At 52.5% G+C, this 57648-nt stretch overlaps 2 protein-coding genes across 3 annotated transcripts; one reads left to right on the plus strand and one right to left on the minus strand.

The window, feature by feature from the left end:
- The first annotated feature begins 277 nt into the window (after nt 1-277).
- Nucleotides 278-46871, plus strand: SMTN (smoothelin). 2 transcript variants are annotated; one of them, XM_081966209.1, is made up of 22 exons: nt 278-406; nt 3042-3222; nt 10663-10811; nt 11725-11824; nt 12057-12135; nt 13105-13208; nt 14631-14709; nt 15565-15896; nt 16708-16771; nt 19569-19634; nt 20351-20926; nt 23633-23712; nt 30515-30658; nt 31077-31152; nt 32069-32221; nt 32506-32568; nt 33122-33185; nt 35173-35343; nt 37194-37317; nt 37416-37567; nt 41570-41738; nt 45353-45494. In XM_081966209.1, exons 2-21 carry the CDS (start codon nt 3172-3174, stop codon nt 41712-41714), a joined length of 2772 nt encoding a protein of 923 aa, XP_081822335.1. In that variant the 5' UTR covers nt 278-406; nt 3042-3171; the 3' UTR covers nt 41715-41738; nt 45353-45494. The 2 variants fall into 2 exon arrangements, with proteins under 2 accessions (XP_081822335.1, XP_081822334.1); XM_081966208.1 differs by lacking the exon at nt 41570-41738 and having other exon boundaries at nt 45353-46871.
- Nucleotides 46872-48106: 1235 nt separating this feature from the next.
- Nucleotides 48107-55855, minus strand: SELENOM (selenoprotein M). Its single transcript, XM_081966219.1, has 5 exons — nt 55650-55855; nt 51817-51852; nt 50892-50926; nt 50344-50422; nt 48107-49359 (listed from the first exon to the last, which is right to left on the minus strand). The coding sequence occupies exons 1-5, from the start codon at nt 55767-55769 to the stop codon at nt 49159-49161; spliced, it is 471 nt and encodes a 156-aa protein (XP_081822345.1). The 5' UTR covers nt 55770-55855; the 3' UTR covers nt 48107-49158.
- Nucleotides 55856-57648: the final 1793 nt, after the last annotated feature.

Raw genomic sequence — 57648 nt, forward strand, 5'->3', positions numbered from 1 at the left:
CCAGGGTTGGACTAGATGACCTACAGGGTCCCTTCCGACTCTGTTAATCTGTAATCAGATGCATTAAAAAAAAAACCCACCTTACATTCCCCCACCCGCCAGGGCAGAGCCTGCCCGAAACGACAATTCCCAACATGCCAAGCGCGCCCAGCCTCCAGGAGGCGGACCCGACGGTTACAAACCGACCAATGACGAGGAGGGCTAGGGGCGCGTCCAGGACCGTTGGGCGGGGCCGCGCCCTGCCATTGGCTCGTTCGAGAGAGAGGGGCGGAGCTCTGGGAAGGCTGGCTGTCTCGCTGAGCTGCGCTGGGCGGCTGGGCTCACAGCCTCGTCGGGATCCGCTGCGAGCGCCTCGCTCGTTGTCCGCGCTGCCGCGCCTTTGGATGGCTCTGCGCCGCCGGGGAAGGTACGTCGAGCCGATCCGGATTAGGGATTCGGGAGACCCATCCTTGATCCGGATTAAGGAGGGTTTGGGAAGAGGGTCTCCCGATTGGAGTGGGGGTCTTTGTGCTGGGAAGAGGAGGAGGAGCTGGCTTCGTGGCAGCGGTGATCTGGGTGGGAAAGTGGGGCCGCGTTGGGATCCATTGGAGCAGAATTCGGCTGGCTGGCCGGTCTAGTAACAGGAACAGAGTTGGAAAGGGACCTTGGAGGTCATCTAGTCCAACCCCCTGCTCACGCAGACGACCTGTGCTAGGGATTCGAACCGGCGATCTTTACTGATCGGGCAAAACTCAGCTGGCTTTGCCACTGAGCCCCCTAGCGGGTTCCCTGCCAGGATCGGCGGAGCTTTGCTTTGCACGGGTTTGGAGGGTTGTGTGAGCGCGTGTCCCAGCGGGGCTTTGGCGCTACGTGGCTTGGGTGGGCACTGGGCAGGACCTGAGATACCTTGCCCTTCCTAGCAGGGCTAGGCAAGGCTGGTTGGTTGGGCTGTCGGTCAGCAGTGTGGATGCCCTGTGGATCCAGGCAGGGAGGCTAATGCCGAGGGTGGGATAGGAAATAGAATAGAATAGAATGAGAAGGGAAGAAGGAAAGCGAAGAGAAGGGAAGAAGGAAGGAGAATGGAATGGAAGAAGGAAGGAGGAGGGAAGAAGGAAGGAGAATAGAATAGAATGAGAAGGGAAGAAGGAAGGAGAATTGAATATGGAATGGAATAGAATAGAATGAGAAAAGAAGAAGCAAGTAGAAGAGAATGGAATGGAAGAAGGAAGGAGGAGGGAAGAAGGAAGGAGAATAGAATAGAATGAGAAGGGAAGAAGGAAGGAGAATAGAATATTAATATAGAATAGAATAGAATGAGAAAGGAAGAAGCAAGTAGAAGAGAGTGAGAATGGAAGAAGGAAGGAGGAGGGAAGAATGAAGGAGAATAGAATAGAATGAGAAAGGAAGAAGGAAGGAGAATAGAATATGGAATGGAGTAAAGGGACCTTGGAGGTCATCTAGTCCAACGGCAACACCCCATGCCCAAGCAGGATGTTGCCCACACTATGTTGAGACTTTGGAAAATGTGCCAAGGAGAGGAAATAGAATAGGATGGCACGGCAGAGAAGATCTCATAACAATTGAAATAGAATAACAACAACTTTATTGTCACTTTAAATGTACCCTTAAATCAGCATGCATGAAAACGAGATGTTGGTTGCATACAGCTCTCCCAAGGTGAAAGGGCCCTGGATCAGGATGAAACAGTTTCCCGTGGAATGACCTCCGATAATGAAGCATGGAAGGGGGCATCTTCCCCCTGGCGTAGTTAGGGGAGAATAAAAACATCCAGGATGAACTCCAAACCGTAAACGTACCTTGATGGACCAGAGTCATGAAACGCGGGAGGCGAGGTGGAGAAACCATGCCGTGTTTGGATATATATGTTGTGTGAACGTGCCTGTTCTCGCTTGGAGGACATGGCAGAAATCGTGGGAACTCGGGCTAACATTTTGGCTGGTAGCAATGACCCTGAGCCTCGGGTTCTCCTTCCCTTCCTCCCCTTGCACTGTGCCCCTACCTTCCCCAACGTAGTAGCGCCCATGTTCCACTCTTATGCCAAGTACACTGGCAGCCAACGACCGGAGTGAGCTGAATCTGCAGAAGCCGTGGGCGTCTCTTTGCCTGATCCCTTCATCCGCCGCAGTCTTGGGACATTCTTCACACCTGGTGCGTGTTTGCAGGAGAGAAATGCCAGGGACTTCCGTGGGCACCAAGATTGCTGGGAGTGAAGTCACCAGAGCTCTGCCTTCCGTGACAAACAATTTGCTGTGTTGTTTAGCTTATTTTACTTTACTTTATCTTACCTCGTCCAACGAAATTAAATGCCGTCTTCAGTGTACATTACAACTATAAAAATAAAAACACAAACACCCGTCCTTCACATGCTATATACTTCAAATTGAAAACCTCGGATATTGCATTCGTATTGCACTATATTCCGCAGAATTCAGTATAGTTACTGCCCTGGGATAGAAGTTGTTTTTCAGCCTTGTTTTTATTGCCCTGTACCTATGTCCTATGAGGGACGCGGTGGCTCAGTGGCTAAGACGCTGAGTTTGGTGGTTCGAATCCCTCGCGTCCCGTCACGGAGTGAGCTCCCGTGACTTATCCCAGCTTCTGCCAACCTAGCAGTTTGAAAGCAAGTCAAAAACGCAAGTAGAAAAATAGGGACTACCTTTGGTGGGAAGGTAACGGCGTTCCGTGCGCCTTCAGGGTTGAGTCATGCCGGCCACATGACCACAGAGACGTCTTCGGACAGCGCTGGCTCTTCGGCTTAGAAACGGAGATGAGCAGCGCCCCCTAGAGTCGGGAACGATGAGTACTTATGTGCGAGGGGAACCTTTACCTTTATCTATGTCCTAAGGAAGCCTGAAAAGTAGAGGAATCGGGCAGGGAGGGGGATCTCAGATTTTCCTTGGAGTTAAAGGGGAGGGGGGAAAAGACCCTCTCTGGCTGGTGGTTTTGGGATTAGCTTTTCCCATCCGTTGCCTTTCTGGGATAACTGATTGATGGGGGGGCGGTTTGCTCTGTCTGACCAGCTCGCCTTTGTTCGCTTCCAGGGCTCCATCCGTTTTGACCCCAAAGTAGACCTTTGGAGGGACCTCCCTTCCTTTCTGTGCCTGGCCGGCTACTTTGGGCAGAAGGAGAAGGAGGAGGGGGGGTGCCCCGACGGCGGAATCCGGCGGCAGCATGTCCGAAGAGGCACTCCTGAGCATGGACGAAGGCACGCTCCGGAAATTGGTGAGTTCCTTTCCTCTGATGCTGTCTCTCTTGCTTGGAGACAATTGACGGTTTGAGGCTTTGGGGAGAAAGCTTCTTTCTGCCTTTTTTTTTTTGCCCAGCGATGTTTTGTGAGTTGTTTTGGAGGCCTAGACGTTGGCGGTCACTTTGCTGGCTTTCCGTTTCATCATTATGTGGATCCGTTCCTCCCGTCCTTTCATGGATTTTTACTGGATTTCTTTGGCGGCGGGAGTTGTGGGAGGGGGAGGGCGGGGAAGGATCGTTTCCCAAGTTTGAATTTGTTCACATGCTGCCAGTTTGTGGGTTGTGCATAGAAGGGGGTGTGTGGGTTCACACGTTGCATTTAAGCCCAAGGTTTTTTTTGGAGGGAGGAGTCTGATTTATTGAATAGCCCATCGTGCCTAAGTTTACAGTAATCCCCAAAGTGAGACTTTTGAGTGACAAAGGAAAAATAGAGAAAGAAAATTAAAGAGCCACGGAAGTCCTGAAGCTTCATCGCTGGAGGCTTTCAAGAAAAGACTGGACTGTCATCTGTCAGAAATGGTGTAGGGTCCCCTGCTTGGGCGTGGGGTTGGACTGGATGACCTCCAAGGTACCTTCCAACTCTGTTATTCAGAAGTTGTGGGTGCTTCATCACCAGAGGCTTTCAAGAAGATATTAGACTGCCATTTGCCAGAAATGGTATAGGGCGGGAGGCTGGACTAGATGACCTCTAAGGTCCCTTCCAACTCTGTTATTCTGTTATTGTTCTGTTATTCAGAAGTTGGGAGCTTCATCCCCGGAGGCTTTGAAGAAGACACTGGGCTGCCATTTGTCAGAAACGGTGTAGGGTCCCTTGCTTGGGCCAGGGGTTGGACTAGATGACCTCCAAGGTCACTTCCAACTCTGTTATTCTGTTATTATTCAGAAGTTGTGGGCGCTTCATCCCCGGAGGCTTTCAAGAAGAGACTGGACTGCCATTTGACAGAAATGGTGCTTGGGCATGGGGGTGGGGCTGGGGGGTTGGACTAGATGACCTACAAGATCCCTTCCAACTCTGTTAATCTGTAAACATTAGAAGCTTAAGGGAACGCATCCTCCTTTGAGACGGGAACAAGGGACGAGATTATTACCGAAGCTGCTTAATCCAATTCTGTAAATTCGCCCGCATTTACAAATTACAGGGCTACTCCTTATGAAGTTCACACCAATCCAAAAGCGAGGAAAACCGTAGCATAGTAGTGGCTGCCGCTTAAAGCCTTCCTTAACTCAATTACCGAATTACCTGCTTTTGGGGCTTCTTGCAGGTAGACTGGAATTTAAGGTAACCCAACCGGCTGCGTTCATCAAACAGCGCTAATCCGCAAATAACTAATCCCCGATTACAACCAACCTCTGCTTACTCAAAGCAGCTTCTGGTCTCGAATTGTCCCGGTTTTAATAAAAATTAGAAAAATGCAGAGGGTCTCCTTGGAGGGGTGTCCGAGCCAGGTAGGGAAGCCCCTTCCCCCTGCTTGCCACCTCGAATCGCACTTCCTTTGAGATCCCCATCTTCGTTTCGCAAGCTTCCTTTCCCTGCTACTTGGGTTTATTATATTTTGACGGCAGCCCTTCGGTGACTCCTCTTTGGAGTTCGTGCGAGTTGGCGCACGCTCTCAGGTCCCGCGGTCGAACACAGACTTTGCAACTCCTTCTTACCACGAGGTTTTGAAACTCCTTCTTTACGTAACGCTTCGATGTCCAAATCCTTTGCTGGGGGCCGGAGAAACGGCCGGAGTCCGGTGGCTTTCGGAAGATCGCTTCCGTGGATCTGTTACTCCGATTCTTGGCCTCTGTCAGTGGGAAGGACTGACCCAATTGCTCCTTTGCTCACTCCACCAGCAGGAAAATAAAATACCCACCCAAGGGGTGTCTGGTGCCTTAGCTTTCATGCCAGTTTCACGCAAAGGGCTATATAAGGTTTGAGGTTGGCTTAGCATGTTGTGTAAACTTTGCCGTCGCGGCTTAAAACCGACTAAAAACTGGCTTAGAACAGACTTCTCCCACCTGGATGGCCTCCGGGCTGTGCGGTTTTCCATTCCCAGAGTTGTCAACTGCGGCCTTAATAACTTGCGGAATGAAGGAGGTGAAGGTGTGGCTGTGTGAAACTTGACGAGATGTGAACTCAGCCACTGTGACGTCTCTAATTGACAGGTGTCATTCGTCCCTGATGGCTGGAGAAGTCTTCCTATTCCCCGTTGCAGCCTGAGTCCTCCTCCTCCGCTTTTAGCTCGTAGACAGGTAGTCCTCGGGTTACGACCACAAGGGAGGCCCCGACATTTTACGTCGCTGAGTTGAAACATTGGTTAGGTGAGCTTTGCCCCGTTTCGTGACTTTTTCTCGCTGCCGTCGTGAAAGCGAACCGTTGCGTTTGTTAAGTGAGTCACCCGGTTGTTACATGAATCCAGTTTCCTCCATTGACGTTGCTGGTCATAAGGTCGCAAAAGAGGATCGTGTGACCCTGGGACACTGCGACCGTCATAAATGTGAATCAGTTGCCAAGTGCCTGAATTTTGATGACGCGACTGGGACTTGGGGCCATGATGGCGCAGTGGTTAGAGTGCGATACTGCAGGCTACTTCTGCTGACTGCCAGCTGCCTGCAGTTCGGCAGTTCAGATCTTACCAGGCTCAAGGTTGACTTAGCCTTCCATCCTTCCGAGGTCGGTAAAATGAGGACCCAGATTGTTGGGGGCAAGAGGCTGACTGTAAACTGCTTATCCGGGGAAGTTTTATTTTGGAGGAAACAGGGTAGCAGGTCTGACTTCTGCCAACACAAGGAGCCGTCATAAATACCAGCCAAGTTTGTGTTTCTTAATTTTGCCGCGAGGCGGGGTATAAATCCTTCCCGGGTGTTGGAAGGTCGTCGCGGAGGGAGCCCCTTCACAACCATGTTACCGACTTCACAAACGGCGGGGGTTTCAGCTTCAAAACCACGGCAAGACGGCGTCATGAAACAGGGCGCTCGACAAAGGTTTCGCTCGGCGACAGAAATCTTGGGCTCGGTTCTGGTCATACGTCGAGGGCTACCTGAACTACAAAGGTGTCATTGGGTAGAGAGAGCCGAAATCCCCCCTTCCTTCCCAGCCCACTCCCAATATAAAATTTTGCTTGCTCGGGAGCCGTTTTTCTTCCAAGCCAGAGTGAGTTGGCCTTCTCTCTTTCTCTCTCTGGGACTCACCTGGCCCGTCGGCAGCCGGAGGGAAGGCAGCGCTGCCTGCTGCACACAAGGGCCCTTTGTGCTCCGTGGTAGGGATTCCTGGCTGTTTGCGCTGTGGGGAGGAGCGCCAAGGCCCTGCCTTGCCTGGAAGGGGAAGAGAGAGCCTTGTTCAGACCTGAAACCCGTTGGCCCTCACCTCTGCCAGCTGAGGCATCGCCCACTGGGGAGGCTTTGGCAGGCAAGAGTCTACATCGAGTTCCTGCTCAAAGGATGGGGGCGGAGGGCAGTGGTGAAATTCAAATTTTTTTCACGACCGGTTCTGTGAGCGTGGCTTGGTGGCCGTGGCAGGAGAAGGATACTGCAAAATCTCCATTCCCTCCGTACTCCAGAATCTGTCAGAACCTGCTGAATTTCACCCCTGGTCAGGGAGAGGGTCCTTGTCCTTTAACTTAGGGGTCACCAACCTTTCGGATCTCAGGGACCACTAAATCCATAATTTTAAATCCCGCGGACCACTAATAGGATCTCCCTAATGACTGGCTGGGTGGGTGTGGCTAGGTGGTCATGTGACTGGGTGGGCGTGGCCAACTCAATGTCACGCCAAGGGGCGCCTCGCCGGCCTCTACTCACCACTCCTCACCTGTCCTCCCGGGCTCCTTAGGGCCCCAAGAGAAAGCAGTTGTTGCAGCTAAGCAGCAACAACTTTTCCCAGGAGAAAAGAGTTGTTCAAATTGGATCTGGCTGAGAAGGAGGTTCAGCAGAAGCACCTCACTGAGGACTAGGAGCATAGGCTTTCCAAACAGAGAGAAGACCTGCGTGAGTGCAAGGCCAGGTGCCGGTGACTGGAGGCTCAGTGGGCTGAGATGGTCAGCCAGTTCCAGGCCAGGATGCAGTCCCACTGGAACGAGGCCCTCTGGATCTTCCCCACCAGCGGCTCTTCCCTCCAGCCTTTGCCCAAAGCCCCCCACCAGGAGGCCGAAGCAGACCCCAAGTCAGAATTTCTGCCCCCCCCCGACCCCCACAAAAAGACCCCGAAGGGGGAGACTCTCTGCAGCAACACAAGCATCCATTGCACGCATCCATCCCAGGGGCCGTAGTTTAAGGATCCCTGATTTAGTGCAATGTAAAAAATGCAAAAATCTTTTCTGTGGACCACCAAATTTTTCTCACAGGCCACTAGAATAGAATAGAATAGAACAAACAAAGAATAAAATAAGAATTAGAATAGAATAGAATGAAGAATAAAATAGAATAGATTAAACAGAAAGAACAGAATAAGATTTAAAATAGCATAGAGTAGAATAGAATAGAATGAAGAATAAAATAGAACAGCATAGAATGAAGAATAGAATAGAATAAACAGAAAGAATAGAATAAGAATTAGAATAGAATGAAGAACAGAGTAAATAGAATAGAGTAGAATGAATAAAATGGAACAGAATAGAATGAAGAATAGAATAGAATAGGATTCTTTATTGGCCAAGTATGATTGGACACACAAGGAATTTGCCCTCCCGCGCATAAGCTCACAGTGTACATACAAGCCACAAGTGATGAGTCATGCTCATCATCATCATAAAACACAATACTCATATGTCATAAGCTACAGCCCTGGACAATAGTTCTGGGATACTAAATAAATAACCAGCATCAGGCCTAGTAGGATACTAACTAATACAAGCAATATAAATCATAAGGTACAATCAAGACAGGGATGGCCATAAGAAGATAAGGAAATAAGTAATAGGAGAAATGAGAAGGATAATAATAATAATAACAACAACAACAACAACAACAACAACAACGTAATGCATTTTTGAATGTTCAATTGGCTGAGTTTCATGTTTAATGAATAAAGTATATAATAACGTTACCTTAACCGTTCCTAGGTCCTTGGTTAGGACTTGAGCTGTTGAGCTACCAACCAGCCCCAAAGGCTGTGAATCTCACCAAAGATTAACATAATAATAATAATAATAATAATAATAATAATAATAATAATAATAATAATAATAATAATAATAATAATAATAATACAGCTCTACTAGGTTGTTTGATAGTGATTGGTAGATGATAGATAGATAGATGATAGATAGATAGATAGATAGATAGATAGATAGATAGATAGAAGATAGAAGATAGATAGATAGATAGATAGATGATAGATAGATAGATGATAGATAGATAGATGATAGATAGATGATAGATAGATAGATAGATAGATAGATAGATAGATAGATAGATAGATAGATAGATAGATAGATTGATAGATGATAGATGATAGATGATAGATAGATAGATTGATAGAGAGAGAGAGAGAGAGAGAGAGATAGAGAGAGAGATAGATAGATGATAGATTGATTGATTAACAGAGTTGGAAGGGTCCTTGTAGGTTATCTAGTCCAACCCCTGGCCCAAGCAGGAGACCCTCTACCCACCATGTTGTGGGAATGAGTGTCTTTAGCAGAGTGACAGCAGGGGGAGAAAAACTGCCTTTGTGTCTGGTTGTTTTGGCACGCAATGCCTCATAGTGTCGTAACGGGCAACGTCCAGGATGTGAGGGATCTGTAGATATTTTCACAGCTCTTTTTCTGACAGCCGCTTTTCTTTTTCTGTTTCTGGAACACGAATTAGTTCCACCCTTTTCCTTGGCTGCAGCTACAAGGGAATTAGTCCATATAAGGAGAAACTCTCTGTCCTTTTGGGTTGTTTTGTTCCTTCTCTTTCTCTCTCCCTCCTCCTCCTCCAACTGGCTTTCCCTCCCTCCCTCCTTCCTTTCCCCCCTTTCCTTGTTTGCATTTCTCGTTCCCTTCTTTTCAGCACCCCCTCCCCCCAGAGGAGCCCCACCGGTTCGTTTTTCGCACTGTTAGGAAGTTTCTCCCTCGTTCCACGTTGCTTCTCTCCTCGATCGGTTTCCATCCGTCATTTCTTGTCTTCCGGTGCTTTGGAGAATAACTGAGTTGGAAGGGGCCTTGGAGGTCTTCTAGTCCAACCCCCTGTTCAGGCAGGAAGTGGATCAGTGATGGCGAACCCCAAGGTGCCCCGTGATCTCTGCCGAGCATGATGGGGGCCGGTGCTTCTGCCTGGTGGTTGGCGCCTCCGCCGAACCAGGAATGCCGGAGGACAATGGCTCAACTCTTCCTTCCCAACCTTCTCCCTCCCTGTGTGCAGGCTTTGTACGTGTGTAAAATATGTGGTTCTCGAACTTACGACAACAACGGAGGCCAAAATTTATGAGCAGCAGTGGAGCAGTGGTTAGAGTGCAGTACTGCAGGCTACTTTTGCCGACTGCTGGCTTTTTGCAATTTGGCAGTTTGATTCTCACCAGCTCCAGGTTGACTCAGCCTTCCGTCCTTCCGAGGTGGGTAAAATGAGGACCCAGATTGTTGGGCAAGAGGCTGACTCTGTAAACCGCTTCGAGAGGGCCGCAAAGCAGCATATAAGTCTTAAGTACTGTTGCTATTATGGCAAGGCGTCCGTTAAGCGAGTTTTGCCCCATGTCGCGACCTTCCTCGCCCCCCCCCGCTGGGTGAACCGCTGCGGTTGCAAAGTTAGTTCCCACGCGTGTTAAGTGGCGTCTGGCTTCCCGTTTGATTTTGCTGGGCAGCAGGTCACCCCCCCAAAAAAAAACGGATCGCGTGACAAACCCCCCCCTCTCTCCCCCCTCCCGGCCCGGGGATACTGCGCCGTCATAAATACCAGTCAGTTTCCAAGCACCTGAATTCGGATCCCGGTGACTCTGGGGATGCTGCCACGGCCGTATGTAATGGAGAACGGGCCGAAGTCTGTTTTCAGTGCTGCTGTAACTGCTGTAGGTCGAGGCCTACCTGTGTACATGTACACACACACACACACACACACACACACACACACACACACACACACACTCTGCTTCCTGCCACCACGGAGCGTAATTTAATCTGTTCACTGAAACCAGCCGGAGAGTTTTAGAAGCAGGCATCTTCCTTGAAGGATGATTACAGAGTTAGCCGTATCCCTCGGCTGAAGTGGCGGAGAGTTTTGGGCCGAAACCCCGGCGGCGAAGGACATGAGCCGCTAAGCCTGCGGAGAGCACAAGAGCCCGGCCGGAGGGACAGTGCCACTTTGTGCAAACCTCACACTGCGCCCATTGTGTGTCTGGGCCCGGGGGCGGCCGAAGAGAAGCCGGGGAATGCCTCTCCTAGGCGGGGGGCGGCCTCCGCAATACCCTTGACCTGTCCCTGAATGACCCTCTCCCTCTTCCCCTCTTCCCTTCCCACATAGCTGGAAGCAACCCTGGACTTGGCCGAGCGCAGGCAGATCCGTTCGGCCATCCGGGAGCTGCGCCGGCAGGAGCTGGAGCGCGATGAGGAGGCGCTGGCGTCGAAGCGCTTCCGGACGGAACGGCAGGAGAACAAGGAGAACCGTCTGAGGTGAGTTTGGGGCCTCCGCTTCCCTCTTCACCCCACTTTTCTGGCATTGGCACCTTCGGGACACCGCTAGGTTGGTGAGCGGCGCTCTGCCTGGCCGGAGGTGGGGGGGTTGTCCAGGGGGCTTATTTGCAGGGGAGGGCTTATGTTTTTGCCCACCAGAAAAATGTGGCGCGGCCTTATTATCAGGACAGGTCATATTTTCGTGGAACCGCGGTATATGTTTGTATATATGTGTGTGCATGTGTGTGACTGTATGTGTGTGATAGGTAAAGGTTCCCCTTGCACATATGTGCTATCTACCGTGTAACTAAGGCAGGGTCTTATTTTCTTTTGACCCCCAAAATAAGCGCTCGGCCTTATTATCCATGCATAAGTGCTGTGTGAAGAGCGTATTGTCTGGGTCACCGTGCGTACACATAATATCCGTTTGTCTTTAACATGCACGAACGGTTTAGTCAACAGGGTATTATTATCTGTCTCCTTATACACAGTCGTAACTTTCAATTTCTAATTTCTACCTCTGTTGTCTGTTGATAGAACAAACCCCAGGTCAAAATGTATTCCGTATCTTCTTTATCTTTAATGTCAACCTATCCATCGCTCCTCCTGTCACCTCCTTTGACCTGTCCACAAAAGATGGGGCATTTACGGCTGATCTGAGCAAGCCCAGCCCCTTCCTCCCTCCCACCCCCCATCTTGGGCGCCCCACGAGGGCCTCCAATCCCACCCAAATGCCTGCTTTTCCAGCAGAGTCTGGGCCGCCTTCTCGCTGCCCTCCTGCCGCTGGATCCTTCTCCCCGGAGCGCAAGAGCTCCCTTCCCCTGGGAGGGGCAGCCCAGGCCACGCCAGGCAAGGCGAAGGGTTTGGGGCGCCTGCCCGAGCGATGATCCTCTCCATCCTTTGGTCCCTTCAGGTCCTGGCAGCGAGAAGAGGAGCAGCGGCAGCAGAAGTCTCTGGACGCCCTTTCGCGAAAGCTGGAGAACATCCGGGAGGTGGAGGAGCTGACTGCCTTGGTAGGTCCCTGCTGAGCCAGATTGTTGGGGGCAAGAGGCTGACTCTGTAAAAACCGCTTAGGGAGGGCTGGAGAGTCTATAAATCTATTGCTATTTCCCATCAAGAAAATTGCTTGGATTTGCACTCCAGCCGATGGATCTAGGCTCTCTGGGGGGCCTCCCTTCGGCACACGGGCCACAAAGGGGGGAAATGATCCCTTTGAACCTTCCCTGACTCTGCTTCCCTTCTCAGCTGCGAGGAACCAGCGAGTACGAGGAACGTAAACTCATCCGGGCTGCTATTCGCCAGCTGCGCGCGGAAGAAATTGAAGGTACCAGACCCAGCAAGGTTGTTGTTGTGTCCCGGCAGCAGCCAGAGGATCTGGCAGCAGAGTTGGAGAGTGAGGAGGGTTGGGGAGGAACCTGGGCCAGTCCTGGAGTCTGGGGAAGGCTCGGATGAGGGCTCTGCATCAGAGACAGAGTGTTAGGCCTGACACAGAGAGGGGTCCAGAGCCAGTTATCAGCTGCCTTCGGAGTCAGACATCAGTGAGGCAGAAGAACAGCTGGAGCCTGTTCCCAGTGTGCGCATGTGCAGAGCTGCCAGACGAAGGGAAGAGCTAAAGAACAGGGGTCGACTTGGGAGTAAGGCCACAGGAAAGACAATGAATGGCCCCTCCCAGAGGAAATAAAAGAGGAGCAAAAGGGGAGTGGAGTTTGCAGGAGACCATTAGTTCGCTTCATTGGTTTGTGACTCTCCGAGACTCCTTGCCAAGTTTTGCAGAGATCAGCCTGGCAGCTCTCCAAGCCAGATAAGGTCTGTGACTGTAAATCCTCCCTCGAAAGACTTTGCTGGATGTGAATGAGCAGAATTCACAGTCAATTAATAAAAGGGGTTTTTGTTGGGACCAGGAGTTTGCTTCATGCTCTTGGGAAGCCCAGGTCAGAACAGGTTGCACCCAGAGGTTTGGGGGGTGTGTGTGTATTGTAATCTTCCAGGAAGCGGGGGGGAGTGTGGAGAGGGATCACTGCATCCCTTGGTCACCACCGTCCTCCAAGCAAGGTTCCCTAAATCAGGGGTCCCCAACTGCAGCCCTGGAGGCCAGCAATGAGCCCTGGCATGCCAGCAACCACGCCACACCATCAAGCAAAGTCCCATCCGTGGGATGCAGGCGCCACGTGAAACCACGTCCCTTCCGATCCGTGGAAAAACCTCTCTCCACGGAACCGAACCCCAAAGTTGGGGGGTCATTGCTCTGAACGATGGTCGCCTGTTTGAAACGGCTCTTTTTCCTTCCCTCCAGCTGCAAAGTTGGCGGGGAAAGCTTTCCATCACCGGAGGGGCACCGACACGGCTCGGGCATCCAAGGAGCAAGATGAAAGTGCTGCAGGGGACAGAAAGGCCCAGGTAAGCAAGAGCCCTCAGACTTATATACCGCTTTGCAGTGCTTTTACAGCCCTCTCTAAGCGGTTTACAGAGTCAGCCTTTTGCAAAACCCCAACAATCATTTTACCGGAAGGACGGAAGGTTGAGCCCGATGAGATTCGATCTGCCAAATTGCAGGCAGCCAGCAGTCAGCAGAAGTAGCCTGCAATGCTGCACTCTAACCACTGTTCCACCATGGCTCATTCCAGGAGGAGAAGGCAAGGAGGCAGACCCTCAATTGGGAGGCATTGGATTCCCCCCCCCCCCCCGGAGTGTGAGATATTTTCATCTCGGCTGTAAATCTTCCTTTTTGGCCCCCTTGGGTAGCTTTTGGGCAGAGCTGCTGCAATTTTACCCTCTGTACATGCTTTAGGATTGCACTACCCATGGTTTCATATGTGCAATCCTCCTCACTACGTCTCTGGAGGGCCCCCTGTTGGAGAAGAGTTATGCCTTGAGAACCTTTGTTGTTGTTAGTCACAAAGTTGTGTCCGACCCATCGTGACCCCATGGACCATGTTCCTCCATGCCTTCCTGTCCTCTCTCATCCTCTGGAGTCCATTGAAGCTCACACCGACTGCTTTGGTGACTCCATCCAGCCACCTCATTCTCCGCCGTCCCCTTCTTCTTCCCTTGCCCTCCATCGTTCCCAGCATGAGGCTCTTCTCCAGGGAGTCCTCCCTTCTCATCAGGTGGCCAAAGTCTTTGAGTTTCCTCTTCAGGATCTGGCCTTCTAAAGAGCAGCCAGGGTGGATCTCCTCTAGGACTGACCGGTTGGATGGCCTTGCAGTCCAAGGGACTCAATGCAGGAGTCTCCTCCAGCACCAGAGCTCAGAGGCCTCCATTCTTTGGCGCTCAGCCTTCCTTAGGGTCCAATCTTCACAGCCATCCATTGCAACTGAGAAAACCATAAGCCTTGACTATGTGCACTTTTGATTGGCAGGGTGAGGTCTCTGCTTTTTAGGATGCTGTCTAGATTGGCCATCGCTTCCCTCCCCAGGAGCAAGCCTCTTTTGATTCCTTGGCTGCCGTCCCCATCTGCGGTGATCTTGGAGCCCAGGAAAATAAAATCGGTCACTCCCTCCATATTTTCCCTATCCTTTTGCCAGGGATTCAGACTTCCCCATTTTCTCCACCAGAGGGCAGCATTTTCCTAGTTGGTGGTCCTTTCTGCTAATCTGGCTATTGCCGGGGGAATTAATGGCTTTAATATTAACGGGGAAGCTGGGATCACTTAACAACAGACATTTTGGGCTCGATTGCAGCCGTAAGTCGAGGACCATCTACCATACGGCTTCCCAGCGTAGGCCAACAGGCACAGGACTCTGCGTGTGCTTAGGGGTTTTGCTGAACGGATCTTGGGAGGGGGGGCTGAGGGTTTATTTTCCTTTCGACTTCCCCCAGGTGCAAAAGCGAGCAGGGCAGGAGCTGATCGAAAACCAGGTCCAGGAGCAGCTGGATCCCAAGGCGGCGGATGGTCCAGGTGAGGCCAGGAGGAAGATCCCTGCAGGGGGCACCTAGGGTGGGCTATGGGGGAGGCCTGGCACTGAGCCCAGCCTGTTGGCACGAGGGCGCTGGTAGATTGGATCAAGGCGAAAAGCTGGAGTCCACAGATGCCTAGAGTTATATACTGTTGACGGGGATTGTTCTGACCGAGGCTTCCCCAGGAGCAGGAAGCTGAGTCCTCGTCCCGATAAACCCCTTTTATTGAATTGACAGTGAATTCCTCTCCAGCAAAGTCTTTCCTCTCCCACCGTCTTTCGAGAGAGTTCACAATTTACCGACCTTGATCAGGCTTGGAGAGCGGCCAGGCTGAGATCTTTCAGACGTCGCAATACTTGGAATGAACTAAGTGTCTCCTGCAAGCTCCACTCCCCTTTGCTCCTCTTTTATTCCCTCTGGGAGGGGCCACTCATCGACCGCTGTTCCTTAGCTGTTCCCTTCGTCTGGCACCTCTGTGTATGTGTACACTGGGAACAGGCTCCAGCTGTTCTTCTGCCTCACTGATGTCAGGAGGCAGCTGATAACTGTCCGACGGCCCTGGCCCCCTCTCTGCCACCAACACAGAGCCCTCATCAAAGACTTCAGGACTGGCCCATGTTCCTCCCCAACCCTCCTCACTCTCCAAACGTGCTGTCAGCGCCTCTGGCTGCTGGCGGGCCACAACAGGCGCCACTGATTTCGTTCAGCACACATGTGAAGCTCCGAGTTTATAAAACCAGCACACATCATCCCTGGTGGGCCACAACAGGGATGATGGGAGTTGTGGGACCCCACCATGCTTGGCTGCTCCTTCTGATTGAGGTGGGCTTTCTTAAGCTCCTTCCTCCCCCTACAGAACCTTCTTTGGGGACCGTCCTGCTCCTGGAAGCCGTTCCCAGCCACCCGCCTTCCAAGTCGGCGCCTTTCCCAGACAGGGAGACGATCGGGGAAGACCCTGGGCCCAATTCCCATGAGCAGGATTCCAGCCGTGAACCACAGGCGCCTTCGGAGGAGGAGGAGGAGGAGGAAGAAGCTGGAGGCCTGGCACCCCCCAAAGTCCAGGAGGAGCTGATCTCCTCCGAAGGGGAAGCCGCCTCTCAAACCAGGGAAGAGGAGCAGCTGGAGAGGGGCAGCGTCGCGGGGGACGCCCCCCCAAAAGAAGAGTCTCTCCTGAGCCAGAAGAGAGAGGTACGGTGGGGGAAGCCCGGTTGGCTGTGAATTGGATTTGAAGGGGCAGCCCCTGGGTACCTACGCATGCGTGCCTGCCGTTTCCCCCCCCCCCCCCCATGGCGGTCTGCCAAGCTGGGAAGGTTGGGGACCACCGCTTGGGATGACGTCTAGTGTCCATGAGTTACCCAGGTTAGGCCCATTTCCGGAACCGTCTCTGCTGATTTTCTGGCGGTGGCCTCTTTTTTGGAAAGTTGAAAATAGCGACCACGGCGGCCCTTTTCACGTCCCCGACCGATGTAATTTGCACTTGGCTTAAGATTTTAAGTGGCTAAGACAGCTGTCGATCAGAAAGGTCCGCAGTTTGGCGGTTCGAATCCCCAGCACCTCATAACAGAGGGAGCTCCCGTTAACTTGTCCCAGCTTCTGCCAACCTAGCAGTTCGAAAGCACGTTAAAAAATGCAAGTAGACAAATAGGAACCACCTTTGGTGGGAAGGGAACAGCGTTCCGTGCGCCTTTGGCGTTGAGACATGCCGGCCACATGACCATGGAGACGTCTCCGGACAGCGCTGGCTCTTCGGCTTTGAAACGGAGATGAGCAGTGCCCCCTAGAGTCGGGAACAACCAATATATGCGAGGGGAACCTTTACCTTCATCTAAGATTTTAAAAATCTGGAGCCAAGAGGAAGGAGGGGAGAGAAATATTAGGGGATGCCACGGACGCCGTCTCCCTCCCCAGCCCCAGATCAAGCCAGCTGTTTGAGGGAGGGGCTGCAGCCCGTCTTGGGGGGGGCAGAATCCTGTTCTCATTGCTTTTCTCTCTGCCCCAGATGCTGCCTCAGGCCCCAGAAGAGGGAGGAGAAGGTGCTGCAGGCCAGGAGGGAGACAGAGAAGGTAAGGGGGTAAAAAGCAACTCTGCTTGAAACGTTGCTTGCTGGGTTTCTGGCAGACGTTTCATGACCCTACTAGGTAAGGCCATCAGTGCTAGAGGACAGGGTGGTTTGAAGAGGGGGACTGTGGGGTCCTTGGTGCGCTTTGAGCTGGGTGGTTTTCTTGCCGACATCTCATGACCCAACTAGGTAACGTCACCAGTGCTAGAAGGGAGAGGGGTTTGCAGAGAGGAGGAGGAGGAGGAGGAGGAAAACTGTGGGGTCCTGGGTGCTCCCTGAGTTGGCTTGTTTTCTTGCAGACGTTTCATGACCCACCTAGGTAACATCATCAGTGCTGGAAGGGAGAGGGGTTTGCAGAGGAAGAGGAGGAGGAGGAGGACAGTGGGCTCCTGGGTGCTCTCTGAGCTTGCTGGCTTTCTTGCGGACGTTTCATGACCCACCTGGGTAACACAATCAGCCCCAAGACCACCACGCTCATAGAGCAGGGAGGAGCCGCCCTTTCAGGCTTCGTCCCAAGGCTGCTTCCGCTCCGAAGCCCCCAGCGCTGCTTCCCCTTTCGCTCTCCTGCCACTGGCCTCCCTTTCCTGGGAAGATGGGGGCCTGCAGGGAAAGGGGTTTCTGCGGGGTCTCCTTGCTCCGAAAGATCCCCCCCACCCCACCCGCAGCCCCCAACTCCTGCCTGGAGGCTGGGCTCCCGTCCCCTTTGCCCGGCGGCCTCCGGTCTCCAAGGGAGGCTGCGGGTGACGGGAGGCCCCAGATCCAGAAAGGGAATTTACTCTTCAGCGTTGAACCTTTGCATTCTTTCACCCAATAAGGTCAAGAGCGTCTCTTCCCTCCCTCCTTCCTCTTTTATTTGTGAAAGCCCCTTTCTCCTCCTTCTCCCTTTCCCCACTCCTTCCCTTCCCTTCTTTTCTTTTCTTTTCCTTCTCTTTCCTTTCCTTCCTCCTTCTCCGTCTCCCTCTCTCCTTCTTCCTTTCCTTCCTTCTTCCTCCTTTTCCTTTCCCTTTCTTTCCTTCCCATCTCTTCTCTTCTCTTCTCTTTTCCTTTCCATTTCTTTCCTTCCCTTCCCTTTTCCTCCTTTCCTTTCCCTTTCTTTCCTTCCCTTCTCTTCTCTTTCCTTCTCTTTTCCTTTCTCCGCCCTTCTCCGTCTCCTTCTCTCTCTTTCTTCCTTCCCTTCCCTCCCCTTCCCATTTCCTTTTTCTCCTCCCTTCTCTATCTCCTTCTTCCTTTCCTCCCCATCTCTTTTCTCTTCTCTCTTCTCTTCCCTCTATCCTCTTCTCTTTTCCTCTCTTGACTTTTGATGGGCACTTGGAGGGGGGGGGGGCTTTCCTGGCCTTCGGAAGTAGTGGGAGCTTCATCCCTGGAGGGTTTCAAGAAGAGACTGGACTGTCATCTCTCGGAAACAGTGTAGGGTCTCCTGCTTGGGCGGGAGGTTGGACTAGATGACTACAAGGTCCCTTCCAACTCTCTTAATCTGTTAAACTTTTGGCTGACCCCACTTGGAAGCGGGAGGCGGACATCCGTCAGGGCAGTGCTCTGCAGACCGCCGGGAAGGAGTTTGACGCACGATCTGTCTTGTTGGTGGGACAGGAGCCTCCCAACAGTGGGGAGGGGCAGCAAGAGATGAGCCGTGCTGGGAGGGGAGGGGCTGGAGGCCAGTCAGGGCCACGGAGCTCATCTGAGGACAAAGCGGGAGTGAGCCTCGCTGGACAGCCGGCCCGACTGGGGGAAGGGGATTTGCGGCCAACTTGAAATGTGTTGGAGGAGCTCCAGCTGCGACCAGCTGTGCCTTTGACTGGGTGGCCTGGAGGAGGCAGCAAGAAGGGCTTTACTTGGGTATCTGCCAGTGGAGGGGGTTCCAATTCCCAGAGTTCTCCCCCCACCATCTGTGGCGAGTTGGCCAGGGCAAGTTGACTATCATGAGTTGGCCATGCCAAGTTGTGTGTGATGAATGGGCCATGGCAAGTTGGCTACGATGAATTGGCTGTGGCAAATTGGCAAGTTGACTATCATGAGTTGGTTATGATGAGTTGGCCATGGCAAGCTGACTATCATGAGTTGGCCATGCCAAATTGTGTGTGATGAGTTGGCCATGCCAATTTGGCTATGATGAATTGGCCATGGCAAATTGGCTATGATGTGTTGGCCATGCCAAGTTGTGCATGATGAGTTGGCCATGGCAAGTTGTCTGTGATGAGTGAACCATGCCAAGTTATGTGTGATGAGTGGGCCATGGCAAGTTGTGTGTGATGGATTGGCCATGGCAAGTCTGTGATGAGTTGGCCATGCCAAGTTATGCGTGATGAGTTGGCCATGCCAAGTTATGTGTGATGAGTTGGCCATGCCAAGTTGTGTGTGATGAGTTGGCCATGGCAAGTTGGCTATGATGAATTGGCCATGGCAAATTGGCTATGATGAGTTGGCCATGCCAAGTTGTCTGTGATGAGTTGGCCATGCCAAGTTATTTGTGATGAGTGGGCCATGGCAAGTTGTCTGTGATGGATTGGCAATGGCAAGTTGTGTGTGATGAGTTGGCCATGCCAAGTTGTGTGTGATGAGTTGGCCATGCCAAGTTGTGTGTGATGAGTTGGCCATGCCAAGTTGTCTGTGATGAGTTGGCCATGCCATTGGTTACGATGATAGGGTTGTGAAGTGTTCTGGGATCTCTTAATGATCACAAGATCGAGCAGGGGTGGGATCCAGGCCCAGGGATCTGGTCTCAGCCGTTTAGTCACATCGGGAGGCCGAATCCCTTCCGGTCTTAACACGGATTCTCTTTTTTCAATGTAATGCTTGTTTAGCAACTGGAGCCTCCCGAACGGTAGAAACGGATGGCTACAAAGCTCCTTCGAAGCCACCTGGTGCAGGTAATTCTCTTGGTTCTTTCCCCCCGGTGGGCATCTGCCTAGGATCAGAATACAACCCCCCCAGATGCCCCCTTTCCTCCTGGCCTCTCTGCCAGAACCAAGGACGAGGGTCCGGCGGTGTTTCTCGACCTTGGTTTCAGCTGGGGAATTCTGGGAATCGAAGTCCCATCCGTCTACAAGAGGCCGAGAAGCACAGGATTCGGGGCCCCTTCAGGAAACACCCGAGACCCCCGGCCCCCTGCCTGCTCCAGCTACAGAACTCTGGGGTGCATGGGGTGGGGCAGGCTGGGCTTGTGGCTTTTAACCTATCGGGGGCATTTATAGGGTGGGGGACCCCTCTTACTGCCTCCCCCCCCCCCGCCCTCCGATGGAGATCTGCCTATCCCAGCAGAAAGGCTGAAACCGTAGCCGAGAAGCCCTGGTGAGGCGGGGAAGAGAGGCAGGGCTGGGTGTTCTCTCCCTTTCCTTTTTTTGGAAAGAAAAGCAGAGTTTTCCGAATCGAAGTGGGAGGGACGTAGAGGACACCGCTGAGCACTTGGCTTTCCTGGGGCGGAAGAACTCAAATGCCCCCCCTTTCCCCGTCACCCCCTCCCCCCCAAACAAACCTGGCAGGGCTCCCAGCTGCTTGAGATAAACCACGCTCTGCTCCCAGGCTGGTCCTCCCCCTCCCTCCACTGACATCTCCCTCTCCTTTCCCTCCCTCTCCCTCTCTGCAGAGCCGTTCCGGGAGCAGCCCTTCCAAAGAGCCGGCTCCATCCGCGAGCGCGCTCGCCAGTTCAGCTCGGACCCCCCAAACCGTCCTCCGGCTGCACCCCAGTCGCAACAGCATCAGCACCGTCTTCTGCCCTCCCGCCACGCGGCCAACTCACCCTTGCGGGATCGCGGCACCACCGCCGTTCGGGCGCTGCAGGACGGCAGCAAGGCGCAGGAGGCAGCCCGGGCGGTCCCTACTCACGCCAAGGCCGGGGCGGGGAGGCCCCCTTCGCAGGCTCCGTCCGTCCCTCAAGAGGCGGCCGGCCCCCAAGGGCGGATCCAGGCCGGCCAATGGCAGGAGAGGAAGCTGCCCCCCGCCCGGTCCGGGGTTGAAAACGCCAAGGGGGGCTCCCTGGACTCAGAGGTGCTCCACGGCCAGCCAAGCGGCACTGCCCACAGCCCGGCAGGCTCCCTGGTCCGCCGCCCAGCTGCCCAGCCTGACGACGAGATGAAGACCCTCCTGACCATCGAGATCAAGGACAGCCGGCATCAGCCTCTGCGGGGCCACCTCGTGGGGGGCCCTGGGAACCAGCGAGCAGGTGAGGGCGGTTGAGGGCGGCTGGAGGGCGAGGGCGCCTCAGATTCCCCTCTTTGTCCCTCTTTTGGGGGCGAGGAAGAAGGGGCCTCCAGTTCCCTCTCGGGGGTCCCTTGCAAAGCAGGGGGGTTGGTGGTGGTGGTGGTGGTGGTGGGGAATATCCCCGTCCAGGCAGCAGCTGTGGCCTTTTCCAGGCAGGGCAGAAAAGGGGAGATAGGCAGGGGGAAAGGGGGAATGAAAAAAAGAAAAGAGGGGAAAAGAGGGTTTTGTGAAGGAGGGAATCTCTGTGGAGGTCATCCCGACACACACACACAAACACACACACACACCAAAAAGTCTACGGAGTCAATTCTGCGTTGCAATGTGGAGCTTTGCTGAGAGCCAGAGATAGAGCTAGAGATGCTCAGGATACGGGGCTGCCTTTTCAGGTGCCCCCCCCCCCCCCCCCAAAAAAAATAGCATTTCGGTTCACTTAAATAATTGCTGGGCGTTTTCGGGGATCAAGGAGGCTTTGAGTAAAGTCCCAGTGGAGGGTGCAGAACCATGTTAATTGTCAAGAAGGGCTTCCTTCCCTCCCTCCCTCCCTCCCTCCCTCCCTCCCTTCCTTCCTTCCTTCCTCCCTTCCCTTCTGATTCCTTCCCTCTCTCCCTCCTTTTCCTTTCCTTTCCCTCCCTCCTTCCCTTTCCTTCCCTTTTCTTCTGATTCATCCCTCCCTTCTCTACCTCCTTTTCCTCCCCCTTGGGAATGGGCATGTAAGGCTGACCGACCTGCGCCTATCCTTACCAAGAAAGGGTACGGAGCAGCTTCTTCTCCTTCCTTCCTTCCTTCCTTCCTTCCTTCCTTCCTTCCTTCCTTCCTTCCTTCTTTCCTTCTCTCCTCCCTTCCATTCTTATCTTCTTCCCTCCCTCCCTCCCTTCCTTCTATTCTTATCTTCCTCCCTCCCTCTCTTCCTTCTCTCATTCTTACTTTCCTTCTCATTCTTATCTTCCTTCCTTTCTTCTCATTCTTATCTTCTTTCCTCCCTTTCTTCTCTTTCTTCTCTTCTTTCCTTCTCATTCTTATCTTCCTTCCTTCCTTCCTTCCTTCCTTCCTTCCTTCCTTCCTTCCTTCCTTCCTTCTAATCTTATCTCCATTCCTTCCTTCTCTCATTCTTACCTTCCTTCCCTCCCTCTCTCTCCTTACGTTCCCTCGGCTGATTCTTTCTTCCTCTTCCTCTGCACTCTGCAGATCCCAGCACGGCTGAAAGTTGGGCAGCCGGAGGTGGGCTTGCACTGCTCCAAGGGAGACCCCCCCACCCCTTCCCCTTCCCAGAGCAGCAACTGCTCGAAAAGTTAGCCACAAACTGTGGCCGTTGGGCTCCCGCGTGAGTGAGGTCCCAGAGGCTGGAAATTTTCCTATTTTGGGCGAAATCACTTCTGCACGCAATAGCCCCCGGCTGATGTTTATCCACTTAACTGGATGGAAAGTTTTATCCGTGTGTGTGTGTGTGTGTGTGTGTGTGTGTGTGTTTTAAATCCTGGCACCGGCTCCTCCTTTTGCAGCTGAGAAAACCTGTCCGTTGCCCATATTAAGCAGGGTAAAATCTCGGTTTTCACAAAAGGCTGTGGATGATGGTGCCTCCCCCCGTACGGACGGCGAGGCATGCCTGTTCCTCGTTGGGTTGCGTTGGGTTGCGCAGCTGCCTTGCGCGTCCCACAATTTATCCCTTCCGTTCATATCGAACCCGTTTGTGATCGCTTTGGGAGACCGGTTTGTCGGCGGTAGCTTTGCGCTTCGCGTCGTCTGCCAGCCTCCCCTTCCTTCAGGCCCTGAACTACAACCCCCATCATTCCCAGCTGAGCCTTGCCGCTCGGGAGGCCCGAAGGACATTGGCGTCGCCTTCAAAAGGCAGGATTCCGCTTGGAGGAAAAGGGCTTTGAGAGGCGCAAACAGGTTTAACGAAGCATTTCGGCCTTGACGGCGGAGTTAAACCGCGATACGTAGGTCGCCCTTCGACTTCCGACCGCGATTAAGCCCGAAACCAGTTGTTAAGCAAGACAGTTGTGTTCAACGGGTTTTACACACATACACACCGTTTTTACAACCTGTCCCTAACTGTGAATCCCCGCGGTCGTTGAATTAGTACCACTGCGGTTAAGTCAGGGGTGTCCAAACTTGGGAACTTTAAGACTTGTGGACTTCAACTCTCAGAATTCCCCAGCCAGCATGGCTGGCTGGGGAATTCTGGTAGTTGAAGTCCACAAGTCTTAAAATTCCCAAGTTTGGACACCCCTGGGTTAAGTGAATCGAAGGTCAGAAGGTCCCCAAAAGTGAACGGATGACCCCGGAGAAATTTGCAACCGTCTTAAATAAGGTGCCAAGTTGCCAAGCATCCAAATTTGGGGTAGAGAGCAGAAATACTTCCTATTAAGGGAGACCCTTTCCCTTTTTTTTCATCTGGTGTACAGCCCGCTCAATCGGGAAGGCTCGGGAAGAGATTAACCCCGTTCCTTTGCGTCCTGGGAATCCCTTTGATCCTTCTTACAAGGTTGGGCCGAGCCAGAGGAAACATTTGGGAACTTTTTAGCTTCACGTCCCTCGTAAACGTCGCACGCCGTCTTTGCGCGCGCACGAATCAAACGGCTCCATCCAAATCCTGCTTGTCCTCTCGCAATAACCCTTTCGGGGGGGGGGGATCTCTCACCCCCCCTTTTTTTTTCCTAACCCGCAGAGCTCACCTTGGGCCTGAGGAACTCCCCGCTGCGAATCACCTCCTCCAGCCATGGCAGCTCCAGCGGCAGTTTTGAGAAGGTGAGTCCATTGTCATTCGTCGGGCCTCCGATTCTGACGACAGGAAGAGGCTGCCTTGGCTCGGCTGAGCTGTGTGTGTGTGTGTGTGTGAAACCCTGTTCTGACCGAGGCATCCCGAGAGCCTGAAGCCAACTCCTTATCCCGACAAAAAACCCTTTTATTAATTGACTGTGAATTCCGCTCGTTCACCTCCAGCAAAGTCTTTCAAGGGAGGATTTCTGGTCACAGACCTTATCTGGCTTGGAAAGCTGCCAGGCCGAGATCTGCAGAACTTGGCAAGGAGTCTTGGAGAGTCACGAACCAATGAAGCAAACTAATTATCTCCTGCAAACTCCACTCCCCTTTCACTCCTCTTTTATTTCCTCTTGGGGGGGGGGGGCCTTCATCGTTCACCTGTGGCCTTACTCCCAAGTCGACCCCTGTTCTGGGGTCCAAATTCTGCAGCACCGTAAAATTCTGACAGGCTGGTCTACCGGGGCTGATTGTCCTTTTGGAAGCGACGTGGGGAAGAATGGAGGGAGATCGGACTCCCCTTTAAAGTAGCTGTGTCTTTTTTTCAGGCTTTCAGTAGCTAGAGTTAAGTGGTGCGGTGGCCTAGACGGGGAGCTCTCCCCTCACAGTCAGGAGGCTGTGAGTTCGATCCTAGGTGACTTTGAAAGGTGACGGTGACTTTGAATGGTCACTAAGAGACACGGTGGCACAGCGGTTAGAGTGCAGTACTGCAGGCTACTTCTGCTGCCTGCCGGCTGCCTGCAATTTGGGCAGTTCAAGTCTCACCAGGCTCAAGGTTGACTCAGCCTTCCGTCCTTCCGAGGTGGGTAAAATGAGGACCCAGATTGTTGGGGGAAAGAGGCTGACTCTGTAAACCGCTTAGAGAGGGCTGTGAAGCTCTGTGAAGCGGTATATAAGTCTACGTACTATTGCTATTCCTTTTCTCCTTCCTTCCATCCGTCCATCCATCCATCCATCCATCCCAGATTGTTGGGGGCCAAGAGGCTGACTCTGTAAACTGCTTAGAGGGCTGGAAAGCATTGTGAAGCGGTATATAAGTCTAAGGGCTATTGCTATTGCTATTGCTAAACGAAACGTTTGAAACTACCTGTATTTCTTTTTGTAAAGATTTTTTTTTTTTTTTAATGAAGGAGGTTTGGGGGTTTGAAAGAGATGATTGCAATTTTAGCCTGGGAATTTAGAGACCCATCGGGAGCTGCTTCCACCCCCCCCCACCCCCCAAATTCTTCTCTGGCTGCAGCGAAGGCAGGATTCCCCCCCCCCATCTTCTCCCCCCCTCCCCTCGGTGTTCAGGCCGATTACGCTGAGCCTCCTCCAAGCGCCTGGAGCTGACCTGCCTCATCCCTCTTTAAGGGCAGCTCAGGAAAATCCTTCCGGCTGTAGAAGAGGCGGGCAACTTGAGTTGCCCAGCAGAAGCGGCCCCTGGGCGAAGCCCCCTCCCCTGCCCAGGTGAGGAAGGAGCTGAGATGGGAGCCCTTCGGCACTCCCAAGGGGCAGAGAGCCAGGGTTGCGAGGTCCTGGGTGCGAGTCAGGGTGGAGGGATACAGAACTGAAGAGGGCCGAAGCGAGGCGAGCCGGTCAAGCCGGGAATCCGATCTCCACCGCCCCAGTCCTGCATTAATCAGGCCGCCGGGACGGAGGCTGGGAACAGCTGCTCAGGTGAGCCAGGCGGGACTCTGACTCCTCCTCCTCCTCTCTGCTAGGACCTGCGAGGAATGCCCCCCCCTCCCCCAGGTGTGTGAGATGTAGGGATTCCCCCACCCCTCTCGGGGGGGGGGAAGTATTTGAAAGGGAGTGGGGGGGCCCAGTCCGGCTTGGCCTGCTCGGGAGCGAAGGGGGGCGGGTGGGACGATGATGTTCAGGTTGCAAGAGGAGATCAGGTGACCTTGGGACACAGCAGTGGTCGTAAACAGGGACCATTTGCCCAGCATTTGAATGTTGATCATGTGTTTATGGGGATGTTCCAAAGGTCAAAAGGTCTCTCTCTTTTCTTTCTCTCTTTTCTCTCTCTCTTCCTCTCTCCCTCTTTTCTCTTTCTCCCTCTTTCTTTTCTCTCTTTCTCTCTCTTTTCCCTCTTTTCTCTTTCTCTCTTTTCTCTCTCTTCTCTTCTCTTTCTCTCTCTCTCTTTCCCCTCTTCTCTTTCTTTTCTCTCTCTTTTCCTTCTCTCTTTCTCTTTTCCCTCTTTTCTCTTTCTCTCTTTTTGCTGTCTTCTCTCTGTGTTTTCCCTCTTTCTCTCTTTTCTCTCTCTCTTTTCCTTCTCTTTCTCTCTTTTCCCTCTTTTCTCTTTCTCTCTCTTCTCTCTCTCTCTTTTCCTTCTCCCTCTTTCTCTCTTTTCTTTCTCTCCCTTTTCTCTCTCCCTCTCACCCCCTCCCTCCCCCCCCACTCTCTCTCTCTCATATTCGCTTTATAGAATCCTCTGACCTGCCCTAAGGAGCTGTACTTAATGGATGAGAGCCAGGGGGTCCTTTGGGTGAAGGCATATTATTGTGTAAGCAGATGTGGGGGGTACCATATTGTGCAACTGTGTGCGACAGATGGAGTGTTGAGCACTCACACCTCTGTCTCTGGTCGCTTTACTGCCCTTACCTGCTGCTCAAACCTGTCTGGGTCTGAGCTCTGGGGCAGGAGACCCCCTTTTCCTCACACCCCCTCCCCACTTTCAGACAGTTCTTCTCACCCCAAACGTTTTCAAACGTCCCAGGGAACACAGCACGGCTGCTCGCCTCTCCACAACGACACTCTGTAGAGGGTGATGGCAAGGGAATGGGTCCTTTTCGAAGGGAAGCTGTTTTCCTCTCCCTGGACAAGCCCAGATCCTCTCCCTTCCCTTCCCCTCACCAGCTGGGTCTCTTGGCTCCTGCCCAGCCCTCTGTGCTTGTCCGTCACGGGAAATGCCACCCAGGACGGGGGGCTTCTCCGCGACCAGAATAGCCGACCACTGACATCAAGACTCAGCCCACCGTCCTGCCTTGTGACCCGCGGACAAAGCCAGGCAGCCGAGAATACCGGGCTCTGCTTTCTCTCGGGACGCCTGGCCTGCGCCTGGAGCGAGTTCTCCGACACCCCTGAAGGGCCCTTTTGTGTTGCACCTCGGCTTGGCATCATGCCTGGGGTGCCCACCCCTGACATGGAAGAAAGGCAGGAGGTGTCCGCGGACGGCTCCGAAGACCCGGCTTTGCAAGGGACCCCTCGGCAGATCCTGGAACAGCGAGTGGCCGAGGCGAAACGCGTGGTGAGCCTGCTGGTCTCGACCATCGGCCACCTGCGCCAGGAGGCCGCCACCCTGCGGGCGGAGCAGCAGCACCTCCGCGAGCACATGGAGAAGCTCCGGCAGTTCCTGAAGCAGGAGAAAGAGCCCAGCACGGCAATACAAACGCCGGAAGATCTGTGCGAGGGCACCGAGATGGCCAAGGAGACGCCGTCCCACAGTCCAACCTCTGCCGACACTGGGAAGCCTTCGGAAATGCCTGTGTCCAGCGACTGCATACCCGAGAGCCCCTCGGCTGCAGGGAACAGCAAGTAGTTTTGGGGAAGGATTATTTGTGCCCGCCCACCCACTTCTCCTTGGAGCAGAAGGGCGTGGCTGGCCCTGCTCACTTCCTGGCACGAAGAAGGAACAAGAATGCTTCTGCCCCCCCCCCCCCTTAAAACACCACCATCTGGGTCCCTCCGAAAACCCCCAAATTCCGGGACTCTTTTTTTGGGAGGGGAGGCAGAGAGATTCCCATGTGTCCCCTCCAAAAAGAAATCTAAACGAACATTGAAACAAGGACATTACGGAAGCTCGGCGCGCGGTGGAAAGCGACGCCGAAGAAAAGCAGCGGCGGAAAGCGTGTGAAAATTTAGGTGGCTCCAGTAAAAATTACACTGCTTTACGATGTCGTATCGCTTTGTTGTGTTTAGGGAGGAGGGGGGAGATTGGGGGGGGGGAAAACCTGGATTCTCCTGGCTTTGGGGAGCTTTGCTATCTCTGCAGCGGGGTCTCTCCTGCACCTAGGGAGGGGGGGGGCGTAGCGCAGCCTCGCCTGTATCGCCTTACGGGGAAGAAAATATCGCGTCCTATAAATAGAGGCTGATTTAGTTTTTTCCCCAAAGGAAAAGCAGCTTGTTTTTTCCTAGCAGTCTCCTAGCCGTGGCAAAGTTTCAAATGGGGTCTGGGGGCGGCAGTGCCTAGAGGGGGTTTCCTAAAACCTCGGCCGCGTCCAGGTGGGCTGATGTCAAAACCCAGCATTCCCAGCCTAGTTTTGTTCCAGAAACCTCGGCTAGCGAATCTAAGGAAGGGGAAGGGGCAGGAAATAACAGGGGATCGGATCGCCCTTCTGGGATCAAAACAGATCAAAGCGAATCGATTTGGGGATGGGATCGGGCCTGGGAGGAAAAGGCACCCCAGAGAGCCGGGAAAATGTTGTTGGAACCGTTCGTGTCTTGGGGATCCCAGACCTCAGAGGCTCCGCCTTGTTCCTTGCGGTATTTGAATGGGGAGGGGTGTGCAGAATGATTTCCTGGGGGGGGGGAAGAGGGGGAAGGGATCTTGGAGGTCATCTAGTCCAACCCCCTGCTTGGTCAGAAGATCCTATACCATGTTGGTGAACCTTTTCGGCCCCGAGTGCCGAAACGGGAGCGTGCATGCGTGCGCTAGAAGCCAAAGTCAAACCGCCAAACTGCCTACCTTTCTGATCGACATGCTCAGTGTCTTAGCCACTGAGCCACCGCCTCCCTCTTTTCCATCTTTACTTCCCCACCACCACCAAAAAAAAACCCCAAGAGGCAGCTCTGTCCTTTTCAAGTCAGTTGGACTGCAAAGCCCATCATCCTCGGGCAGATTGGCGACTAAAATCTCAACATGTCTGGGGACCGAGATGGAGGGAGGCCACTGCCGATATCTTAAGGCGGGGAATTCACCCTGTAGTTGGGACTGAAATTATATCCTTTCCCGACGTGGCAGTTAATTTTCCGTCTTATGGGAGGGTCCAATCATCTCCAAGCCTTACTCCCGAGTCGACCCCTGTTCTTTAGCTGTTCCCTTTGTCTGGCAGCTCCGCGCATGCGCACACTGGGAACAGGCTCCAGTTGTTCTTCTGCCTCACTGATTGTCTGACTCTGAAGGCAGCTGATAACTGGCATACGGCTCTGGTCCCCTCTCTGCCTCCGACACAGAGCCCTCATCCGAGCCTTCCCCAGACTCCAGGACTGGCCCAGGTTCCTCCCAAACCCTCCTCACTGCCCGAACGGGTTTGAGTCCCGTTCACAAAGCGGATTTCAACTACTAAGCCCTTTAAATCTTCCTGCAAAAAAAACCTCCCAGCAGAGAGTTGCTTTGTATTGTATGACAGTTTTCCCTTAACTGAAGCCCAGCCGGTTCCTGGAAATCCAGCACCTGCTTGTTAAAATGCCAGAAGATTTTCCCAGGAGGAAATATTTTGGAACGCTGGAGAGATCCTCAAGTCATCCAGGTCACGGTTATTCCCCGAAAGGTGCTTTTTTATATTTTTTTCAAGAGGCAACTGAACTTTCTGGGGTTTTTTTTCCCCTTGGAAGAGGTTTCGCTTCTCCTCCAAGAAGCTTCCTCGGTTCTCAGTTCCGTTCTTCAGAGCTGAAGAAGCTTCTTGGAGGAGAAGCGAAACCTCTTCCCCCCCCCCAAAAAAAACAACCCAGAAAGTCCAGTTGCCTCTCGGGGGGGAAAAAAAAAAAGCACCATTGGGACACGTTGAAAATTGAGCTTTTGAACAAGCAAACATTAGCATCAAGGTTCCATGGACATAGAATATAGAATGTCAGCATTGGAAAGGATCTTGGAGGTCATCTAGTCCAACCCATCTACTCAAGCAGGAAACCCTACACCATTTCAGACAAGTAGCTGTCCAGTCTCTTCTTTAAAAAACCTCCAGTATTGGAGCAACCAAAACTTCTGGAGGCAATTTCTGTTCCCCTGGTTCATTGTCCTCACTGTTAGGAAGTTTCTCCTTAATTCCAGGTTGCTTCTCTCCTTGATTAGTTTCCATCCATTGCTTCCTGTCTGGCCCTCTGGTGCTTTGGAGAATAAGTTGACCTTGTCTTATTTGTGGCAGTCCTTCAGATGTTAGCACACTGCTATCACGTTACCCCCTAGTCCTTCACTCAGTTGTTTAGAGTTGGAAGGACCTTGGAGGTCTTCTAGTCTGACCCCTTCTTGACTCAACCTTCCATCCTTCCAAGGTGGATAAAATGAGGACTCGGATTGTTGGGGGCAAGAGGCTGACTCTGTAAACTGCTTAGAGACGGCTGTAAAAGCACTGTGAAGCAGTATATAAATAAGTGCTGCTCGCCCTTCCTTCCTTCCTTCCTCCCTCCCTCCCTCCCTCCCTCCCTCCCTTCCTTCCTCCCTTCCTTTCTCCCTCCCTTCCTTCCTTCCTACCTTCCTTCCTTCCTTCCTACCTTCCTACCTTCCTTCCTTCCTACCTTCCTTCCTACCTTCCTTCCTACCTTCCTTCCTTCCTTCCTTCCTTCCTACCTTCCTTCCTCCCGTTTAGAAAGCAGCACTATTGCAGGCTAATTCTGCCAACTGCCAGCAGTTCAATCCTGACAGGTTCAAGGTTGACTCCACCTTTCATTCTTCCGTCAAATGAAAATTCCCTTCCTGTTAGAATGCAGCATTGCAGGCTAATTCTGACAACTGCCGGCAGTTCGATCCTGACCGGCTGGAAGGTTGACTCAGCCTTCCCTCCTTCCAAGGTATATAAGTCTGCTATTGCTATTACACCCGGATGCTGTGCGGCGGGTCCAGCCTCACCGTGCCACTCTGTCTTTCCAGATGGATGCCAAGCTGCCAACGCAGCCCAAGGTGGCTCTGCTAACCAGGACGGAGAAGGAAAAGGTGACGGAAGAGCAGAAACCAAACCGACTGAGCGCCGAGGATCTGGGCAAAATTGAGGAAGAAGACGTCTTGGATAAGATGGTGCGTAGCCGCGGCCTTTCCTCCTCCCCTCCCGTGTCAATGCGCGCCCTCCCTCTGCACCGAGACATTTCTGGAGCAAACCTTTCACACCCGCCGTCCTGGATGAACCCTTCCGGTTTGATTTTGCTGGATTTCTGAATAACCCAGCATTCAGTAAACCCCCTGCTCCATTCAGGTGCCCCGACTCCACCCCGCAAGGGATTATGGTGTCGTTAAAAGAAGATGATTGATATGTATAGTTGTGGACGCTAAGAGGAACCTGCCTATTCAGAGACAATCTACCTCTTTGTAATCCAGGTGGGCCTCAACTTACGACCACAGCCGAGCCCAGAGTTTATGTCGCTAAGTGAGAGAAGTTATTTAAGTGAGCTTTGACCCATTGTGCTTTGTGCATTTATACGCCTCTTTTTCTCCGCAGCTGGACCAGACCAGAGATTTTGAGGAGCGACGGCTGATCCGGGCAGCCATGCGGGATCTGCGCCAGCGGAAGCGAGGTAACCTTGAACGGTCACTAAATGGAGAGTTGTAAGTCGAGGACTACCTGTAGTGTACTTTATGTCGAGAAGTGCAGGCTGTTCCTGCTCAATGGCTGGTCAAAGAATTACGACAGACATCCCCCAGAGCTACTTACGACCCATTTCAGGACTTCTGATGGGTATTTTCCCTCATCGTATTGTATTTTGGGCCCTTGGCAGGAGATGCCAGCTGGCACGGATAGCTGTTTGCAGTGCCCTGTGGCCATGATTGCGAGTTCGGACAGGTTTTTGTGAGCTTTGGGGGCACTTACTTCCGATTTAAGAGGGACGCGGTGGCTCAGGGGCTGCTGAGCTTGTCGATCAGAAAGGTCGGCAGTTCAGCGGTTCGAATCCCTAGCGCCACCTGACAGAGTGAGCCCCCGTGACTCGTCCCAGCTTCTGCCAACCTAGCAGTTTGAAAGTGCAAGTAGAAAAATGGGAACCACCTTTGATGGGAAGGGAACAGCCTTCCGTGCTCCTTCGGTGTTGAGTCACGCCGGCCACATGACCGCGGAGACGTCTTCGGACCGCCCCCATCCCCCCCCAAAAAAGGTCATAAAAATCAGGCGCCCTCCCACTTGGAAAACGGCCACAACTTATGACCGTGATTCCAAGCTCAATTACGGTCATGTCGAGTTAGCCAAGTGGGGGGGGGGGTTTCCTCTCGGCTCCCTCTCATCTTTCTTTGCCTGCCCCCTCCCCTTAGAGATGAAAGGAACCCCTGCCCCCTTGCCAAATAAAGCTTGCCAGCTTATCCCTGCACCAAGCAGGCCAAGGAGTAAGGCTGCCTGGTACTCTTTGGAGAATTGGGGGGGAGGGGGGGGCAGCAGCCTTCCAAATGCCAAACAAGTGCCACTTGCTGAACAATTCCTCCCCCCCCCACTCCATTTTGCAGACCAGCGAGAGAAGGAGCGGAACGAGCGGCTGCAAGAGTCCAAGGCGAAGGGGGGCTCCCACACCACCGAGACCACCTCCCAGCAAAGCAGGACGTCCGCGGATGGCTCGGCCATCAGCACGGTTACCAAGACCCAGCGCCTCGTGCAATCCAGTAAGTGGGGGGGGGTGTGTGTCACGGAAACACCCAGGCCATTCCTTCCTCCTGAATCGCCATCCCAGTCTTGGGACCAAAGGGCCAGCCTTGGGGGTTTTGAGTTTGGAAAGTAAGGTTTTCTCATAACGTGAGAACCTGAAGACGTCTCCCGACCCCGAAGGCGGGAATTTCAGAAAAACCCTTCCTTCGTTGCGCAATTTCTTCAGACGTCATCATCATCACCACCCTGGCGACATAACTAGTCCTTGTCTCCTCTTCCCTCCCTCATTTTTGTGTCCCAGATGATGGCAACAAAGCGTCCCGCACAATCACAATGGAGGCAAGCTACACAAAGAGATCAGACAGTAAGTTGCCTCAGTCTCTCTTTTTTTTCCTTTCAAGAGATGCTCTTTGTGTGTGTGTGTGTGTGTGTGTGTGTGTGTGTGTGTGTGTATGCACGCACAAAGATTTGTATGTGTGTATCGAACCCTGTTCTGACCGAGGCTTCCCGAGAGCCTGAAGCAAACTCCTTATCCCGACAAAAAAAAAACCTTTTATGAATTGACTGTGAATTCTGCTCATTCACCTCCAGCAAAGTCTTTCAAGGGAGGATTTACGGTCACAGACCTTATCCGGCTTAGAGCTGCCAGGCCGATCTCTGCAGAACTTGGCAAAACCTCTCTTTCCCCCACTCCTCCTCTCTTCTCCTCCTTCTTCCCCTCTCTCCTCCTCTTACTTCCCCTCCCTTACTTCCTCTGCTTTACCCTTTCTTCCTTTCCCTCCTCATCCTCCCTCCTCGCCTGTTTTCTCTCTCGGGGTGGCATCCCAGAAGACCGCTGGCATTTTGGGTGGCGCTCAGAAGCTTCTATTGCACTGGAGTTCATTTCCTTCTCTTTCTCTCCTCCTGCCCGTTTGCAGAAGAAGGCAACACCTTTGTCCAGACCAAATCCTACAGCTCGTCGTCTTCCAAGAAAGTGGGCAGGTAAGAACACCACCCCGTCCCCCCGACTCTGGGTTTTCTGAGACTTGCACGGCTGCCAATCTGGGGTGCAGCCAAACCCCAGGCGGACTTACCCCGGAAGGCCGATCTTACGTTAGGAAATGGTCAGAGAGCGCACAAAGTAAAGGAGGCTCGGTGTGTGTCTGTGTGTCGCTTACAGCAACAAAGCCAGCACTCCACACACACACACCAATATTTATAGAAAGACGGCAGCTCCGATCATGCTTTGCTCCTTTGCTCGCACAAGCACGAAGCTGAAGGCACCAGCCTGAAGATGGCGAGCGGGACCTCGCCGAAACGTCGCCACGATACTCTCAACCCAAATACGCCAAGACCTGCATACGTATTACCCGTGAAAATCTAAGAAGGGCCAAGAAGGGCGACTTGAGGAGGGGAAGCAGACTTTGTAGTCCCCGCCCCACTCAAAGGGACCCAAAACAGTCGAGGGACATTCCCCCCCCCAAAAAAAACAGAACCCAGAGGGCCGGTAACTTGGTAAAACCGAGCAGGGCCTGGGGCTGAACTGAGCTGTCCCTTCACTGCATGCTTTTTTCCCCCCGGTGTTATTTATATCCTGCTTTTAAATAAGACAGCTGACGCCAACGCAGCGGAGAAGAAAAGCAGGCTAAAAATACCTCGAATGCAAACAAAACACAAAAAGGCAAGAAAGCGGCCACTCGAAACCATCATCCACCCCTCAGGCTCTGTGGTTGGCCCTGCCCAGCGTTGGCAAGTGGCTTTCTGTGCCCTTCGCCCAAAGGACTTGAGCCCTCCAAATCTTGAATTCTCTGAATTCGGCTCCCAAGATGCTTCTCTCTCTCTCTGTCTCTCTCTCTGTCTCTCTCTCTGTCTCTGTCTCTCTCTCTGTCTCTCTCTCTCTCTGTCTCTGTCTCTCTCTCTCTCTCTGTCTCTCTCTCTCTCTCTGTCTCTGTCTCTGTCTCTCTGTCTCTGTCTCTCACTCTCTGTCTTTCACTCTCTGTCTTTCACTCTCTGTCTCTCTCTCTGTTTCTCTCTCTGTCTCTGTCTCTCTGTTTGTCTCTTTCTCTCTCTGTCTCTCACTCTCTGTCTCTCACTCTCTGTCTTTCACTCTTTGTCTCTCTCTGTCTCTCTCTCTGTCTCTCTCTCTCTCTCTGTCTCTGTCTCTCTGTCTCTGTCTCTCACTCTCTGTCTTTCACTCTCTGTCTTTCACTCTCTGTCTCTCTCTCTGTTTCTCTCTCTGTCTCTGTCTCTCTGTTTGTCTCTTTCTCTCTCTCTCTCTCTGTCTCTCACTCTCTGTCTTTCACTCTCTGTCTCTCTCTGTTTCTCTCTCTGTCTCTGTCTCTCTGTCTCTTTCTCTCTGTCTTTCACTCTCTGTCTTTCACTCTCTGTCTTTCACTCTCTGTCTCTCTGTCTCTGTCTCTCTGTCTCTCTCTGTCTCTCTCTCTCTCTCTCTCTCTCTCTCTTTTTCTTGTCGTTCTCCCCTCCCCAAGTTTGCAATCTGAAAGGGACCAAAGGAGTGGCGAAATGTAAAAAAATAAAATTGCCACCGGTTCTCTGGGCGTGGCTTGGCAGTGGGGTCATGTGACTGGGTGAGCGCGGGCAACTTTTAAAAAAAATTTTAAAGCATTTTTTAAACTACCTATTCGCCCGAACCGGCAGTAAAAAAATGCTTTTAAGAAGTGGGGGGGGGGGAAAGTTCAGCTGTGCCGGGCCATCGTGGGAACCTTCCCGGCCCCCAACTTTTAAAAGCATTTTTTTTACTGCCGGTTCAGGCAGATAGGTAGTTTAAAAAATGCTTTAAAACTTGATTTCTAGAAAGGATTTTTTTTATTTTGAAAACAACACATTCTACACCTTACTATTCCCCCTCCCAATTCCCCACTAATGAAACAGCATAGTAAAGAAAGAGAGACTTGGGAGGGAAGGAGGAATCTTTGTTTTCCTCTGCGGTTTGTCATTTCTCTCCGTTTTCTTCCGCCCCTTGGCACAGCATCTTCGAACGGGAGGATCCGAGCCCCAGGTCCGGGAGCAGTCTAGCTGACTTGGAGCGGCGCCAAGCTGAGAGGAAGAAGGAAATCATGAAGGCCCAGGCCATGCCCAAGATGTCCGCCTCGCAGGCGCGCAAGGCCATGATTGAGAAATTGGAGAAGGAGGGTGGGAGGTGAGCTGGGTCAAGGGGGAAGAGATGGGATGTGCTGTGACCCTCTGGGCAGGTGGGGGTCTGTGCCACAGCCAATTCATCATGGCCAACTTACAATGGCCAACTTCCCATGGCCAACTCACCATGGGCAACTTCCCATGGGCAACTCACTATGGCCGTCTCACACTGACCAATTCACCATTCCCAACTCACCATGACCAACTCACCATGACCATGGCCAACTTCCCATGGCCAACTTCCCATGGCCAACTCACTATGGCCATCTCAACCTGACCAATTCACCATGACCAACTCACCACAGCCAACTTCCCATGGCCAACTCACTATGGCCATCTTCTCATGACCAACTTCTCATGACCAACTTCTCATGACCAACTCACCATGGCCAACTCATGGCCAATTTCCTATGGCAAACTTCCCATGGCAATTCACCCTGACCAATTCACCCTGGCCAATTCGCCATTGAATTGACTTGCTGCCAACTTAGTGGTGAGTTGGCCCTGGTGAGTAATATCAAAGAAGTGGTGGAATAAAATCATGAAGGGAAGAATACAAAAGGAGAGATTAAATGTGAATGACAGTCAATCAGAAGAGAGAGCTGGAAAGGGATCTTGGAGGAAATCTACTTTTTAAAGCAACCCTGCTTCCCTTTTAATCCACCCCTCCACCCACCCCACAGAAGGAGCCCCAGTGAGGTTTGCTCCTTTTGCTACCGGGATATTTTAGTCCTTTGTAACGACCGGGGGTATATGGGGGCTGGAGGATATTGAAGATTTTTAAGGCCGGAGATCGGAGTGGTTTCCCTCCAGCTTCCCAGCCTTCACTTCCGTTACTCCTTCAGCTGACATCTTGGCGGCTCTTCCTGTGGGCTGCAAAAGTCTTTCTTTGCAAGGGCCTTTGCGTGGCTGGCTTCCCAGGGGGAGAAGCTCCCCAAGGGAGGCCCTCTCCTGCCAAGAAGTCCAGGCACTTCCAACCCAGCTGCAGCCTCGTATTCTTCTAAATATAGGAACTCTCTCTGGCTCCCGGCTTTCTTTTTTCCTCTCCTTTCCTTTCCCTTCCTTTTCTCTCCTCTCCTCTCTCCTTCCCTCTTTTCATCCTCCCTCTCTCCCTTCTGCTTCCTTCCTTCTTCCCTCCATTCTTCCCTCTGGCATCTTTCCTTCTTTCCTGCCCTCGTCCCCTCCTCAGTTCCTCCTTCTTTCTCCTCCCTCTCCTTCCTTTCTTCTTTCCTTCCTTCTCTCCTTCCTCCCTCTCTCCCTTCTGCTTCCTTCCTTCTTCCCTCCATTCTTCCCCCATCCATCCTTCCTTCTTTCCTTCCTCCCTCCCTCTCTCCCTTCTGCTTCCTTCCTTCTTCCCTCCATCCTTCCTCCTTTCTTTCCTCTCTCCTTCCCTCTCTTCCTTCTGCTTTCTTCCTTCTTCCCTCTCCATCCTTCCTTCTTTCCTACCCTGCTTCCTTCCCTCTCTCCCTACCTCCTTTCTCCTCCCGCTCCTTCCTTCCTACCTCTCCCCCTCCCTCCTTCCATTCTTCTTTCCTCCCCTCCCTCCCTCCTGCCTTCCTTCTCTCCCTCTCTCCCTTCTACTTCCTTCTTCCCTCCATTTTTCCCTCGCCATCCCTCCTTCTTTCCTACCCTCGTTCCCCCCCTCCCACCTTCTTTCTCCTCCCTCCTCCCTTTCTTCTTTTCTTCCTTTCCCTCCCTCCTTCCTTCCTTCCTTCATGACACTTTGGGGCCACCACCACAGTGGTTGACGTCCAGGGAAAACTTTGGAGGGTCCTCCTTTTGGGAGGCGCCTGGGCCAGCTGGCCGGCCTGCCCCAAAGCGGCTACATGACCCCTGCTTTCGTCTTCTCCGCAGCCCCGCCAACCCTGCCATGGCCCGGGTGGGCGTCCAGCGCTCCTCCAGCTTCGGGGTCCCCAATGCCAACACCATCAAGCAGATGCTTCTGGACTGGTGCCGTGCCAAGACCCGGGGCTACGAGGTGAGCGCCTGCCCGTCCGTTTGTGTCCCGCGGCCTCCCTGGGCCCCGTCCTCGTTTTCTTGACACCCCCCCCCCTCATTTCTCTTCCTCCTGGGCAGCACGTGGACATCCAGAACTTCTCCTCCAGCTGGAGCGACGGGATGGCCTTCTGCGCTCTGGTCCACAACTTCTTCCCCGAGGCCTTTGACTACACGCAACTCTCACCCCAGGATCGGAGGCACAACTTTGAGATGGCCTTCTCCGCAGCTGAGTAGGTATCCCTCCGCGGGGCAGGGTCTGTCCCGACCGGACGAGCTCCTGACCTCCCCCTATCTAGCCCACCCAGTAGCACTAGCCCTTAGGCTTATAGACCGCTTCACAGGGCTTTACGGCCCTCTCTAAGCGGTTTACACAGTCAGCCTCTTGCCCCCAACAATCTGGGCCTCCTCATTTGACCCACCTCGGAAGGACGGAAGGACTGAGTCAACCTTGAGCTGGTCAGGATCGAACTCTTGGCTGTGGGCAGAGTGAGCCTGCAATACTGCATTCTAACCACAGGAAGGAAGGAAGGAAGGAAGGAAGGAAGGAAGGAAGGAAGGAAGGAAGGAAGGAAGGAAGGAAGGAAGGAAGGAAAAAAGGGAGGGAGTGTGGGGGGAAGGAAGGAAGGCAAGGCAATAACAAGTAGACTTATATACCGCTTTGCAATGCTTTTCCAGCCCTCTTTAAGCGGTTTACAGAGTCAGACTCCTGCCCCCAACAGTCTGGGTCCTGTTTTACGGGAGGACGGAAGGCTGAGTCAACCTTGAGCCAGTCAAGATCGAACTGCTGGCAGTCAGCAGAATTACTGCATTCTGGAAGGAAGGAAGGAAGGAAGGAAGGAAGGAAGGAAGGAAGGAAGGAAGGAAGGAAGGAAGGACGGGCAATAGACTTATATACTGCTCCACAGTACTTTTCAGCCCTCTCTAAGCGGTTTACAGAGTCAGCCTCTTGCCCCCAACAATCTGGGTCCTCATTTTACCCACCTTGGAAGGACGAAAGGCTGAAGTGGTAGAAGGTCACCTAGGTCATTCTCCCCAGAGCTACGGTTGCCTCCTGTTCCAGCCCACCTGCGCCACGGTCAGCAGATGGCAGCACCGAGCTGACCTTGGAGGATTCTGAGATGGCTAATCAGATCAGGGGCGGATAGGTTTTCGGATGGGAGACCACAAGGAAAATCAAGGCTGGGTTGTTGGAAAAACAACTTAGAAGAAAGCAGGGTCCATAAAGTGACCCAGAATTGTGCTGGATTCCTGACCCAAAAGAGCCAAGCCTGAGAGGGGAGTGTCGGGGACCCCTGCTCTAGGGCACCCCAGAGCTTCCTGGCGCCTTCCATGTTTCAGAAACAGGTTGGGGCAAGACTGGGCAGCATCTCCAGCAGCCCGGGAAGATGGAAAAAGAGGGCCAGGAGATGACGGATAGAAATTGGAGGAAGCTCGGTCAATCGGACTCTGCCGTGGCAGCCAATTTGGGACAGCACTCACAACTCACTCGCCAAATGCCCCCGAGCTGCCCGCTAGGCCAAAGAATGGCCGGGGGTGGGTGGGTTGCTGGGAAATCCAGTTAGGAAAGACGCAGAGGAATATGAGAAGAGAGCTGTAAATTTTGGGAAGCAGAATGTCGAAATCCGCGTCCGTAGCTGTCTGAATGCCCCAAATTCAACCGTTCTGGATGTCGGAAAAGCAAGCGACCTCCCTCCTTTTACAAGGAGTTCTCAACTCATACCACAACCTGAGAATTTCAGGCACTGAGCGATGCCGTCCTTAAACGAGTCATCCCGTGACCAAACCCAATTTTACAATTGTCTTTTTTCTTTTTAAACCGTAGTTGTTAAGCAAATCACCACAATGGTGAAACAAAACCCGGGCTTAACCCCTATTGATTCTTTTTTGGGAAAATTTCCGTAGCAGGGAAGGTTGCAAATTGCGATAACGTTGTGAGCGTAACAGGTTGCAAATTGGGATCGCAAACAGTGACCGCAAGACATCGCCACCGTCGTAGGTGCGAGACCGGCCTAAATTGAATCCAGTGTGACTCTAGGCACAGGGCGACGGTTACAAAGCTTCAAGGACGGGTTTCTAACTCAACTTTTCCTGAAAGCCGTTGCCATTTTAAACCTTGGTTAAGTGAACAGTTGTAATCCGAGCAGAATCGTGGGTTGTTTTTCCTTCGTTGGCTAGCTGTGGGAAAAAGGAAGGGGGGGCTTGCAAGACCCTGACTCCAGCCTTTTGAGATTTCAGCACTAGTTTGACAGGGCCACAGTGGCTCAGTGGCTAAACGCTGAGCTTGTCAATCAAAACGTTTCGGCAGACATATGTGCTAGTCGTTCCTGACTCTAGGGGGCAGTGCTCATCTCCGTTTCAAAGCCGAAGAGCCAGCACTGTCTGAAGACGTCTCCGTGGTCATGTGGCCATCATGATTCAACCCCGAAAGCGCATGGAACGATGTTACCTTCCCACCAAAAGTGGTTCCCATTTTTCCACTTGCATTTTTTTTACGTGCTTTTGAACTGCTAGGTTGGAAGAAGCTGGGACGAGTCACGGGAGCTCACTCTGTTACGCGGCGCTGGGGATTTGAACCTCCGAACTGCCGACCTTTTCTGATCGACAAGCTCAGCGTCTTTAGCCACTGAGCCACTGCTTTCCCATAGGGCACCCCTTTTTCTCTGCCCTGGGATTCCAGAAACTTCTTCCCTCGTGCCGGTTTTTTTTCTCTGTGAAACGGCTCCTGGACGACACGTAACGTGTTGGGATGCATTCAAATACTGGGCGCATTGCTGGCTGGAGCTGAGCATGGGCAGGGGAGAGGCGGCATCCTTGGCCAAGGGCGATAAGCAGCTGCCACGCCTGTCTTAAGGTTGGCATCACCGGCTGGGCTCCCGTTGCAGCTTGGAGTAGGATGCGGTGGGGTTGGGGGGCGACTTAGAGCCTGTTTGACCTACGGAGCAGCTGGCACGGCGGTGGCTTCTTCGGCTTTGCCTTTCCGGTGAGGATTTTGCTCTGGCAGTGAAAGGAAGTGTGTGAGAAAACTTTCTGCCTTTTCCTTTTTTCCTGTTTTCTGCCTGTTCCCTCCCGGTGCTTCCTCTCCCCAAGCCTTTCTCATCCCTCCTCTCATTCCCCTGAGCAGCGCCGGGAATCTCTCCCTCCGCCCTTTCCAGGATCCGGCGGTCTTGTGGAAAGCGGCGCTTGCAGAACCAATCTGGGACCGTGTTTGTGTGGTGTGTGGGGGGCCTGACTCGCCTCTCTGCAGCTCCCCCCTTCTGCCTGCGGCTTCTGAACCATTCGTGTTTGGGAAAAATCAGGCCGGGGGATCGGCTGTTCAGCCTCCAGACTGCAATGCTGTCCGCCCTACTCTTTTTCCGCCGAGGGTTTGTGGCATGGACCGCGAGACCGAGCGAGCCCTTTTCCCTCGGCCCAAACTCTGGGGTCTCCTGTGCAGCTTCTGCCTTGCCCTCCTCCCCCCTCCATCCCTTGATTCTTTCTCATTTTTCTTGGCTTGGTGCACTCCCACCGTGCCGGGGCCCATTTCCAAGGATGGGACGCGCAGAGCAAGGCGCTCATCCCTTCTCTATATGGGGCCATATAGAGCAGGGGTCCCCAACCGTTCTGAGTTGGTAGGGGGGAAAGTAGGGAGGGTTTTGTGGGAGGGGCAGGGGCGTGTGCGAGCATCGTGGCTCGCACAAGTGGGACTCCAAGCGCCCACGAGGCTCGCGCGAGTGAGGCCTCAACCACCCGCAACTTATGTGGTTCTGAATAGGCCACGGACCGGGCCGTGGGCCACAGGTTGGGGACCCCTGATACAGAGGGCGCAAAGAGCACCCCACTCGCTTTCCTGTCCTGTCCACCTCTCTGTCTTTTTGTCTGTCTATCCTGGCTACCCCGTCTGGATTTCCGTCGCATCCTCCTCCGCTCCCCGCTCTTTTGCATCTCACTCAGGAATGAGCCCACTCCCCAATCCATTGGAACCCCAACATCCCCCTCCTCTGTTTGCATTGCATGGTGGGGAGAGTCGGTGCCTGCTCACCCCCATCGCATGAACATTTGGGTCTCGTCACTGAGAATGTGAACTGGATTTATGTATCTTGTGTTTTTTTTTCTCTCTCTCTTTTTCTTTGTCCGATTTCTTTCTATCTTCTCTTTCCCCCTGCCCCCAAATTTGTCCGGGCTGTGATCACTGGCTTCCTCTCCCCCTCCCCTCCCTCCACCACGATGCCTCCCTTCCTCCTCCCCTCCCCCAGGACACAGGCAGAATGCCCGCAGTTGCTGGACGTGGAAGACATGGTCCGGATGAGGGAACCGGATTGGAAGTGCGTTTACACGTACATCCAGGAATTCTATCGCTGTCTGGTCCAGAAAGGACTGGTCAAAACCAAAAAGTCTTAAGCTCCCCTTCGCTACGGCGCTACGGTGAGACGCTTTCCTCTCCTTCTTCCCGGGGGTTGTTTCTTTCGGGGGTAGGTGGGGGGGATTGTGTTTAGGGACTGGGGCCACGGGCTCCCCCATGGATGCAAGGCAAGAGATGCAGACCCCTACCCCTCGGGTGTCCTCAGTTGGTAGGTTGCGTGCATTTGTGGGCATTGCAGGGATTCCCAGATTTAGGGGGCTTTAGCCTGAAAAGAGGGGTGCTTCCTCAGAGACAAAGGGTCCCTTCCTAGGACTTTGGGACAAGCAGGAGTGGACAGGTAATAGAAGGTCCCACCAGGTCTTTGGGACAAGCAGGAGACGGACAGGTGATAGAAGGTCCCTTCCCAGGACTGGGACAAGCAGGAGCGGACAGGTGGTTGAGGGTCCCATCCTAGGACTTTGGGAAAGGCAGAAGCGGACAGGTGGAGGAGGGTCCCTTCCCAGCTCCTTGGAAAAGGCAGGAGACGGACAGGTGATGGAGGGTCCCTCCTCCACGCATGCTTCATCCAGATCTTGTAAATTCTTGGAGAGAAGCTGGAAAAAGTGAGTCACTCCGGCCTTCTTAACAGCATCTCCTCCCCTCTCCTTGGGGGCCGGGAAGCCTCACACTGAGCAAGCTACACAGTGGCTTTTTAAGGACAGCCTAACTCACGTGGAGCTCGCCCAGGCCTTCCCCCCCCCCTGCCTCCAGGAGGGGGGGGTGCAGTGGGGTCCTCCATCAATTCCTCTCTTGCCCGCCCTCCCCCCCTCAGCTACCCTGTGCGTAACTGAGTTGCTGCCTCAATTGGCCCTGCGTCCCTCGTCCCTGTTGGGGCTTGGGGGCATTCAGGCTGAGGAAGCCCTGGGATGGGAGACCACCAGGAGAGGCAAGGGCTGTCCGCTAGAGTGGGATGTAGAAAAAGGGCCCTTTGGAAGAAGGCAGCGGAGTTTCCCTTCTTGTGTAGTTGTGGGGAAACCACACTGATCTCTCAGACTTTCTCTTTTTACGGTGGGAAATTTGGATTTCTACCTTCCCAGCCCGAGGTGGGTTTCTGCCGGTACGGTACTGTTTGGCTGAATAGGTAGTAACTCGTGACCGTACCGGTTCTATCCTGGACGCCGCCAACTTTATTTTCTCTTCTGCACATGCACAGAACAATCTGAAAAAATTGAAATAAATATTTCCCCCCTTTTTTTAATGGTTTGGGCATGCCGATCTCAGAAATGGATCGTTTTTCACAAAAACGGGGCCGTTTTTCCCTTCCCCCAGCCCTGCTGAAGCCCCTAATTGTGACTCCCCGCGGTCGTTGAATTAGTACCACTGCGGTTAAGTCAGGGGTGTCCAAACTTGGGAACTTTAAGACTTGTGGACTTCAACTCCCAGAATTCCCCATCCTGGGGAATTCTGGGAGTTGAAGTCCACAAGTCTTAAAAGTTCCCAAGTTTGGACACCCCTGCTGTAGAGAGTTCCTGGGGGGGCCGGGGAGGACAAAACTTGTTTTTCTTATTGGGTAGTTTGCAGACACTCCCTTAGCTCCGGCGAGGCTGAAGCCCCCCCCCCAACCCGTCAAAATTTTTGCCACCGTTTCGGTGGGCATGGCTTGGTGAGGGGGTCATGTGACTGAGTGTGCGTGAGTGACATCAAGTTAGCCACGCCCACTCAGTCACATGCCCCTCCATCTAGCCACGCCCACCGAACCAGTAGTAAAAAAAAATTTGAAACCCACCCCTCGTTCCAGCTGTGCTGATTTGAAACACAGGTTAGAAATTTCACTGGAGTTTCCCCCTAAATACTGTCAGTCCAGTATCATTGGTTACGCTTTGAAAATCAAAAAATAAATAACTGCGGTGTTCAAACTGCCTTTTAGAAGTACGGGTAGTCCTCGTTTAGCGTCCCCTCTTGGGACCGACAAGCACCGTGGTCAGTAAGCTGACCACGGAAAATCACAAGACCACGAGGGGTTCACGGCCTCACTCCTCTTAGGTTGCTAAGTGAGTGACCGCAGGTTGTTAAAACGAGGTGCGATTCTTGGAGCGGCTTCTCCATTTCATGGGGGCCACGAGAGGCTGCTATAGTCGTACGTGTGAGGACTGGTTGCAGAGACTGCGGGTGGGGTGTGTGACACCACTATAACTTTAAACGGTCACTAAGCAAAGCCGTTGGTAAATGAGAACTCCCTGAGGAGTCTCTGTGCCAACATGGCATTCTCTGAGCACCAGAAGTGTAGATCTCGGAATTTACATCTTCCGGCTGGGGATTATGGGTTTAATCCCACCGGTCCTTTGTTTAGCCTTTTGCACTTGACTGTTTCCCTCCCCCCTTCCTCCAAAGGCTAAATCTTAAGGAGTTTGATGGCCTCAAAACTATGACGTTAGTTCACCGGTCAGCCTCACTGAGGACTAGAAGCCTGACCATTTTGTAAGGGGCATTTTGCTCCAGGGAAGGAGGGACGATTAGCTGTATTGATCAGAATGCCTGGGCCCTGCTCTGCGGGTGAGAAGTTGATATCCGTATTAAAACTTTTGCTCAATTTGTATGCAGGTGCTCTTAAACTTATGACCACAGCCCAACATGGATGTCATTAAGTGAGACAAATATTTTTATGATTGTCATTCTTGCCATGCCCATTTCAATCCTGGCCCTCCTTTGGCATCCTTTCTTTCACGGTTCCATTCCACCGTTTTGTTGATATTAATGTCACTTCCATCCCGCGGCAAGTTGTCCTAGACCAGGGGTGTCAAATTCAAGGCCTGCGGGCCGGGGCCGGCTCACAGGGTACTTAGATCTGACCCGCGGGGCCACCCTGGAAACCAGCGAAGGACTGGCCCCCAATGCCTCTGCCAGCCAAAATACAATACAATACAATACAATAGTAGAGTTGGAAGGGACCTTGGAGGTCTTCTAGTCCAACCCCCTGCCTAGGCAGGAAACCCTAAACCATTTCAGACAAATGGCTATCCAGCATCTTCTTAAAGACTTCCAGTGTAGGGGCATTCACAACTTCTGGAGGCAATTCGTTCCACTGGTTAATTGTTCTCACTGTCAGGAAATTTCTCCTCAGTTCTAAGTTGCTTCTCTCCTTGATTAGTTTCCACCCATTGCTTCTTGTTCTACCCTCAGGTGCTTTGGAGAATAGCTTGACTCCCTCTTCTTTGGGGCAGCCCCTGAGATATTGGAAGACTGCTATCCTGTCTCCCCTAGTCCTTCTTTCTCTTAAAAATGGGCTCCCCAGCTCCGTTTCGGCTTAAGAGCCTCCTGCAGTTTCTGCCAGCAACAACGAAGCTTGGGGAGGGCCGCATCCTGCCCTCCCGAGCTCCGTTTTCACTGGCAGAGGGTTGCAGGAGGCCGCCCCAGCTGAAAACGGAGCTGGGGAGCCCATTTTGGCTGGCAGGGTGCTCAGCCCACCACAGGTGCCCCCGACATGAGTGACGTCGATCTGACCAGGCCCACCCCGGCCCCCTGAGGTCAAACACAATCCTGATGCGGCCCTGGATGACATCAAGTTTGACACCCCTGTCCTAGACACGGCTGGATCCTGCCTTCTGGCCCCAATCGCAGCTTAGTCCGAGGGGACAGCGGGCTCCTCCTCCCACCCCGTCCCCCCTGCATCAAACCCCATGTCCCTTGGCTTTTGCAGGATGCTGGTGGATTGCGTCCCTCTGGTCGACGTGGAAGACATGATGATCATGGGCAAACGCCCGGATGCGAAGTGCGTCTTCACTTACGTCCAGTCCCTCTTCAACCACCTGCGGCGTCACGAGCTTCAGCGGCAGCAGGCGCACCTGTAGCCTTCTCCTCTTCCGAGAGACCCCCCCTCGCCCCACCCCCACCCCGCAAAAGGCTGGGCGGGCAGTCGAGGAGCGGGGGGAAGGTGGGGGAAGTTTTCCCCCTCTTCCCCACTTCCTATTCTTCTGGGGGCTGCAGCAGCGCCCATTTCCCCCACCGCGGGCCAGCCGTTTGGCAAATGTGGACCACACCGGCACGGAAAAGGGAGCACCGGGAGGTTTGACTGCCGATTCTGCACCACACTTGCTTTTTATACCAAGGTTGTTTTGATTGTTATAAGTTATTCTGTTTTTTGTTTTAAAAAAACGCCCCCTCCCCAGTCCTGACGGTACCAGAGCTTAATTTCCCTGAAGCCCCAAACTCAACAAAATGGGATCTGTTTGGAGGTGGCTTGCAAGAGATCTACTGGATATCAGCGTAGGGTCTGTGTGTTGTGTGACACACAGACATCCCGCTGTGTCCGGCGTTTGGGGGGAAAACTCCCTTCTGCTTTCTCTGCAAACGCAGGCCAGTTCATTGGATTGCAGCAGCTTTTCCCCTCCCACCCCCTCGTTCCTAGGGCCCACTCCCCACCCTTCTGAAGGCGAGCCGAACCGGGGGGGGGGGCGTCACACGTAGAATCCCTCCTGCGGGGACGCTGGTCTTCGGCGGCCACCTCGGGGTTCCCCACCAGCAAAGCCAAGCCTCGATCACGGACAGCGGTGTGTGTGTTTTCACTGTTTGGTTTTTTTGCACGCTTTTTTGTCACAGAGAGAGCTGCGAAGGAGGGGGAGGGAGCGTGGGAAGGGAAAGAGGGGGACGTTGTGCTCCTGACCCCACCCATCCCAAAATTAGCTCGCCTCGGTCTTTGGGGAGGCAGCCTCTGGCGCTGGGAGGGGGGTACGCGATCGTGAAATTGTGCCCTTTCTTTGGTTCACAAGAAGATACGAAGAGGAGGGGGCGCTTTTTAAAAAGCTGAGTCCGGCCGTGGGACGGTGGGAGGGGGCTGTGCCAGCTCTTTCCACTGGCGGTGACCAACAACAGATGTTGCCGAGATGTTCCTTCTGAGGGGGGGGGGGCGTGTATCTCAACTTCATGACCAAGGAGGACCCAAATGGGGAGTTTTATTTCCCGTGGGTTCCGGCTGCGGATCTGTTCCTTTGGTAAACATGCCCGCGCACACACACACACACACAAACCTACATACACACACCAAGCTGCTTTGCCCGCTTCCTGGAGTGACTCTGAAGTGGGGCAGGCCAGCCCTGCGTGGGGGCCCAACGGGACAGTGGACTTGTGCTCCTCAGCGCCTCCCTCTGGGATTGTAACCCTTCTCGCACCAGCACAAGAGTGTATCAGCACCACCGAGACAATAAAGCGTTTGGATTGTTGTCCCTGCCTCGTTCCTGCCTTCGCCTCGCCCGCACACCTCCCTCCCTCCCTGGCAATGATGATGTTACCTAGTTGGGTCATGAGATGTCTGCAAGAAAGGAAGCGAGCTCAGAGAGCTGCCATCCTCCTCTTCTTCTTCCTCCCTCTCCAAACCCCTCTCCCCTCTACTTCTGATGATGTTCCCTAGTTGGGTCATGAAACGTCTGCAAGAAAACAAGCGAATGGAGAGAGCATGGAGGACCCTACAGTCCTCCCCCTCCCCCCTCCTTTTCCTCCTCCCTGCACACCCCACTCCCTTCTAGCACTGATGATGTTACCTAGTTGGGTCATGAAACGTCTGCAAGAAAGAAAGAACGCTCAGAGAGCACAAAAGACCCCACAGTCTACTCTTCTTCTTCTCCCTCCTCCTCCTCCCCCAACTCCCTTCTAGCACTGATGATGTTACCTAGTTGGGTAATAAAACATCTGCAAGAAAACCAGCAAGCTCAGAGAGCAACTAGGACCCCACATTCGTCCTCTTCCTCCTCCACTTCCTCCTCCTCCTCCCTGCACACCCCACTCCCTTCTAGCACTGATGATGTTACCTAGTTGGGTAATAAAACATCTGCAAGAAAACCAGCAAGCTCAGAGAGCAACTAGGACCCCACATTCGTCCTCTTCCTCCTCCACTTCTTCCTCCTCCTCCCTGCACACCCCACTCCTTCTAGTTCTGATGACGTTGCCTAGTTTGGCTAACAAAACATCTGCAAGAAAGCACCAAGGACCCCACAGTTCTCCTTCTCATAGCTAAATATCTATGGAGATTCTCAGGCATTCAAGTTGTGGTTGTCCCCAAAGGGCTTTTTTTTTTTTCAAGAGGCCACTGGACTTTCTGGTTTTTCTTTTGAAGGCGTTTCGCTTCTCCTCTAAGAAGCTGCTTCCGTTCTGCCTGGATGGTGGTCACACAGACAACCCTGAGAGCACGGGTGAAACCTCCAAGTGGCCTCAACGACTCTCTCAAAGGATGCAAACGACCAGCTATCTGCAAGGAGTATTAATCCTTTCCTTCCCCACCATCCGGTCAGAGCTGAAGAAGCTTTTGGAGGAGAAGCAAAACGTCTTCAAAAGAAAAACCAGCGGCCTCCTGGGGGGAAAAAAGTACCGTTAGGACACCCTCGTGAGTGAGCGGTAAAGTTCGGCAGGGAATTACCCGTGGAAAGTCTGCAAAAAATAAAGAAGAGGTGGATCTCTGCTGGTAGATGTAGGGCAGCTTTATTGTTACTATCCTAAACCAGTTTGGGATCGGCGGCCTGCTCCCCACCCCCAACAGACTGCGCTCCCCCAGCCTGATAGGACATGTCTATCCACCTCCGGCAGCAAGAGCTTTCTGCGGAAGGCTTCATCCGGTCCTACGCAGGTGAGGCACAGCTGGAAGGGAAGTGCTGGGCACGCAACTGGCACCTTGGGTGGTGCCAGAATGCCAGTCTTGGAAGGAAGGGCAAAATTGCTCAAGGCATCTTCCAATCAATCTTGTTAAAGAGAACCGCGTTCTCTCTCTCTCTCTCTCTCTCTCTCTCTCTCTCTCTCTGTTACAGGCAGTCCTTGACTTACGACCGTTCATTTCGCGACTGTTAAGAATGGCGCTGAAACGCACACACACACCGACTTGCGTAGCCACCTCCAGTCCCGTGATTGTGATTGTGCTTGCGGCGACTGGCTTGCCCTTAACAAGGGTTGGTGTCCCGCACGATCCCCCATTCGCAACCTTCCCAGCTGGCTTCCAACCGGCAAATGGGGAAACTGGCAGGGAAATTCACAAGTCGGGGGGCGTGCGGCGTCTTGCTTAACAACCGCGCTGCTCCGCCCATGGTTTTTTCCAGTCTCCGCTGTGGTCATAAGTCGAGGACTGTCTGTAGCAGGCCCAGGATTGCGTATGTGCGGCTGTCTTTATTTTGAACGTTTCTCTTTCAGGTGGCAACACGTTCTTCCCCTCGAGCAAAATTTGCAGCCTTTGCAAAGCAGTGGGATTCAAATAATTTTAACAACTGTGTTCTCTGCCCTCATGATTTCTTCCAACAACCAGTTCACCAAACTACTCGGTTACAACCAGTTCTCCCAAAGTAGTGCAAATCGGTTGAATCCCACCACTGGTTTTACATCTGTGAATATTAGTCTCTCCGACAGCACAATTGTGTGTGAACCACAAAAGAGATCTTATGCAGGTTACCTAGATATTTTGAATGCCCTGAGACCTCCCCTTCCTTCCAAGAGGCGCCCCACACAAACACCAACAGAGCACCCCGAATTCTATAGTTCTGAGCCCCCTGCCCCCTTTTTCTGCTTCCCAGGTCTGCCCTTCAATGCTTCCACATCCGGGGGCAGCGAATTGGCGGGCGCCATCTGGAAGGCGTCGGGAACGGTGGAATCCGGTGTTTCTTTCCGGTAGAACCCCAATTCTTGCATCAGTTGGTTTATCTCGTCCCGGGACATGTCACTCAAGGGGATTCTCTGTAAATGAAAGGAAATCGTAGAGAAAAAAAATCAAGGGAGTCATTGGGAAAAAAATCAAGCGTCCATTGGCCGCAACCCCAGCAAGACAGCTGGATGTTAACCTTGGAGTTAATCTACCCTGTTTCCCTGGAAATAAAACCTCCCCGGATAATAAGACCAATCGGGCTTTTGAGCGCATGCGCTAAAATAAGCCCTACCCCGAAAATAAGCCCTCCCTGAAAATATTTAAATGCAAGCCCTCTGGCTGCTTGCCCCACAAACAACACAGGGTGAGGAGGTGAGGCCAGGGGTGGGGGTAAGGGAGGGGGGAACACGCAACACCGCAGCAGCCATGAGCTGACCCCGCTCGCCGCCTCCTGCACCCCAAAAATAATAAGACCTCCCCGAAAATAAGGTCAAGTGTATATTTTAGGGGTCAAAAGACAATAAGACCCTGTCTTATTTTCGTGGAAACACAATATAAATAGACTTAACAAATGAAAATAGATTTGGAGAAGTGGAAAAACCTGCAACTGCCATTGACGGGATAAATAGCTACTATAAAAGTGAATATCTTGCCGAGACTCTTATATTTGTTTCAAACAATCGCTGCAATGTAGAACAGCTACATGAACAGCTGGTGGCCGCAGGGCGCAAGCCTTGCTGAGCTGAACATTTGAACTGTTCAAAGCCTTGTGACCAGGGGGAAATCCAGCAGGTTCTGACAGGTTCTGGAGAACCGGTAGCGGAAATTGTGAGTAGTTTGGAGAACCGGCAAATGCTACCTCTGGCTGACCTTAGAATGCGGTGGGAAGGGAGATTTTGCAGTACCCTTCCCCTGCCACGCCCACCAAGCCACGCCCACCAAACCAAGCCATGCCCACCAAGCCATGCCCACAGAACTGGGAGTAAGAAAATTTGAATTTCACCACTGCTTGTGACTAGCATGCCTGAATAATAGAAGAAAGGCAAAAGATGGCAAAATACTTAATTCTCTCTCACCTGGAGCTCTTCAAACTTAATGTTGAGCAGGATGAGTTCGGGATCCGCCCCAGCAATATATTTCAGGTCCATGTTGTGGCTAAGGGGGAGCGTTAAGGAGCTGCTGGGAGGGGACACCCCCATGCCCGTGTCGCGATTCAGTTCCCTGCATATGGCTGGAATTCCCCCGCCGCCGCCCCCCGAAACAGGCTCCGACTACGAACTCCCAGATCCCAGCCCGAGGTGGGGAGTTTTGAAATGCGTTTGAATAATTTGGATGGAGTTTTTGTAAGCATCCCATCACACACAAAATTGGCCATAGCGAATTGGCCATGGCAAGTTGACCACGGCAAGTTGGCCGTAGTAAGTTGACCATGGCAAATTGACCCTGGTGAGTTGGCCATAGCAAGTTGACCATGGCAAGTTGGACATGGCAACTTGTCCCATTCCATTCAAGGAGGGACTCTGGCTCGAGACTCGGCAACCCTTACTCCGGAAGGACGCCAGAGCCCAGGTAGCGGATAAACCCAACAGAAGTTGAGCCTGGATGAAACCTCAGCAAAGGATACTACAAAGGCAGGTCTTCGTTGATGAAGGCCTTCACCTAGAAAAAAGGAAGAATCGGCCATTAGAGAGATTAGAGGAGATAGGCTGGTCGCTGGAGATTCTGCTGTGTGTGTGGATGGAGAAACGGGAGGGAGAAAGGCTCGGCTTCAGCTCCCAGCGCCCAGGAAGGAAATCCGGGAGCCTTGCTGGGAACTGACGCTCTGGAAATCCCATGAACTGGATGGTTACTGGGCAACAATTTTAAATGGGAGCCAGCCGTGTGCAGCAGCTGCCAAAAAAGCCAACACAGTTCTATGCTGCATCAACAGAGGGATAGAATCAAGATCACGTGAAGGGTTAATACCACTTTATAAGGCCTTGGTAAGGCCACACTTGGAATACTGCATTCAGTTCTGGTCGCCACGATGTAAAAAAGATGTGGAGACTCTAGAAAGAGTGCAGAGAAGAGCAACAAAAATGGATTGGGGGACTGGAGACTAAAACATATGAAGAACGGTTGCAGGAACTGGGTATGTTTAGCTTAAGAGAAAGAAGGACTAGGGGAGACATGATAGCAGTCTTCCGATATCCCAGGGGCTGCCCCAAAGAAGAGGGAGTCAAGCTGTTCTCCAAAGCATTCGAGGGCAGGACAAGAAGCAATGGATGGAAACTCATCAAGGAGAGAAGCAACCTGGAATTAAGGAGAAACTTAGGAATTAAGGACAATCAACCAGTGGAACCGCTTGCCTTCAGAAGTTGTGGGTCATTGGAGGCTTTTAAGAAGAAACTAGATAGTCACTTATCTGAAAATAGTATAGGTTCTCCTGCTTGAGCACGGGGTTGGACTAGAAGACCTCCAAGGTCCCTTCCAACTCTGTTATTCTGTTAATTAGTCAGTGGAGCAGAAGTTCCAGGGGGAAAGGAGAGCGGATCCGAAGCGCTGCTTACCTCTGGCAGGCGGTTCAATCGTCATCCACCACAGCTCTAAGGGGAGGGGGGGGAAGAGAGAGGAAAACACTATCAAAAGCCTGTTTCTAAGACTACGTAAGACGGTTCAGCTGGTTGGGTTACTTTTTGTGTGACCATCCCACCGTAATGAAAAGATTAGTGTTGTGACCTAGGCTTCATCAAATCACGAAGCAGACTTCGTGTCCCGACGAAAACCCCACCCCCACCCCCCAATTTTATTTTAATGAAACTAGTGTGACTTTCTCTCATTCACATCCAGCTAAGTCTTCGAGTCAACAGCCTTTCCAGGGTGAATTTACAACCACAGACCTTATCAGGCTTGGAGAGCTGCCAGGCCGATATCATCCCAACGCTGTACAAGAAAATACATGGCAAGGAGTCTCGGCTTGCTAAGAGCCTGAAGCCAACTCCTGGTCCCGACAAAAACCCCTTTTATTAATTTACTATGAATTCTGCTCATTTGCCTCCAGCAAAGTCTTTCCAGGGAGGATTTACAGTCACAGACCTTCTCTGGCTTGGAGAGCTGCCAGGCCGATCTCTGCAAAACTAGGCAAGGAGTCTCAGAGAGTCACAAACCAATGAAGCAAACTAATGGTCTCCTGCAAACTCCACTCCCCTGTCGCTCCTCTTTTATTCCCTCTGGCTTGGAGAGCTGCCAGGCCGATCTCTGCAGAACTTGGCCAGGAGTCTCAGAGAGTCACGAACCAATGAAGCGAACTAATTGTCTCCTGCAAACTCCACTCCCCTTTCGCCCCTCTTTTATTCCCTCTGGGAGGGGCCATTCATCGTCCACCTGTGGCCTTACTCCCAAGTCAACCCCTGTTCTTTAGCTCTTCCCTTCGTCTGGCCACTCTGCGCATGCGCACACTGGGAACAGGCTCCAGCTGTTCTTCTGCCTCACTGATGTCTGACTCTGAAGGCAGCTGATAACTGTCAGACTCTGGCCCCCTCTCTGCCTCCGACACAGAGCCCTCATAAGAGCCTTCCTCAAACTCCAGGACTGGCCCAGGTTCCTCCCCAACCCTCCTCACTGTCTGAATCTGCTGCTAGCTCTGCTGGCTACTGGTGAGCCACAACAATTAAGTTTTCTAGACCGTTTTAGGGCACTTTTCAAAGAGCACAGTGTGTTGCTTTTTGAATAACAACACTCGCCAGCAACACACACCCACACGCCTCCTGTCTAATTCATTTCCAGTTCCCATGACCAACACATTCCGGTGTCTTTTGCATCCTCAGTCTTTACACTCTTTTGTAATTCTCTGTTGCCACAGCCTGCTTTTTATTTCTTGAAAGAATCTGTTCTCTGCACTGCGAGTTTCCTTTCCTTTCTTTAAGATTTTTACTTTTAAATGCACCTCAGTATCAATGCATTGAACAGTGTGGCCTCTGGGCACAATTCATTTTGATACAAGTCTCAATAATAGTCTTAATACTATATCTTACATTAATCAAACCGATATCATCCTAGTGCTAATATACTTGTTTGCTTTAAAATAGTTCATGCCAACGGTAAAGGACGTGATGGCTCAGTGGCTAAAGACGCTGAGCTTGTCGATCAGGAAGGTCAGCAGCTCGGCGGTTCAAATCCCTAACGCTGCGTAAGAGTGAGCTCCCGTGACTTGTCTCAGCTTCTGCCAACCTAGCAGTTAGAAAGCAGGTAAAAAATGCAAGTAGAAAAATAGAGACCACCTTTGGTGGGAAGGGAACAGCGTTCCGTGCGCCTTTGGCATTGAGTTATGCCAGCCACATGACTACGGAGACGTTTTCGGACAGCGCTGGCTCTCCGGCTTTGAAACGGAGATGAGCGCCGCCCCCTAGAGTCAGGAACGACTAGCGCATATGTGTGAGGGAAACTTTATCTTTACTAGTATTAATATACTTGTTTGTTTTAAAATAGCTAATGCCAATGGTAATAATATTTAAACATACATGGCAAATACCATCTTTTTACCGCTAAACTTTCCATCTAATTATTGCTTATATTCTACTATATAAAATTTATATATGCTAATATTCCTCATTTCTATCCCTATTCTAGCTTCTAATCAGGTCACCGTTACTTATCGTAGAATTAATACACATGCTTATATTAAGACATAGTCATTCATTATTTGGTTATTCAACATTTCGGTACGCCATTCTAGTGCCAGTCATCATATTATTTAAATATACCTAATGATACCATTTTTCAGCCTCCAATCTTTCCCTCTAATAGTTTCATTTTCCATCATGACTAATACTAATAGCAGATGCTATTAGTGCGAAGACATAACCAGAAGAAGAAGAAAAAAATAGTTTCCTTTTCAATTTCCCAATTTAGGGTTCCTAGACTTGTCTTTAACGTGTACATTTAAAAATCTACGAATCTCTGATGGAGGAAATGAGTTGATCTCTCCATCGGATGCCTTCCACTCCTCTGTGGGTTTTCCCACCGTCTTCCCCATTTCACGGTGGGAAACCTGCAGAGCTTGGGATGATACGCTAAGCTAAAATGGGATTTGTTCTTTTACGGCTGGAATGAGTCACCAAGATAGCTGGGCTTTGTAGTCCATCATGCCTGGCAAACCACAGCTTAACATGGTTGCAAGAAGCCAACTTTCATAGGATGCAGATTGCAAGAGAAAACCTTAACCCAGTGGTGGGATTCAAACAATTTAACAACTGGCTCTCTGCCGTAATGATTTCTTTCAACAATCAGTTCACCAAACTGCGCAGAAAGTTGAACAACCGATTCTCACGAAATGGGGCACACTTTGCAATTATAACCCACAGCACACTTTGCAATTATTCACACACACACCGTCTCAAAACAATCCAGCAAGGAGATCAACAACACTTCAATAACAACAGCAATATAATTGCTGCAATTTCCAGAAACTCCCAGGGGGAAATTATGCAATTTGCACTTAATTGATTTATTGTGGTTTTTTTTGTCCAAGGCTCAGGCCAGGAGGGAAAGTTGCTTGCTTCCCAAAAGTCAGCCCGGGGTGACTCAAGAGATAGCCTGCCTCTAAACACAGAGGCTCCACTTTGCCAAATCCGGCTGGTGAGTGTGTGTGTGTGTGGGGGGGGTGTAAATGGGCCACGTCAGCCTTGGAGTTTCTAAGGATGAGAGGGGCCTGGAGCCACCTCAATTGAGCCCCAAAATTTCTGCCTTTTAAGTGAGACACACAACACCACCTGCTTAGCCTAGAGGTGGAACCCTCGCCTCACAATCCAGAGGTCGTGAGTTCAATCCTAGGTAGAGGCAGATGTAGGGCCTCCTCGTGCTGCTTCGGCAGGGGGTTGGACTAGGTGACCTCCCAGGTCCCTTCCAACTATGTTATTTTAAAATGCGATGGGGTCTCCTGCCTGAGCAGGGGGTTGGACTAGATGACCTCCAAGGTCCCTGTTATTATTCTAAAATGTTATTATTCTAAAATATGATAGGGTCTCCTGCCTGAGCAGGGGGCTGGATTTCATCTGTTAACTTTCCCACAAACAAAGGCAAGGGGGGAAGAAGCTCTCTTGCCTCCTCCTTTAACGACTGTGCCCATTCGCTGGCAAAAAAAGGGAGCAAAAACTCGCTTCCCTCTGTCCCCTTTAGCAAGATAAATGGGGGAGGGGCTGCATTGTGTCCATAAGTCGAGGACTCCAGGCACACACACACACACACACACACACACACACACACACACACACACTCGGAGGGGAGGGGGCCTGGCTAGTCCACCAGGCTCAACAACCTCGCCAGATCCCCGCGGGGGAGACGTGCATCCCCGGCCCGGCGGACCCCCTGCCCGCATCGGGGACCCCCGCCCCTGCCCGCTCACCTCCACCTTCCCGCGGGCCAACCACTGCAAACGGCTCCGGTCGATTTGCACGGCGCGCAGCGGCGCCACGGCCGAGAGGAGCCCCAGCAGCAGCAGCGGCAAAAGCAGCGGCGTCCCCATCCAGATGCTGAGCGGAGCCGAGATGGGCGCGCTTCGCTTTGACACGGAGCTTCCTTCGACGACGACGCTGCAGCTGTTGCCACGTCAAGCCAGGCGGGGTGGGTCCGAGGCCGATTTCCCCGCCCGGGGTGGGTCCCAGGCGGGTCCCGCTGCGCCCCTGCCGCGCCTCCTCCCCGCCTTCCCCGGAGTCTTGTAGTCTTGGGACTACAACCCCCATCGCTCCCAGGCGGGTAGGAGCACGGCGCTGGGCTCCCACGAAGCTGGCAGCTATCATGAGGAGGTGGGGGGGCATGAGTCCGTTTGAAGCCCCTCCACCCAAACCTCTCGAGTTATGATCACAATGGAGCCCCAAAGTTATGTTGCTGAGTAAGACATTGGTGAAATGGAGTTTTGTCCTGTTTTAGGACTTCCCTGGGCACGGTTTGGAAGCGAATCAGGGCTGTTGTTCAATTGGTTGCTAAGTGAGATGAAGGGACCTTGGAGGTCTTCTAGTCCAGGGCTCTCCAACCTTGGCAACTTTAAGACTTGTGGACTTCAACTCCCAGAGTATCTCGTCCGCAAGGCTTAACAGTTGCCAAGGTTGGAGAGCCCTGTTCTAGTCCAATGCCCTGCTCAAGCAAGAGGTCTACAAATGCATGCCCAATCTCGTCTTGTGAACCTCTGGTCATGGAGTGCCCACAGTGTTGGAGGGCAAGGCCATTCCACCGATGGTTCTTCAGGAAATTTCACTTCCCTGCCAGGAAATTACTCCTTAACATTTTTTAAAATTCTTGTCATTCACATTTCATTCTGTCCCTCCTTTGGCTGTTAGCTATGATGAGTTGCCCATGATGAGTTGCCCATGACAAGTTGACCATGGCGAGTTGCCTATGATTAATTGGCCATGGCAAGTTGCCCATGATGAGTTGCCCATGATGAGTTGCCCATGGCAAGTTGACCATGACAAGCTGACCATGGCGAGTTGCCTATGATTAATTGGCCATGGCAAGTTGCCTATGGTGAGTTGGCCATGATGAGTTGGCCATGATGAGTTGGCCATGATGAGTTGACCATGGTGAGTTGGCTGTGATGAATTGACCATGGTGAGTTGGCTGTGATGAGTTAACCATGGCGAGTTGCCTATGATTAATTGGCCATGGCGAGTTGCCCATGGCGAGTTGCCCATGGCAAGTTCCCTGTGATGAGTTGGTCATGATGAGTTGGTCATGACGAGTTGGTCATGGCGACTTGGTCATGGCGAGTTAGCCATGATGAGTTGACCATGATGAGTTGACCATGATGAGTTGGTCATGATGAGTTGGCCATGATGAGTTGGCCATGATGAGTTGGCCATGATGAGTTGGGCATGATGAGTTGGCCATGATGAGTTGGCCATGATGAGTTGGCCATGATGAGTTGGCCATGATGAGTTGGCCATGATGAGTTGGCCATGGCGAGTTGCCTATGGTTAATTGGCCATGGTGAGTTGCCCATGGCAAGTTCCCTTTGATGAGTTGGTCATGATGAGTTGACCATGATGAGTTGACCATGGTGAGCTGTCATGCAATGAGTTGGCCATGTCAAATCCCCAGGGTCTGCCTGAAAACTCTGCCTCCCCATGGCAGATTGCCCAAAGGTGAAGAGGCCTCACCTTTCTCTTTCCCCATTCTCCCGCATGTCTCATGCAAAACTTCTAAGAATATCCGTTAATAATAGCCACGTCAGGACTCCTGCCTCAGCAGCAAAACTCTGTGAGTCATGGCGAGTGTGAGAAATCGGAAAGCAGGTGGGCAGTTGTGAATCAGAGGGGGGGAAAGACAGCCGTGGGCTGGGAGGAACTTCTCTGGGTCATTTGCCGGCTTCTGAGCCATGATTCACTCCTGCGAGGGGCAAAGGGGCA

Source organism: Natrix helvetica (genome assembly GCF_964273705.1).
Source record: "Natrix helvetica genome assembly, chromosome: 14".
In the NCBI taxonomy this organism is placed as follows: Eukaryota; Metazoa; Chordata; class Lepidosauria; order Squamata; family Natricidae; genus Natrix; species Natrix helvetica.

Coding starts and splice junctions, on each gene's coding strand:
- SMTN (XM_081966208.1), top strand. CDS start 3,172: ATGTCCGAAGAGGCACTCCTGAGCATGGACGAAGGCACGCTCCGGAAA. Junction 32,222..32,505: donor CCAGCGCCTCGTGCAATCCA/GTAAGTGGGGGG, acceptor TTTGTGTCCCAG/ATGATGGCAACAAAGCGTCC. Junction 33,186..35,172: donor TCTTCCAAGAAAGTGGGCAG/GTAAGAACACCA, acceptor CCCTTGGCACAG/CATCTTCGAACGGGAGGATC.